The following is a 72,089-nucleotide window of genomic DNA, read 5'->3' as shown; positions in this document are numbered from 1 at the left end:
CGCAGAAACATATGACTCATGCCATCCATGCTTTTCAAGGGGACATCACCCAATTGGCTTACACAATGCAACAGAAATACTTATGCACGTAAAGGGACCTCATTTTAGTACCCACTATATATATAGGACAAGAAAAATCTGAGTTAGACGCACCCTTCCAGATGTATGATCTACAAGCCGCTCTTCCAAAAATTAACAGAAGAACGGCCCCCGGTCAGGACGGCATTACAATTAAACTCTTAGCCAACTTGCCCGAGACCGCTCATATTTCTTTCCTTGAGTACATCAACATTATTTGGCAAGGGGACACCACTATCCTCATGGAATGGGAAACAGCCCTGGTAACTTTCATCCCTAAAACAGGAAAACAGATCAACGCGGACAACTTCAGGCCCATATCCGTCACCTCATGTGTGGGCAAGCTCATAGAAGCGATGGTGAGGGATCGGCTATATACGTATCTAGAAACGAAACAGGCTTTTGCGGACACAATGCATGGTTTATTACCACACAAATCTGCAGAGGATACTCTATCACAACTCAACAAAGAAATTCTTGAGAGCCCAACATATGCTTACGACCACAAGATAGTACTGGCACTCGACCTTAGGTGAGCCTTAAACAATGTCAAACACGTGTCATACTAGACAATTTAGAACGTTTAGGCTGCGGACGGAATACCTACAGATGCATCCAGCAATTCTTAACTGATAGGCATGCGTACATGAAGATCCAGGGTACGGAACATGGACCCTACACTTTGGGAACAAGGGGCACTCCACAGGAAGCAGTACTCTCACCTCTTCTTTTCAACATCGCCATGATGCACCTTCCGGCGAAACTAACAGCTATCCGCAACATTAGACACGCCCTCTATGCGGATCACATCACCATATGGGCCACCGCCGAAGTAGGTGACATTCACGACATCCAGGGCAGCCTGCAAAGGGCGGCAATCATAGTTGAGGCATATGCTGCACATTGTGGACTAGAAGGATCCCGCCAAAAATCCGAATGCGTCCACATATGCTCAACTCCAAAGGACGGTTTCCAATACAGCTTATTTTGAAAAACGGTCCTATACCGGGGAGAGCAGAAATCCGTGTTTTAGGGCTATACATCTACCAAAAACAACACCACACTACCACCATTCAAAAACTCCATACGATAGGGGAACAAGTAGGCCGCATGTCAGGCGACTCTCCAACAAGCAGGGAGGTTTGAGAACACGCCACACCCTATGGCTAGCACATGCTTTCGTCACCACTCGCATTCTATACTCGACACCATACTAACAGGTGCGCGTTGCGACGTCATTGTCGCGGATTAGTAATGCGCCTCCGACTTTCCGAACGGGAATGCTATCACGTGCAAGTTCGAACAAATCAAGAGGACAAAGAGAACAAACAAAAGAAAACGGAGCCGTTTTTATAAAATGAAAGGAAAGAGGCGATACGAAACGAAAACAAGGAAAATACTCTCAACACGCGTACAACACTGCAGAAATTAAAAAAAAAAGAGATCACATGGTACAGAGTGTCCCAGGTGAATCGGGGATGCCTTGCAGACAGGGCGGACGCGGGTGGCTGTAGTGCGACGCGTCACTGTCGCTGCGTCGAAGGAAGCGACGGAAGGGAGCCAGGTGGTATTAGGAGCGAAGAGGGAGACGCCGGTGGTCTCTCGTCAAGAGCCCAAGCACTTTGCAGCAGCAGGAAAAACGCAGCCAGGTCCTGTCGACGGCGTCACGAAACGCCAGAGGCTTAAAGCAGATTATTCAAGAGTGCCTTTAGTTAGCACGGACCCTCAGTCTATCGGCTGCCGCCTCCACGCTTGCGAAGGACGCAGGGGGCTTACGTCGGTGATCCAAGGGAGGTCACGGCAGCACGGACCCAATGTCCGACAGCTGCCACCTCCACGCTTGAATGACACGACCTTCGCTACGTTGTCTCCCTTCACACCTCGGTTGTCAGACACAGATCTCCGCTCCTCGTGCTCGCCACGCTCCCTGTCGCCGTCGTCTCGCATACACCCTTCGCACGCGCACACGCGCAACGCTGGGCTGGTACACGCAGCGCTCTGCTGTCCGACGCACCACTGTCGACACACCGCGTTCAAAGATCCTCCGCAGATGTGTTGTGCACCTCACAATCATGTGATTCCTCGGAGCACCACCACGGCGAAATCACAAGTTCACGGCCAGTAAAACTTTCGCTTTAAAAGGAAGGAGTGAAGGAAGAAAGGAAAAGAGAGGTGCCGGAGTGGAGGCCTCAGGTATAGTTTCGACCACCTAGGGATCTTTCACGTGCACTGACAAGGCATAGCACACGGGCGCCTTTTGTGCTCCGCCTCTATCGAGTAAGCGGCCATCGTAGTCGGGTTGGAACTTGGGTATTCCGGCTCTGCAGACGAGTGTCTTAACCACGGAGCCACCGCGGTAGGCCCAGGAGTGCACTTAAGTCTGCTCAGGTGCAGTAATGCGAAAGCATTTCTCTTACAGCGCATCCTTCCTTCTCATGCGCTTGGGCCATCTCGCCTACGCGCGCGCCATGTGCTCGACCAGCACCGTACGTTGCGATGAAGGGTATCAGTGGATGCTGCATGATGGCGCTTCGACTGCACTGCAAGCACAGAGGAAATTTACTGGGAACGTGCATCTGCAATCATATGCTTATAATTGCTCATGTACGCCTCAGTACATATCTCGAAGATACGTTTCAGCATCTTTGCATTCACTAGTCTCGGCTTTATTCAACATCAAACGTTGAGGAGACGAATCGGAGAAATGGGGAAGCAGAGGAAGGGGAATCCGCTCTTAACGGCTGTGTATTGAATACTTCTATCTGCAAACAGGGCATCATCTGCGGGCCGAGATCTCCCGACACCTGGAGTTACCACGGACACGTACAAAATTGTCCTCCCTCAGCTTCCTACTGAATTCCCGGACACCCTCGCGCAGAGTTTGGACCTCCGTGAGATTTTGTGTATTGGCCAGTACCAAATGAGCCACGTTTGGATGGTTACCTGCGATAGCAGTTCCTCAAGGCAGAAGCTTATTGACAAAGCAGAGTTTCATGTCAAAGGTCTAAAGTGGATCGTATTTCACCCGGACACCAAAAATGTGAAGGTTAAGCTGCTTTGGCTTCCACGCTATAAGGAGCACCGGAGAACTGTGGAAGCTATGGAGCCTTTTCTAACTGCAAATATATCGAGCGCTACAACTGGCGGTGCCCTGGATTTGATCACATGGAAACAGCGAACCATGAAATCTCTCTCACGCTCAAGGACGGAGTTTCAGCGAGTACATTTTCTCACACAATCAATGTTTTCGGGGTACAGGCCTTAGCTGTGATCCCAGGTAGGCCTCCGTTGTGTCTTCGTTGCAGCCGGATGGGCCATGTACGGCGTGAGTGTCGTACGCCTCGGTGCACTTAAAGTCGACGCTTTGGGGACACTGTGGGGAACTGTGTCATGAGCTATGTTGACAGGTTACACCAGGGTAACTGGGCCCATGAGGGTGAGGTGTGTCAAAACTCATATGGATGTGTCGAATGTTTTGGACGCGTCAGGTTAACTGAGTCGTGAGGTCCCTACAGAAGGGGAACGAAAGGCTTCAGCACCATAAGAGCAGACAGGCTGCACGTACGAACCACCTGGGGTCCCCGCCAGACCCAAGCCACAGGACCAAGGTCTGCCTGGGCCTGCTACTTTGAGCCCTGTGCTTAGTGCTCTTGACCCATCTGTCACCCAGGCATCGCGACAGCTGGACACCACTTCTGTAGAGTCAGTGGAGGCGCTACAGCCAGTGAATACGCGACTTGCCTGGTTCGTTGGTGATGCCCCTTCGTGGGCGGAGTGCAGCAGTGTGCCGACTGAAGTATCAGTCTCTAGTGTGTTTGGTGCTCTGTCGGCTGTCAGCTTTGTTGTGAGCGCCATGGTCCACTCGGCTTCATGGCCGAAGCTTTGGCTTTCTCGGTAGAGGCGATCGACAGCAGCGCACCTTTGAAGCGCCCTGCAAATGAGGAGGTTTGTTCCGGTGTCGATGAGCAGAAGGCACCTGGCGGGGTGGCATTGGGAAGGGTAACCTCAAAATGAAGGGAAATGTCTGCCCTACTGGCTGCCGAATTGTAGGCGGGCCACCCCAGTACAGGGAATGGAGTTCAATACCACAAGCACCAAAAATGTCGAGCGTCCCAGTATTTCAGGTCGCTACCCGTAACGTTAGGAGTTTGCGTCCAAGGAGAAGGCAACATCTGTTACGGCATATTTTATTGGAATCGATTGTGAGCGTAGCAGTCATTCAGGAAACCAATCTGTCCTCTGATGAGGAGACTACAGCTACTCTCGAGCCTTTTTTTTCAGAATTCAATTGTTACCGTTGGTCACTTGAGAGGCTTATCAGAAGAGTGCATGCTATTTCTGGCCAACTCACTGCAAATTACTGCCGCGTCATATTGAATAGACGATGAGGAGCGAGTTATCTGCAGTAACCTCGCAGTTTCGGGTGTACTCTAGCTAATTATTTGTGTTTACGGTCCTGCAGAGCTGCGGGACACAAAAGTAGTTTTTTTTTCTGTAAATATTTGACAATTTATGCACAGATCACAAAATTATCCTGTAGGATAATTTAAATCGTGTTTTGAGGGATGAAGACCAAGCAGTGCTAGCAAGCTTTATGACCGTAGTGCTGCTTAACTTACATATTTGGGATGCGAATACAGCCTGGTCGATGTTGGACGTGATAAGGGTAACAATATTCATTTTGCTCATTTTCAGTGCTCCTCTAGTGCTCGGCTTGACATGAATTACGTTTCAGCAGACATATTAGCAAGCTGTTTCAGTTATTGAGTGCGGCCCATATTCTTTAGGGATCACTGCATGGTGTCTCTTGAGATAGGGAGGTACAGTCGCTGGATAATCCATCCCCGAAAGAAGCTGTGGAGGTTGAATAGCTGTCTGCTGTCAGATGAAATCTTCCAACGTGCTGTATCTACTTGCCTGAAGGACATGTTCATGCGGTGATCTTTCAGTTTTGCAGAAATGGCACTTATTTAAACAAGAAAAAAAACTGGCTGTTGAAGCCTCAGCAAGAATCACGTTTAGAAGACAGTCCCTTCGTGAGCTCGAGGGTACATTGCTTGAGCTACATGAAATAGAGAGGATTAGCCCAGGTGGCTATGTAGAAGCTAACACTACCGTAAAAGCAGCCTCAGCAGTTTGCTTCCGAAAGATACTAGGGGGCCTTGATAAGTTCTAGGTCCCGTAGGGTTCTGGATGACCAACCATCTCGTCGGGACGCTAGTGATGAAAGGCATACTGCACTTGCTTAATAAATATTGGAAATTCAGTACGGAGGTTGCACAAACAGCGATGCTCCTGGTATTATTCATGTTTTCTTTGAATATTCTCGGTAGCTGTTGGGAGATTTTGCAGGCAGAAGTGGGAGATCAGACTGCGGTCACGTATTCAAAGCATTTACTCGACCTGAAGATGAGCGATGAGCAGCTATTACGGTGGACAAAATTAAATCTGCCGTATCTGACCTGATAGCTCTGAAATCTCAGGGCAGTAGGGTATTTATTACTAGAGAGTTCTATAAAACATAGTCCACTTGCATTCTGCTGTTTTGATGGACGTTTTTCAGCCTTCTTATGAAGTGGGTTTTTTTGGCCTCACTTTCTCTTACGGGCCTACAGTACTAAATGCAAAAAGCACAGATACAAATTGGTTGAAAACCTTTGAAGTATATCGTTCAATTTTCCTCTCTAATGTTGATTACAATATCTTTGGAAGGTTCTTTCTAATCGTCTCTAGATGCTTCTACTTAATAGGCTCGCATCAGGTCTGCGGTATCAGAGGACGGGGCATCCAAACCCATATTCATATTGCCCGTTCAGTATTACACACATGAGACCCGCCAAGTAAGTCTTAATTAGATTCACCTTGCCAAGTGATTTGATAAAGTTCAGATAAAAGTTCAGATAAAGTCTTAGAGTATGCAAATATTATAGATGTATTGCTCAAGGGTATAAGACTGTGGTGTAAGGGTTCATATCTAAGGTTACTTTTTAACTGCACGCTAACCAAACCTATGCTAGTGAAATTATCTGTTTTCCAAGGCTGTCCATAATCGCCTTCGTTGTTCGGCGTGTATCTTGAACTCCTTTGCCTCAGTATTATGAACAGCGCAACTATGCATGGTAATCTGAAATTAAGATTTTAGCTTATGCTGGAGGTGTCGCCCTCTTTTGTTGTGACAAGAAGAGCTGATTTGAGGCATTAAATTTGACTGAACAGTTTTGGGAGGTATATGGTGCGGCTCCGAATTTAAATAAATTCAAGTAGTTTTGTTTAGTTCATTGAGGTGCAAGGCTGTCATTTTGGTGGCATAGGCTGGGACTGCGGCGCCATTCAGTCCCCGGAGATTCCCCCGGAACAAGGTAAGTAGGTAGGAAAGACTTTTAATGCTCTAGAAAGGTGCTAGTAGCAGACGAGAAAGAAGAGGTCCATCTTCCTTCTTCTCACAAGGTCGGTGCCCCTATTCCAGGGCTCCGCTGAGCTTCGCTGCTCGTTGGGCGTGCTGGATCAGACCTTGTTGGCAACCCAGATCGCCGCTGGAGAGCCGGCTCTCCCACTGTTCCGCACTCGGGTCTTTGCGAAAGCTGTCGTTTTTACTGCATTCCCACGTGATGTGGTACAACGATGGTTTGCTGCCACACCACGGGCAAGTGTCCCGATATTGCGTCGGGTAAATCTTGCTAAGGATATGCAGGTTTGGGAATGTTCCTGTCTGCAATCGTCGCCAATACACTGCCTCCAGTTGATTTAGATCAGGATGAGGCGGCGGATAGCGGATCCGTACCCCCTTATAGTAGTTGAGAATGTCTGAGTACGTAGGACTGACTCGGTCGGGTAGATCGTCCGATTGGGAGGAAGCTCGGCTCGTATACCCTCGAGCTACCTCGTCGGCGCGTTCGTTCCCCGCTATGTCGGTGTGTCCTGGCGCCCAGTAAATGCTATGTATGACTTTTGGTGGGGTCGCGCTCTGGAGGAGCCGGAGCGCGGCGCGATCTATGCGGCCGTTCATGTAGTTACGGCACGCTTCTCTCGAATCAGTAAGGATGGTAAGGGACATGTTGCTTCGATAACCGGCTACCGCCGCTAGAGCTACGGCCAGCTCCTCCCCTTCGGTTACCGTGCAATCCCTCACTGAGGCGCTAGCTAATTCCTTTAAGTTCGAATCAATAACTACCGCCACTGTGCTGTTATGTGAGCTTCTTGTATACGGAGCCGCGTCCGTGTATACCGTTGTGGATTTTGTAGCTAGATTTTGTTGTACATACCTCGCCCGGGCTGCCCTACGGGCCGCATGCAAGTTGGGGTCCATGTTCCGGGGAAGGGAGCGAACCTTTAGCGTCTGGCGGATTGCGTCCGGTATGCTCGCAGTACGATTCTCGAATTCCGCAGTTCCGCCTAGCCCCAGTCGGCTAAGGAGCGAGCGCCCCGTAGGAGTCTGCTGGAGCCTAGCTAACTGCGTGACCAGTTGGGCTTCTTTGATCTCTTCGAAGGTGTTGTGAATTCCAAGAGCCAATAGTTTTTCGTTGGAGGTGTTCATTGGTAGATGCAGGGCTGTCTTGTAAGCTTTGCGGAGTATGGTGTCTGCACTATCCACTTCTCCTTTGTTGAGGTTGAAATACGGGAGGGCGTAACCCACGCGACTAACCACCAGGCTCTGAACCAGGCGCAGGGTATCCCCCTCTCGCATGCCGCTCCGCTTCTGCGACACGCGCGTGATCATTCTGGCGACCTGAGTGGTCGATTGCTTGAGAAGGCCGAGCGTATGGCCGCATCGCTGGTTGCTCTGCAGCCACATTCCCAAGACGCGTATCTTGTCTCGTTCGGGAATTAGCTGTCCTTCGAGGGAGACATTGAGGGACCCTTACTTGTGTTTCCCTTTGTTGACTCGCAGGAGTTCTGATTTTTCGGTGGAGCAGGCGAGGCCTCGTGCACTGGCATATTCTTCCACGCAGGTAGCCGCTGCTTGCAGTCGTTCTTCTTTCTGGCCGAGCGACCCAGTGGTAACCCAGACCGTGACGTCGTCAGCGTATATTGCGTGCTGTATGCCTTCGATCTTCTCGAGTTGTCTTGCGAGGCCGATCATGGCCACGTTGAAAAGTAGTGGCGAGATGACGGACCCTTGAGGTGTGCCTTTGTTTGGGGTCGAAAATTTAGCGCTACGAAGGTCTCCGAGCCCAACCGTTGCAGTGCGGTTGGAGAGAAAGGCCTTCACGTAGCTGTGAATTTTCTCGCCGCAGTGGAGGTTGTCGAGTTCTTCCATTACAGCCGTGTGGCTAACGTTGTCAAAGGCTCCTTTGATGTCGAGGGTCATAACCACGTTCTCGCCTACGCTCGGGACGTTGGTGAGGACTTCCTCTTTGAGTTGTAAGAGGATGTCCTGGGTGGAGAGGTGGGCTCGGAAGCCGAACATACTGTGGGGGTACAGGTCTTCGTCTTCCATGTAGCTTTGGAGCCTCCGAGTAACGACTCGCTCGTAGAGCTTGCCTAGGCAGGAGGTGAGTGAGATAGGTCGGAGATTTTCGATCTGGAGTTTCTTACCCGGTTTGGGGATCATTACGACCTCTGCATGCTTCCACTCTTCAGGAACCGTTCCTGCGGCCCAGTGCCCGTTGAGGAAGGTGGTCAGTTGGTCGACCGCCTCGTCGCAGAGGTTGCGTATGAGTGCGTTCTGGATCTTGTCTGCTCCCGCCGCAGTGTTGCGCGTGCATGCCTTTATGGTAGCGAACACTTCTTCCCTGGTGATCGGCCTGTCTAAGTGGGTGTTCGGTTTCCCCAGGTATGGTTTCGCGTATGCCGCAGGCAAGGTCGTGCCGTAGCATTTCTCTTTGGCCTTATCTAGCAGTTCCTCTTCCGTACCCTCGAAGGTGTGGACGAGTCTGCGGATAGCTTTCCCGCTTTCGGCCCTGGTTTGGGTAGGGTCGAGGAGGGTCTTGAGTATACGCCACGTTTTGGCCGTGCTGAGGGTGCCGTCAATCGAGCTACTGAACTGCTGCCAGCTCTGCCTGGCCAGTTGGGTCGCGTACTCCTCCGCTATCTTGGTGACTTCTGCGATCTTGAGCTTGAGCTTCCTGTTAAAGCGCTGCTTCTTCTAGCGCTTGGTGAGTCCTCGACGTGCCTCCCACAGCCTGATGAGCCGAGGGTCCACCTCAGGTGTTTGCTCGGTATGATCCACTTCCTGAGTGTACCGCTTCTGGATGTCTTTAAGTTGTTGACACCAATCATCTATGGAAGTAATCCCCCCTTACAGGTCCGCGCAAGCCTTGCGGAAAGCCGGCCAGTTGGGGATCTTGGCCGTGCCGAGCTTGCGCTTGATGTTGGTGGCTGCTATCGTGGTCTTCAGGATATAGTGGTCACTGCCTAGATTCTCCAGCAGATTCTCCCACGTTGCGTGCTTCACTCCCCTGACAAACGTTAAGTCCGGACACGTATCCGGGCAGATCGAAGTGCCAAGGCGCGTGGGATGAAGTTGGTGTGTTTAGAGGGTACATTGGATCGCTTCCGCCGCGTCCTCGACCTGTATACCTTTGTGATTATTAGTGGGGTATCCCCATTGCTGTCCGCGAGCGTTGAAGTCGCCTACAATGAGCAACGAGTTGCTTTTCGCAAGTTTGCTGGCCCCTAGAAAGAGTATATCAAAATTCGCGTCCCGCTGGCGAGGTGGGCTATAGAGGTTTACTAGAAAGACACTCTTTTCCTTACGCTTCTTTTTGGGAATAATTTCCGTCACTAAGTGTTTAATTTTGGTGTTGGGAATTGGGTCATGGGCTATGGCTACCAACTTTTTGCTGACCAAGGTTGCCGTGCGTCCGCTATCGTAGCACGTATATCCCCTGAGTGACGGTGTCGTGTTAGTTTCCTGTAAAGCTATTATATCGGGTGTTGAACCTTGCGTATGTAAAAACTGCATTAGGAGTCCGTGCTTTTGGCGGTACCCCCTGCAGTTCCATTGCCAGATTTCTAGTGGAGTTTGTTTAGCCATTGTTTTGGGCATTGTTCTGATTGGAGCCTTCAGATCCGAAACGGCGCTCGTGTATGAGCCTGTCCCGGGCCTCGTTTGTTATTCGTTGCGTATTTTGACTTTTGACGTGGCTGCGGAAACTTTGGTCCTGCAACGCAACTTTTTGCTGTAGTAATGTGATGTTCTGTTCTGACAGGTTGAGTTGGACCTGCATGGCATCTAATCTTGCATGAGTTTGTCGGAACTGTCCTTCGGTGCGAATCATGAAATCCTCCATGCGCTGCATGAAAGTTCTGAATTCTTCGGGGCTCACTTCTAAGGGGGTTGGAGATCGTTGCACTTCGGCCGCCGGACTCGGGGGCCGCGGTACGTGCCCTGTTCTCTGAGCCTGCATCTCTTTAATGAGGTCATCGATTTTTTTTCGGAGATGTGCATTCTCCTCTCTTAGAGCTTTAATTTCTTTCGAGTTCCCCGGAACAAATTCGCAACCGTTGAGCCTACTTGGATTCATAGATAACCTCCGTAAGGCCACAAACCCAGGCTTGAATGGGTAGGGGCTCAAGTCTGCAGCTAGGGGCTCAGGTCTGGAAGGGCACAAGTCTGCAACGTTTTTTTTATTTGCAAAACGTTTTAATGTGCTGCAGATTCTCCACTTTGCGAGGAAGTGCGGGTGATGCACAGAATATTCGCCACCTTCGTATGGCGCTACCAACGCGAACTATCCGTCGTGACATCCTATTTCTTTCTATAGAGTCTGGTAGAATAGGCCTTGTTTTGTTATTCGAGCATCGGCTTCTTTGGCTTTTTTTTTAAGCCAGAAAATTGCAATTTTTAACATCAGTGCTTATTAGGCGTTTTAGTGGTCATTTGCCTTTCCTATTTGCAACGACTGGCCACACTCGAGAGGGGCCTTTATGGGGATTGCTCAAGAAAGTTGCTGATACCTTGAAGTTCTCCACACTGCGCTGTTCATTTGACTAACGGTAGAGCCGTTCAGAAGGCATATGACAGAGGTACATACAGAGTATTTATTTCTTGTACGGTTGGTACGGCAGCCTTTCTGGATTTCGTTGACATCAGTGTCTTAAAACGTGTTAGGCAAATGCGGATATCTTCTGCTGCAAAAACTTTCTTTAAACTGGTTTATGGTTTATGGTTTATTGGGGTTTAACGTCCCAAAGCGACTCAGGTTACCAGGGACGCCGCAGTGAAGGGCTCCGGAAATTTCTACCACTTGGGGTTCTTTTTCGCGCACTGACATCGCACAGCACACAAGCCTCTAGAATTTTGCCTCTATCGAAATTCCACCGCCGCGGCCGGGATCAAACCCGCGTGTTTCGGGCCTGCAGCCAAGCGCCATAACCACTCAGCCACCGCGGCGGCTCTTTCTTTAAACTGCACACATCGACGGTGCCTGTGAAGGCATGGCTCTATGCTAAGGAGATGTTTCTGCCATGTATGATGAATTACCTCCGGTTGAATGCGCCAGAGACCATTTACCGTTGTTTTATTTTATGCAATGATGCTATGTTCTTCTGGGACATATAGCGAACACTTAGGAAGGACATTGAAATCACAGCCTACAATATCCGTTTCTTCTCTGTGGAGAAAAACTCCGGCCATTTAGTCGGTGGAAGAGTCGTATGTTCGACCGCTGCGCCGAACCACCACGGTCGTCAAAATGTTTCTTTTCTACGCAGTGAGCTTTGGTGTGGGGAGTATATGCTGTCATGGAAGAATCGCCTAACTGGCTTACCTGTCTGCATGCATGCGTGTGCCTCCGATACTTTTGATGTTTGGAAAGGTGAACATGTGATTGGTATGGTGGTCTTGTTCTACACAGCCTGGTGCTTTGTGGCATAGCATACTCAGATTAACTTTTTCGACGCTCTTTACATGCAACAAAAAAAAAAACAAGTGACGGCGTGGCACGCCAGAGGCACATATTCGATTCTCACCGACGCGGCCGTTTTCTTTTATTATATTTGCGGACGCGCTCAGCTCACTGCTTCTGTCCACAACTTCCGGCCACAGCGCCCGTCCACAGATTTCGGACGCCGCTCATGAGCCAAGAAATGCTTTCGCATTCAAATACGAGACCTCCACTTTTTCATCCATGGCGACGGCGTGGTCTGGATGCGGACTAGGCTTCAGAATGCTGCAGCAACGTGCAGCGAGAAAGCACCTGTTTTGCTACGTGCTGACCACCTCTCGACGCGCCCTGTCGTGCTGCTCGCCTACAGCAATGGTTTCCACTGAGTGGTGAACGACAGGCCCACTGAGCTGCGAAAAACGTTTTGGGTGATGCGAGCCCGTCATTGTATACGTGGGTGTTGGCAAAATGCGTGATACATGCGCGGGTCCGGCTGAAAGCCGCTGCAGATCCAACAGCTTTCCTTCCAAGAGGCACAAATATGAACACTCGTCCTTTTCTTATCACAGCTGTGGACATCACCGGAAAAATTTTCGCGAAAGGCAATTGCACGGGAAAATGTACATCGTGTTCTTTTTTTTCACTTTTGCCGCAGTGCGAGCCATCTATCTTCAGTTCCAACTTGATTTCATCGCTCATTCGTTTCTCATGGAATTCTTGAGATTCTCTGCTAGACTCGGAAACCACCAAGTTGAATATTGTGACAACGCTGCATCATTCAAGAGCGTATCACAGGACTTAGCAGTGCTTCACAGTTACACTAAAAAGCGGCATGTGCAAGCCTGCTGCGTGAGTCGTCGCGCAATGTGGAAGTCAATCCGAGAAAACTCCCTGGTGCGTAGGGTTTGGGAACGACTAGTAGAAATCGTCACGATCTGTCTCCGGAAATGACTGGGAAAAGGGTATTTTGATATGCAGCAGTCCGCTAATATATCTGACAGAGAAGCGGTTGTTAATTGAAGACGAATCACACCCTACTCCAATCTTAATTGCCCATGCATATTTAGTTCGTCCAATTTCTCGATAGGATATCGCCATCTGTCACCGCCCAAAAAGTTGTGATGAGCAGAAAAAAACGCAGCTTCTTAATACGCGCCTTGACAGGCGACGGGTGAGGGCTCATGTTTGGAAAAGGTCGCACCGTGTGCATTCGTATCCTCCGCAGGTTTCATGCTCGCAAAGTACACAACGCTCACCACCTCCATAACAGAGATGCAGTTATTGTTCACGAGGGCAATGCACCAAGACTGTTCTGGCGCACTGGCGTTGCAGCGATGCCCATCAAAAGCACGTCTGGAATAGTAGCACATGCAAGATACGCCTATCTGCAAGGCTCAGCACTTGTTGGGCCGGTTTAGCGCCTATATTCGCTAGAAATCTACATCTCTGGGCCAGCTGTATGTTATGTTAGCGCCCGGAGCGCGAAGGAAAGAAGACGGCGTGAGAAGCGTGTCGCGTGAATGAAATGGAACAGCATATGACAAGCCAGAATACAAGGCATTAAGACGCGGCTTGTGTGCTTTCCTTTGCACCAAGTTAAACAAAATACCGCGGTTGATCAGGCGCTAGAAAATCAACAAGAAAGCAACTACGATCCCCTTCGCGATACGGCTGTTGTGCAGGATAGCTGTTCCTCTAAGACGTCAAGCTATAGCCTGTCACATCGGTCAGCCTTGTATAATGAAGGGGGAAAACAGCGGTAAGCGCGCTAAGTCCTTAGTATTTGTCTTTCGAGCTCTAAAGGTCTCATTGCATGGGGAATGAAGCATCATGAACAGGAATGTCTTTGAGGAGTATCTGCAATCAGCATATTCCTTGTGTGTACTCACTAGCCTGTAATAATTTATTTCATTTATACACTATCCAGGCAGCAGTTCGAGGCCATACAAAGATCACGTTTGCATGAGATCCAAACTACACGAAAGATGAAACATGATACACGCCGGTATTTTACTTGTTGTGAAAAGGAGGACAGTGGATCTCAAAACACGTCGCGGTAGCGCAGTGCTTAAGGCGGTCGTCTGCTTAGCCGGAGTACACGGGATCGAACGCTACCGCGGCGGCAGCGTTTCGATGGAGGCGAAACGCAAAAGGCGCCCGTGCGCTGTGTGTCGTCAGTGCATGTTAAAGATCCCCAGGTGGTCGAAACTGTTCGGGATACCTTCACTACGGCATGTCTCTTCCTTTCTTGAGTCCCCCCTTTATCCCTTCCCTTACGGCGCGGTTCGGGTGTCCACTGACATATGTGAGACAACTACTGCGCCATTTGCTTTCCTAAAAAAAAACAACCAAGATGACATTGTGGTGATGTTAAAGTTTTTTCGAAGTACCTTGTCAAGTGTAGCGATGTTAAGGTTTTTTCGAAGAACCTTGTCATGTGTGGCACAGATGTATCAGGTTACATATGATTTACCGTTTAAAAAGGCAGCGAATTCAACAATGGCGCCACAAGTGGGAAAAAGCACACAGCTTGGCTCTATCAATATGAAATCTTGAATCCGTTAGAGGTTTTGCAAGCTTAGCTTATTTAACCCGGGTATTTGGCCCGAACAGATACTAGGTGAATTAACGTTTGGCTCTGATTCATGAGCAGGGAAAGAAACTGAAGCCGTAACAATGTTGCTCTTGAGTGCAGCGTAGGGAGGCTGGCATTTTGCGTAAGCACTGTGGGCGATTCATGAAGACTACACGTATTGCACCATAATGAATCATGACAACCTTTCGCTGTTTGTGTCATTCTTACGTAGTCATCTCTAACTCGTAATTCCGAGTAACGCAGGTTATGCTATTTATCCAGACAGAAGTCTTCCTTTGGATGTTGTTTCGTCGCTGCGACGAATATAGCGTTGAAATAGGGAAGAAACAATCGTTGTGTGAATTGCACAGTTAACTACTTCACACCACGGAACACGTTTTGATAGGAATGTTAACAAGAGGAAGAGCGTGTGAGTTTTAGTTTAGAGCGTAGGAAAGCTTGAAACATCTACGAATCGAAAAAAAGAGGTGGCAGGTGGGTCAATAGCTTTATAGTTCGAAAAAAGTTCTAGTAAATGCGCGCTGAGCAGGCGTGGAAGAAAACATTTATGTTTTCATTGTGGCAACAAGAGGTCCCTTTGTCGTTTGTAGTTTTAACGTTGGCAACGAATGAAGACGGTTTGTTTTTAAACCACTCGCTTCCTGTAGGCTTGCGCGTATAGATTGTGCTCTGTACCCCATGCGTGCATACTAAACCTGCCATGTTGAAAGGTACCCTTCACCGCAGAGGTCGGATTGCGCCGCAACGTCTGCTAATGCGAGCTGAACATTTTTTTATTCATTATTTATGGCCTAGATTGGACACATCCACATGAATGAGTTTTCACACGCCCATGTGGCCACGTTTAGTGTCTTGTTAAAACAACAGGGACAGACTGACTTGCAAATAACAAATCTATGAGGAAGTATTCCTTGACATGTGGAAATACGATTCGCTCCAATTTTTTCGAGGGATAAAAAACTTCAATTGTGCCTTCTTGCGAAGCAGTGCAAATTTCCTCGTCGGAATGTTGAATTTCAAACCAAATCTTAGGTGAAGTATTATCCAAGAAAATTAGAAAAAAAAGCCAAAACATTTATGCTTGTGTTTTCTTTGTTCAGGAATAAATAGGTGCAATGTTTATAAATGCTGAAGTCGCATGCAAATGCCCGCTTCAGCCAGTGGCAGTAAGTGCTCCCAAGGAAAAGTAACGAGGCATATTTTTCTCGATAAATTCTTCTACAGAAAATAAAGGGACGATTTCTCTTCTGAGCTAATCAGTAATAATACGCAGTACAAAGCCAATGTACAAATCGATATATACAAAAATGGCTCTTTTCAGATTCTTCTCTAGAGACCGCGGTTCGCGAAGTAGCGTCTTTATATATTAGTACTGACCTTCTTAACTCCTTCGATCAAACAACGAAGGAGCGCAATAGGGAGAAGAGGCCGCAGAATAATTTCACTTTCTATAATTGAATATTGCACAAAGGTTATGTTCTGCGCATTAAAATTTTCTTTTCTCTTTCTTTGTCACGTCCCCCTCAACACGAGCTGCAACACACGAGGCTCGATACTAACTCAGTTCATCAAGAAGCTCCATGTTCGCAGTCGGCAAAAGGGATAAAGAACGCTGGTTGTTCGTGCAAGTTTGGTGTTCGGCGTGAAGGCGCATTGATTTCTTTAAAACCGGGACCTGGGTTGCTACATGTTATGTCCTTAAGGCTTTTGACGTCTAAATAGGAGTCACTGAAGACGCATCGTATCTCTCGATTTATGCACAAGGTTTAATTTGCCTGAAATGAAGCGAGCTAATCTTGCAAACGCTGCTTTCAATATTAGATGTTTATATGCGAAAATGTGCCATCTTGCACGTGCTACTGAGAGACCCGACGTCGACAGCGCACGCTCAATACTGGGTCGATATGGATCTGTAGAGGGACTGGGGGTGATCTGTGCACAGACAGCAAGAAAAATTCGTTGTTCATGTCATTTCCTATCGTGCTTGCTGAGTTGCGTGGACGTAGGTTGAGAAATATACGGGTCAGAGCAGTGTGCCTCGAGCAAACATTTTCCTGTCGTGGAATGCAGCATGTTTTAAGCAAAATTACATTCATTGCAAGAGTAGTGACGAAAATGTCTCGGCAAAACAAAACTTGGAACTATGTCAGACGAGTCTTTTCTTGCGCCTTGAGCCGGATCTCTTCATAGGAGACCGTTTGCAATGAAGAAGAAAGGCAAGACAATATCCAACGTTCATGTAAAGGTTGCAAGATAACGAATTAGAAAAATCTTTAGGAATGATCTTCGGGTGTTAATGCACTGAACCGTGTTGCAACATAACGCGCGCTAAAGGACTAGAGCTTTGACACTTTGAAACATACACCGGGTCACTGCAAACCTCTACGATTTTTACTGACAAGTTGTCACATATGCTGCCTTGAAAACGGCAAATTCGTCCCACGTTTTAACCTCAAATATGCTACTCCGTCAGAGGCTTTTAGTGGACGCCTTTTTTGATGATGATTTGTACTCACTGCTGTATTATGTGAGGCAAAAAGAGCTAACAGCAATCACCAAATACGCGTGGCAAAATTGACCACCATAAACACTAAGAAAACAGCAGCATCATGTATGCCTAACATAATGTGGCCCGCGATAACAGCCGATGAGCAATTAGATCTAAGGCTGAACATATTTCAGAAGAAACATTGTTTGCTTGATGAGAAAAACTCTCAGAAATTACGTGGTAGCTCTGTGAAAATGAAGAGAACTGCTCAAATATTATTTGTTTATGTATTGTTTAAAGTCGCTACGCAAAGGAAGCTTCAGTTGAAGGATTCCTTGGAGAGGACGAAAAAAAAGCGCACATTCTCTGTGCGCTCGCGACTCACATCTCGAAATATGGCCACGCTGCGCTGGTAACATGCAAAGGATACTGGAACCCCGAAGACCGTTTGTTGCTTAGCTATCTACCATGGCTTGTTACTCTGTGGATACTGCCCAGCGATCACTTCGTTCGATATGTGAAGGCCTGAGAACCAGTGCATGAGCATCAAAGCAAACGTCCCGTTTCAAAGCCTCGGCCAAAATGACTCAACATGTCTTCAACAAACTCTGAGTTTTCCGCCGTTAAACTACTTAGTTGATTGGCTAGTTATCACCGAGAGCACCGAGACAAGGAAGACATTTAATCGTTTCTTATTACAGTCGAAAGGAAGAAATTTTTCTTGCGGCCAGCTAGGAATACAAAAAATCGTGTTCTATAAGAACAGAACACTGGGACCAAGCGGAAATGCTTACGTTTCTCTCTACTAGAGGGGCTGGTGCGGGCGTTCGCAAGCCAACGATGCCAGGTCGGAAAAGCACAGTGAACTGAGGGACAGTGTTGTCCGCATCGGATGCCTTCAGCAGGAAGCCACAGAACCCTGTTCCCACTTTCGGAAACAGGAATTCCTGTTGAATGTTCCTGGAGCATACAATGTCAAAGTTCTGCGAACATTTTACTTCGGCCAGGAGATTTATGACGATCTTTTGAAAAGCTATTACGATATTTCTTGCTATATGGTTGTTGGGAACCACAGGTTAGCGCTCAGGTTTTCGCTTCCAGGTGCAGTCCTAACCACGCAGGTAACGTTCTACGTCAAAAGCATCCCTCTTGGCCCGGTCTCTTTCTTCAGTATCCTGCTGAACTCTAAGCTTGGGATAATTCTCCTTGTAGCAGCATTGTTTTCTGCCTCTGCAGTTGCAGTAGTTGCAGAGCTGAAGGAAACCAATGAAGGGCTGCCGACCACAGTCGGTGATGCTTTGATGCTGCATCTTGCTTCCTTTTACGCAACTTCGTTCCCAATTCCACTGAGCAGACGCTCGGTTTTGGCAAGAGGAATTTTTCTTGGCGTATGACTGATGGCGATGCTTCCTCTTCCAAGCTATTTCCGGGGTGAGCTCGTCTCAAGGCTCAGTCTACAGACATTGCCTGATGTTATCGACACTATCCAAGAACTGGATGACGCGCCAGAACACCGAAGGGTAACTGACCCCTTACATTATGATGGGCACGTTCACCCACCTCACGCTTCTTGAGCGAATCGCCACAAACAAGGTTTACACAAAGCTTCGCTTAGCGTTTCTACAAGAAATGAAAATTATCATTTGCTGGTTCACGATGTGCGTCACTGCTACACATTCGTTGAGCAGGAGGGCCATCTATGCTTCGCACGAGTGTGGCCGAATTGCTTTGTGCTCAGATGGGGACGTGGGCTTGTGCAGTCGAGGGAATATTTAAGCACGAGATGGTATGTGATGCCTGTTCACAAGAAGTATCCCCTTTTACGCGGATACAGAGTGTCTGTGGAGAATAGTTGAAACCTCCGTGCTAAAAGATTCAACTCAAGATTTTCAAAATTGTGGTTATGGTAAATACGATGAAAGAAGTGCCGATATACTGAATGAAGCTACCCAGCTGAACGTTCTCTTTGTGGCCTTCCGATCGTTTTTGTCTGTTTCTTTAGCGGTGTTTCTGTTGGAGTTGCTTTCTGGTGGCAGGTTGGTATCATCGCTAAATTCAAACTGAATACAACAAAAGGCGCCAAAGTTCTATGATTCTGAGAAGACGGATACTTGGGGGTACTCCTATTTGACACTGAAATCTCATTGTTGCATTAGTTGTTTTAGAATTGGGTAAATGAACCAATAATGTATTGAAAATATACCCCGTTTATTAACCATGAAACTAGCTTTAATGTAAACATTTTACTCACCTTAAGTAGATTTCACCGGAAACTGAAATATGCCCTTTCTATACCTGTGTTTTGTTTTAAAGGAGTAAACGTCCTTAAGCGACTCATGTTATGAGGGGCGCCATTGTGTATGGTTCTGGATTATTTCGACCACCTGGGGTTCTTTATCATGCACGGACATCGCACAGTGCTCGGGCCTCTAGAATCTTGCCTCCATCGAAATGCGACCACTACGGCCGGGATCAAACCCGCGTCTTTCGCAACATTAAATAGCTATATTAATCTTACCAGCGATATCAACAAGTATTGAATACGTTATTTGGAACGACGGCTGCAGGTTCTTAAATCGAAATGGATTTCAAGAGAAATTAAATCCAGGTTTAACGATCGCAACTCAATTAATACACAATATTTATAATAAAATTCAGAAAAATTATCAAATAAAACCAAATCTAGGCACGTAACGTTTTCTGGGCATTCGAAAATAATTCCATTTTCCACGTCATGGCCTAATAGTGGGGACGATATCAAGGTCTGATAATCATCGCGTCCCGCTGCAGGTTTTGAGGAGCTGTTAGAGGTGCAAGTGTCATGTAGCGCAAATGAATACTGTAACGTTAATATAAACGTCATATTTACAGAATTGAAGATTCGTATAATATTTTTCTTCGGTTACGTAAACAACATTGCCGCTCTCCTAAAGTCGCACTATCGCATTTACTATACCGAGGACTTCAATGCCTTATTGACAGCAGCTCACTCAGCTCAGTAAAAAATTTTCAAATGTCAACAGGAAGATGAGTTTCCTCATTAAATTGCCTAGAAAAATATTAATTACAAAACAAAAAGAAAATCACCTAAATCATTTCCCTGGGCGGAAATAATGCGCTTAACCAACATTAAAGTTAGATTTGAAAAAAAAACACGAAGTACCTTATTTCTGAGCATCAAGAATTTCACAAAATATAGCTTTAGGTAGACCTTAGCTTGAGTGGTACACATCAAGCGCCTAAATAAAGCGCTGGCGAAGTCTCATTGTTGATTCACTGTTTTAAAAACTTAGGTACCCTTGCAGCTCCACAGCCAAGTTTGTGTACCTGACTTCACGAGCTTTCTTCAAGTTCCTAGAGCTGACTTGGAGTCAGTGATGCCGGGAATATCTGATCCCTGCGGGAGAGAACATTCTAAGAACATTTCTAGTCTGGAATCAAGGAAAGCTTTTTAAAAGTAGAAATGAACATGTATGTAGCGAGAGAGAAATGGAAAGGAAATGTAGGGTAGGTAACCCGAAGGGAGTTCACTTTCGCCACCCTGCACTTGCAGAAAGAGAAGACGTAAAAGTTGAAGACAAAATGCAGACATGCGGTCAAGAGCAAGCAGATCAAGAACAAGTACGCGCGCTGGAAGTTACACGCTACCGCAGCAGTGGTCTGCACACATGGATGGGTGCCGAACGCTGCAGCCTCAGTGCGCACATCATCTGTCATTTGCTGCCGAACTCAGGAGATACACAGCGTAGGAATTCCGTCGTGATGCAAGAGTGTTTCCCGTATCGGCTGATTATGTGAATGAAAATGTCAGCCATCCCGACTGCTTAGAATGATGAGGGTGAAATAGCCATTCCGCTCGTTACCGAAGAGGTGAAGCGCCGGATTCAGCGCATCCAGCAAGTGCAGTGCATTTCTTTCCGCGGGCGTGTTCGGGTGCTCGTAGGATCCTTTAGGATTGCAATGACTACCTCCACTTGTGGTCTGCAGCTCGACTGGCAGCAGGTTAAACAACCAAATGCCAACTGTTGAATCTGAACCCATGATCTCAGAGGCCCTGGGTTCGAATTGGATTGCCCCGACGGCATCTGGTTGTTCTTTCTACTAGTTTGTAAAAAATTATTTTTCAGAGATAAAATATATACAGGACTAATTTGCTATTGCTCTACACGACAGACTAAGAAAAAGATGGGCATCTTTACCTTATGCTATTGGTTTCCTTGACTGCTTCCTTCATTCATATGTATGCCTTTACAAGCTCCCCATTTCCCATCGTTTTTCTGCCCATATTAGCTCTTGTTATACAAACTTAATGCATATTACCATTCGCGTGGCAAAACATTTAAGTGAAAAGCGAGACAAATACTTAGTGATAATGTTGTTTAGCAGCACAGATGGCAACTAGAAATTAAAATAGCATTATCGCAAAAATTCGGCTATGCATTGCCCACGGTAATATCACACTGAACTCAAGAAACGGCTTTCTCGTGTCTAATAATGTGTATTAATATCTGCTGCTTTGTGGTTCTTTGAAGATTTAATGTGGACATGATATACTACTAAGTGTGCACTTCGTGAAATGTCGCGACTGCGTGTTGTGGACACCTGAAGCAAACGTTTGTATTGTTTCTCCCAACAATGCACGAAACAATTGCTGTAAGGGACTGGCTATATGTGATCAGTCATAACAGTTGCTCGCAGTGTCAATAAAAGTGTTAAAGAAAAACATCATATGCGCGTATCTGAATTGCTTGTGTGACAAAGTATGTTCCTCGAGTTTCATGCCTCTGGAACGATGGCGCGCTCTTGGAAAGCCTAATGTGCTAATACATTTTTAAAACTTTTTAATTGTCAAAAGGCTTACCTTGGGACAGGGATGATCTCTCCCTCAACCCCGATTTCAAATCTTCTCCTGATCTGTCACGCATGCCTAACTTCTGATATCGTGAGCTATCATGTCTGCTTTCGTAACTGGGAATGACGCATCAATAATGGACAAAGACCTTTCTCTTTCTCCCCAGACAAGACCTGTTAAGTGCCCGCACGTGCCGCACTATCACTGCAACTTCTTAGACTCATACCATGCGCAAACAATCTGCTGTACGCTGCTACGTTCTCACTTCCTGGAAGTCTTCTCTTTTACCCTAACGGAGGATCGCTCATATAACGTACGCCAACCAACATTCGGTCAAATTTCACTTCTGGTGTGATGCCGCCAGAAGGTAAACTTGCTGTTCGCTCAGATCTAAATAGAATTGAAAGCACTTACTCTGTACCACTTTGCCAATGAACTACCAACGCCAAAATAGGCAAAACGGGCGTCCATTCATGGCTTACTACGCTGTTTCTTCTGGTAGCACCGTGTCAGATGACGGCCGTATAAACTATATTTTAAGTTGATATTGAACCTCCGTCTGCATTCGTTTCTACGCTGATGTATTGCGCCACAAGGAAATCCTTCATTGTCAAAGCTTTCCTTGTTAAATATACTAAAAGCTAACTATAACAAAAAACTAAGGGCGCAATCAATATAGAGCCCCGGAGTTTTTTATGGCAGTCAGATATAAAATGTGGGCTATGTTCACTGCAGAGATTGATTACCGAAGGAACCCAGGAATCTGCGGGCTACTAAACAAATCTTTTATTTTAAAGTTGTATCGAGCTTAGGCGCAAACCGCAGTTCATCTAAACGAGGTTTGACATCGAGAGCGTAGCCTTTTCCAGACAAAGATGCAGTCGTGCCTCTTTCGCTCTAATTATGTGAGCAGGTAATTTACAATCCTACAAAGCGGATTCGAACGCGGCTGTTTCTCGAACGCATGTTCTAGAAACAGCTGAAGCCTTTAAACCGCCGCCCCGGGCTATCGTCATGTTGAAGGAACAATCTTTTATTACGATACACAAATCATGCTATGCTTTATGACGAGAAGATTAGTTGGTTGCCAGTGCCTAAAAATACGGACGTCTTGAGGTAGGCAGAAATTTGACAAAAGAAAAGAAATTTTGCAAGACGCTGACGCGAGAGTCAAGACCTATTAACAAAGTTTTTTCGGTTAGCAATAGCAGGTTTAAATTAAAAAAGCGAAGATTTCACTTGTGAAAAACTGCAGTAACAACCCGCACCTAAACGTTTCGAAATCCCTGGAAACGCCTCTCCGGAAAAGATCGTGAACCTGGTCAAGTCTACTATCCGATCCGATCCGATCGACTTTTCTGTCGACTTCAACAACTACGTCATGAATCATAAACAGTTGCATCTCAACAACGCATTAGCGCACTGCAAAAAACAAAAAGCACCACCAAAAGAGTAGAGCAAATCGCAAAACAACTGCATGAAGTAGAGTGGAGCGGGCAATTCAGTGCAATAAGAATTGCACAAACACACGCATTTTTCTGTCTGAAAACATCGCAATAATCACATAAGGAAGGAACTGAAACTTAAGAAAGCCGAACAGAAGTCACCGAACACAATAATGCACATTCCAGCAACATTGGCACTAACCGCCCACCGATCATCATCATTCGGCGTGTCATCCAAAACCAAAACGCACCTCAAGAAAAGTAATTCAGTCATAGCCTAAGCACACTGCAAGGCTTAAACCGCATATCCCTTCAATACATAAAATGCGTTAGTGAACCCTGGATGGCACTTTTGGAACAGAATGAGTGGAAACCACGTCTGAAGTTGACTGGCGCCATCGAACGCCGCCTCCAGTGCCCCAAGAGAGTTAGCCTAAGGACCCGCCTTTTCCCAGTGCGTGGTATAAGTTCAATCTCAATCGATCTCAAACTGTTCGGAGAGTTCTCGGCAACTTGAGCTTGTGAAACCAAGAATTTCATGAAAGGATGACCCGGCAGAAAACTTATATCGGCAAATGAGCAGAGACTTCAGCGCGAAGATGAGCATTGCCAATCATGTCTACATAGGATTCACATTGACGGAACGATTGTGTTGGAGACCGGGCAGCAACCGCATAGGAGGCAGCTACTTATCGCCAGCGCTGGCCTGTGGCTTAAGCATGCAGCTCGGAATGGATAGGAGCGGGGTTCGATTGTCAGTGTCGCCGGGGATGCTTCGGGTATGGATCTCGAACACTATCTTAAGCAAACAAAACCCTTATGCCATGGTGCTGTTTCGACAAAGCTGCATTTGCGCCATTAACATTCACTACGAACATCATTATCAGGCTGCTATTTAAGTCATACCACATTCATCAGATGCGGGAAAACGTTCATTACCCCCTCCGGAATCTTCCATCTTCCTTTACTCAAGGTTTACGTTCAGTGACCTGGCTGTAGATTTTGCCTGGGTTCAACTCGCCGAGTAAGATTCGAAGAAGGTACTAAATTGGTTTTGAAACAACATGATATTTTACGAGAACTTGGTAGGTATTTATTTCTCACTTAAACTATCACAACAAGCAGCACGAAACTTGTTATGTATAAATCAAGAATTATGACATGATTTCGCACCATGATATCGCTGGCGACTGCTGTGGTTGTCGAGAGATCTGCTGTGGCAGAAATCTGGTTTTTTCTTGATGATCGCTTGAAAGTAAATTTATTCCGAAGTGCGTTATTTATAGGTAGAACAGATAAGTTCAACCACAAAACGACACAAGGAAGTTCATTGACTCCGTATGCTTCTTGATTGCTATCTACACATCATCTGGCAATGCACGATATGTCCACCGTGCAAATATGAAACATTGAAGAGCTGCAAATCTGGGGGGGGGGGGGGGGCGTGGCATTTCCATAACATATCTGTGCCTTTGGTGGTTTTAATTGGCGCGCCCATTCTATGCGCGCGGCGCGCATAGCTCTTCGTGCTCCTCGGAAAACAAATTTATTGCATAATGCTTGTGTTAATAACATGTGCCGAATTAGACTTAGGATGATATTCGAAACCTGTCGCAGAAGCTCTATTGCAGAATAGATTTGTCGCGAACCCTTGTCAGTAGTCTGATTGAAGTCATAGAGATTTGTTGCCGGATTATTTGGTAATTTATTTGTGCGAATAAATGTCAAATTTCCTCAACAGCTCCATTCTCAAAAGCAGCTGGTACCAGAGACAGAGCGTCCGCGTAGGGCCTTTAGCTCCTGCCACTGGCGCTTTCGCCTGCCTTCTTTTCAAACCATTCCCATCGAGCCTTTAGCTTCTTCCGCGCACACTATGCAACCTTTCAGGGAAACAAAAGCTAACCTGTGTCGGGAAAGCACGGTAGCAGAGCGTTTGGTTCCAGAGGCAAACCGTTTCAGAATTACGATTTATCTCTTGATACTAAAATTAATTAAATGTTTTTAATAAAGCATATCCTTATAGGGTTTGCGAGTATGTGTGCTTTCGGCCGGAAATTCTAACAAAGGATTTTCAAAAATCTGCAGTGATGAATTATCTGTGCCTTCTCTCCAACATTCCCTGCGCGCACCACGACTGGGCCTCATGTACAGAGCGGCGAGACGCACCCCGTCCCGCAAGCCTCGCTACCAAGCTGCCATGGCCAGCGGGTGCTCGTGAGCTAGCACAGCTGACACCTAGCCTTGTGCTGCAGTGCCTTGTCCTAAATCCTATCATGGTGAACTTCAGTCTATTTATCGATAACCGGCGCTGGTAAAAGCAATACTAGGAGTTGTTAGCAATTCGTTCGTAGCTATTCGATACGTCAACCATCGGCATGTAGCCATTCGGGGCAGTAGGGCCGAGATTTTTACAAAAAATAAAGAAAGATTCGTTTAGCGGCCTAGAGAAGCGAAATTTCTAACGCCAACTAACACCCTCATTTGTTCCCTTTGATTAATAAGATGTCTTCTTCACGTTTCAGTCGAAGGTGCTCAGCGGACCATAATCCAATTGTATTTTTTATTATCAGCCAAAACACCTTTACAAGATCAGGCATAAATGTTGTCACGTATCACGGACGAAATTAAGGTAGACAGGAAGGCAGCGAAAGTCGTCCAAAAGAAACTGTTTACTGGGCGGACGTGCGCCCAAAGAGAATTTAACAACTCGTTCGCGGTGATAGCAATACACGTGCGTGGCGGTGGTCACTATAGAGAACGCCCGCCGCTTTTCGGCCGTGCTTTATTTAAAGCTGACATTGAAATCTCCACATACGGCGTACAAAGTAACCACGTCAGTCTCGAACAGCGTAGAATCGGCTCCGCATGAGAGCGAAGATTCGAGAAAAATGCGTGCACACCTTTCGTTAAGGGTAGGAAAGATTTATGTAGAGACAATATTGTTCTAAAAAAGTGACTTGCATAGGGTATCCCAGGCTAGGCACATGCCGTTCGTTTTTCGAAAGGTATTAAAAGCGAAATACATGATGGCAGTTAATTAATATTGTGGTGTTTTCCTCCTTTAGCCGTTGAGGCACACTTTCTAGTGAAATGTCATCGCAAGGGCCCGCCGTGCCTGCTTTGCCTTCAGAATGACACGATAAGACCGAGCTTCTCCTTAGTTCTACCCATCGCTAGAAAATGTGCCTAGAACCCATAATCTTGGCCTCTGCAATAGGAACGAGGATCTAAGATGGGGAACGTTGAAGGTAGATGAATTTTTCGCTTTCCCGTACTTCCTGAATAACAGGGTACACTGAGCACACGCTGTCAATTTACAGCCTGGAATTCAATCATGAGCTTTCAAAGAAATTTGAAAGCGCCTTCACAGCTGTCCTCTGCGATGAGGGTTTAGTCCAAGAATCTTGGACTCTTCGCCTCTTAGAATCTTGCCTCTGTAATAGAGTGGAAGGTCTAAGCGGGGGAGCGTTGCAGCCAGGAGGACACGCTCACGCTCAAACCGAGGGCAATCACAAAGTATGTGCTGAATTGTCTCTTCGAACCCGCACTTCTCACTTGCAGGAGAGTCTGCCATAGCGACTAAATGGGAATAGGCATTTGTAAACGCCACTGCCAGCCAGAAGAGACACAAGAGCGTAGTATCGCAGAAAGAGAGGCCGGATGGTGGATTGAGTTGGCGGGTCGAGGTGGTGTAAACGGCATGCCGAGTTTCATGATACTGAAGTCTTGTTTCGTCCAAGCACTCGCAAACGTCTTGCTGCGTCGGCTCTCATCAGTAGTATCCTGATAATGTTGGCACTGCCGTGGGCTGGTGGAGCTGCAGTGAAGTGGGTTATGCATAGGATATTAAAAGGCGGCGACGCCTATATGCAAGGATCAGAACTAGTTGGGCCAATGTAGCGCCTATATCGGCAAGAAGTCTTCATCTCTGGGGCCGAAGTATGTTATGTTGGCTGCTGGAGCGCGAAGGACAGAAGACGGCGCGAGAAGCCTGTCGCGTGAATGAAATGGAACAGCTTATGGCAAGCCAGAATACAAGGCATTTAGACGCGGCTTGTAAGCTTTCCTTTGCACCAAGCTAAACAAAATACCGCACTTGATCAGGCGCTAGAAAATCAACAAGAACGCAACTATAATTCCCTTCGCGATACGGCTGTAGTGCAGGTTATCTGTTCCTCTAAGACCTCAAGCTATAGGCTGTTATTTCGGCCAGCCTTGTATTATGAAGGGGGAAAAGCAGCGGTAAGCGCGCTATGTCCTTAGTACTTGCCTTTCTCTCGAGCTCTAAAGGTGTCATTGCATGGGGAATGAAGCATCATGAACAGGAATGTCTTTGAGGAGTATTTGCAATTAGCATATTCCTTGTGTGCACTCACTAGCCTGTCATAATTTATTTCATTTAATACATTGTCCCGGCCGCAGATCGAGGCCATACAAAGATCACGTTTGCATGAAATCGAAACTACACAAAAGATGAAACATGATACACGAAGGTATTTTACTTGGTGTAAAAAGGAGGACGGCGGATCTCACAACACGCAACGGTAACTCAGTCCTCAAGGCGCTCGTCTTCTGAGCCGTAGTACCCGGGTTCGAACACGACCGCCGTCACCTTGTTTCGATGGAGGCGAAATGCAAAACGCGCCCGTGAGCTGTGCGTCGTCAGTGCTTCTTAAAGGTCCCCGGATGGTCGAAACTATTCTGGAGACCTCCACTACGGCACGTCTCTTCCTTTCTTGACTCCCTCCTTTATTCCTTGCCTTACGGCGTGGTTTGGGTGTCCACTGACATATGTTAGATAACTACTGCGCCGTTTGCTTTCTTCAAAAAACCAGCCAATATCAACCTGTGGGAATGGTAAGGTTTTTTCGAAGTACCTTTTCAAGTGTGGCAATGTTAAAGGGGCTGTGAAGGGGGTCTAATAAAGTTGCGGCATGCCTGGCATGCCCGCCACTTTACGAATAGTGTCCAGCAAAGATTTTTTAAATGCGCTTTGTAGAAGCTGAGTTACCAGTACTTAAAATTTGATTTTCAGCGTCTTCGCGCCTTTTCCTCTCCTGTCGTCACTTTTCGATAGCTGGAAGATAGGCACTCCTTCGCCGAATCCCCTCTGGGAGCGGAGCTTCCCGACCCGCCGGAGCTAAGCGGCTTATTGGCCGCGGCCACGGTAGCTGCCTGACGTCTGAAAGAATCTAACCAATGGCCACCTCTCACCTTGTATACGCAGATGCGGGGACGGAGGAGGGTGCGAGCACAAAAAAGTCACCGGGAAGGGCTCGAAAAATTTTTACGCGCGATTGTGGGTCGCCTGCTGCGTGTAGAAGCGTATTATTTGGCTCTGGTTTTCATGGAAACACAGTTCAGTGATTAAGCGAGGTAAAGTGCTCTCCTCTGAAGGCGTTTCAGAGCCCCTTTAAGGTTTTTTTAAGTACCTTGTCATGTGTGACACAGATGTATCAGGTCACATACGGTTTACCATTTAAAAAGGCAGTGAATTCAAGTATGGGGCCACAAGTGGGAAAAATCACACAACTTGGCTCTATCACAATGAAATCTCTATTATGTTAGAGGTTTTGCACGCTTCGTTTATGTAACGCAGGTATTTGGCCCGAGCAGATGCCACGTTTTATCATCATTTGGCTCTGATTCATGAGCAGAGAAAGAAACTAAAGCCGTAACAATGTTGCTCTCGCGTATATCGTAGAGAGGCTGGCGTTTTGCGCAAGAACTGTGGGCGATTCATGGCGTCTAGGCCTATTGCATATGAATCATCACAACCGTTGGCTGTCTGCGTTATGTTTACGTGGTCCTCTCTAACTCGTAGTTCTGAGTAACGCAGGATATGCTATTTATCCTGACAAAAGTCTGCTTGTGCATGTTGTTTCGTCTCTGCGACGAGTATAGTGTTGAAAAAGGAAGAGAAATAAACGGTGTGCGAACTCCACAGTTAACAACTTCACACCAGTGAACACGTGTTGATAGGAATGTCAACAAGAGGAAGGACGTGCGAGTTTTAGTGTGTAGGAAGGCTTGGAACGTCTCCGAAACAAAACAAGGAGGTGGCAAATGGGTCAATAGCTTTATAGTTCGATAAAACGTCTAGTAAACGTGCGCTGAGCAGGCGTGGAAGTAAATATTTATGTTTTCATTGCGGCAACAAGAGATTCTTTTGTCGTTTATTGTTTTAATGTTAGCAACAAATGAAAATGGTTTCATTTTAAGAGCTCACTTCCTGTAGGCATGCGCGTATAGAGTGCGCTCTGTCCACCATGCTTCCGTACTAAACCGGCCATGCTCAACGGTACTCTTTGCCTTTGAGGTCGGATTGCGCCGGAACGTCTGCTAAGGTGAGCTGAACTTTTTTTAAATCATTAATATTGGCATAGATTGGGCGCATCCAAAAAATACAGTTTTGATACGCCTATGTGGAGACGTATAGTGTCCTGTTGAAACAATAGGTACAGACTGACTTGCAAATATCAATCTGTATGGACGTATTCTTTGACATGTGGAAATACGATTCGCTCCAAATTTTTCGAGGGATAAATAACTTCAATATTCTTTTCTTGCGAGAACTGCTTGCGAAACAATGCGTTTTCTCGTCCAAATGCAGATTTTTAAAACAAATCTTAGTTGAATTACTTATCCAAGTAACTTAGAAAAACAAAAATATTATGCTTGTGGCTTCTTTATTGCGGAATAAATGAGTGGAATGTTAATAAACGCTGAAGTTGCGTGGAAACAGCCGCTTTAGCCGGTGCCAGTAAGTGCTCCCGAGGAAAAGTAAAGAGGCACATTTTTTTTCCAAGATGTTCTTGTACAAAAAATAAAGGGACAATTTCTCTTCTGATCTAATCTGTAATAATACGCAGTGCAAAGACAATGTAGCAATCTATATATACAAAAATTGCTCTCTTCAGATTGTTCTCCAAAGACCGCGGTTCGCATAGTAGTGCATTTATACATTAGTGCTGACCTCCTTAACTCCTTCGATCATATGGCGAAGGAGCGCAATAGAAAGAAGAGGGCAGGAAAATAATTTTACTTTCTATACTTGAAAATTGTATGAAAGTTTTGTTCTGCCCATTGAAATTTTCCTCACTCTTTTTTTGTCACTTCACCCTGAATAGGAGCTGCAAAACACGAGGCTTGATACTACCTCAGTTCATCTAGAAGCTCCAAGTTCGCAGTCAGCAAAAGTAACAAAAAGCGCTAGAAATTTGTGCAAGTTTAGTGGTCTGCGTGAAGGCGCATTGATTTGTTCAAAGAAGGAACCTGGGTTGCTACCGTTTATCTCCTCAATGATTTTTTTGTCTCAGGTGGAGTCACTGAAGTCGCCTCCTATATCTCAATTTATACAAAAATTTTAACTAGTCTGATATGAAGCGAGCTAGTCTTGCAAACGCTTCTTTGAATATTAGATGTTGTTTTGCGTTGCAACGCAAAATGTGCCATCTTTCACGTGGTACTGAGAGGCCCGAGGTCGACAACGCACGCTCAATACTTGATCGATTTGGACGTCTAGTGGAATTGGGGGCGATCTGGGCCACTCAGCACGAAAACTTCATTGTTCATGTCATTTCCTATCGTGCTTGCTGAGTTGCGTGGACGTAGGTTCAGAAATCTACGGCTCAGAACAGTGTGTTTCCTCAATGCTTTTTCCGTCTGGTGGAATACGGCATGTTTTAAGTAAGAAAACATTCATTGCTAGAGTGTAGACGAAAAATTCTCGCCCAGACAAAACTTGGAACTACGTCACACGAGTCTACGCCTGTGCCTTGAGCCGAAACTCTTCAGAGAATACCTTTTGCCAGAAGATGAAAGGCAAGATAATATCCAACGTGCCTCTAAAGCTTGCAAGATGTTTTACAAAATAATTACGAACGATCTTCGGGCGCTAAAGCATTTCTCGCTGTTGTATTCTAACGAGGGTTCAAAGACTACAGCTTTGACACTTTGAAACGTACAGCGGGTCACTGTAAAACCATTACGGTTGTTACTGACAAGTTGTCACTTAAGCTGCCTTGAGAACGCCAATTTAGCCCCGCGCTTTTACTTCAACAACACTAGCCCGTCAGAGGCTTTTGAGTAGAATATTTAATTGTAGATGTCCTATACTCGCTGCTGTATATGACGCAAAAGCAGTTAATAACAATCACCAAATACGCGTCGCAAAGTTGACCACCAAAACACTAAAATAGAAACAGCCCCATCATTTTTCGCCTAGCATAATATTGCCCGCGATAACAACCGATTAGCAATTGGATTTAAGGCTGAAGATATTTCAGAAGAAACATTGTTTGCTTGATGAGAAAAACTCATCGAACTTACGTGGTAGCTCTGTGAAAATGAAGAGAACTGCTCAAATATTATTTCTTTATGTATTGTTTAAAGTCGCTCTGCAAATGCAAGCTTTAGTTGAAGGATTCCTCGGAGATGATGAGAGAAGAACGTACATTCTTAGTGCGCTTGAGTCCCACATCACGAAGCATGACCACGCTGCGCTGGTAACATGCAAAGGACACTGGGACCCGGAAGTCCGTTTGTTGCTTAGCTATCTACCATGGCCTGTTACTCTATGGAAACTGCTTAGCGATCACTTCCTTCGATATGTGAAGCGAAACAGGTGCATGAGCATCAAGAAAAACGTCCTATTTCAAAGTCTTGGAGAAAATGACTCAGCATGTCTTCAACGAACGCTGAGTCTCCCACAGTCAACATATTTAGTTGATTGGCTAGTGATCACCGAGAGCACCGAAACAAGGAAGACATTTAATCGTTTCGTACTACAGACGAAAGAACGAAATTTTACATGCGGCCAGTTAGGAATACAAAAAAAAGGGATATATAAGAACGGAACTCCAGGACCAAGCGGAAATGCTTACGTCTCTCTCTACTCGAGGGGCTGCAGCGAGCCTTCGCAAGCCAACGATGCCAGGTCGGAAAAGCACAGCGAACTGAGTGACAGTGTCATCCGCGTGGGATGCCTTCAGCAGGAAGCCACAGGACCATGTTCCCACTTTTGGAAATCGGAATTTCTGTTGAATGCCCTTGGCGCATACAATTTCACAGTGCTGCGGACCTTGTACCTCGGCCAGGCGATTTTTGACGATCTTTTGAAAAGCTACTACGATATTTCGGGATACATGGTCGTTGGGAGTCACAGGTTATCGCTCAGGTTTGCACTTCCAGCTCCAGTCCTATCCGCGCAGGAAACGTTCTACGTCAAAAGTAGCCTTCCTCACCCGGTCTCTTTCTTTGGTATTCTGGTGAAATCTAAGCTCGGCGTGTTTCTCCTTATAGCAGCATTGTCTTCTGCATCTGCAGTTGCAGTAGTCGCTAAGCTGAAGGAAACCAATGAAGGGCTATCGACCGCAGTCGGTGATGCTTTGATGCTGCATCTTGCCTCCTTTTACGCAACTTCGTTCCCAATACCACGGAGCCGACACTCGGTTTTGGCAAGAGGAATTGTTCTTGGCGTACGGCTGATGGCGATGCTTCCTCTTTCAAGCTATTTCCGGGGTGAGCTCGTCTCAAGGCTCAGTCTACAAACATTCCCCGACGTTATCGACACCATCCAAGAACTGGAGAATGCGCTAGACCACCAAAGAGTGACTCCTTGCGTCGTGACGGGCACGTTCACTCACCTCACGCTTGAGGAGCCAATCACCACAAACAAGTTTTACACAAAGCTTCGCTCAGCGTTTCTAGAAAGAAACGAAAGTGATAATTTGCAGGTTCGGGATGTGCGTCACTGCTACACATTCGCTCGGCAGGAAGGCCATGTATGCTTCGCACGAGTGTGGCCGAAGTGCTTGTTGCTGAGGTGGGGACGTGGGCTTGTGCAGTCGAGGGAATATTTGAGCACGAGTTGGTTTGTGACGCCTCTTCGCAAGAATTATCCCCTTTTGCGCGCATACAGCGAGTTTCTGCGGAGAGTAGTTGAAACCTCATTGATGAAAGATTCAACCCAAGACTTTCAGAACTGTGCCTACGATAAATACGATAAACGAAGTGCTGATATACCGAATGAAGCTGCCGAGTTGAACGTTTTCTTTGTGGCCTTCTGGTCGTTGTTGGCTGTTTCGTTAGCGGTGTTTCTGTTGGAGCTGGTTTGTGGTTGCAGATGGTTATCATCGCTAAATTCAAACTGAATACAACAAAAGGCGCCAAAGTTCTATGATTCTGAGAAGACGGATACTTGGGGGTACTCCTCATTTGACACTGAATTCTCATTGTTGCATTAGTTTTTTTTTTAGAATTGGGTAAATGAGCCAATATTGAATTGAAAACATACCACGTTTATTAACCGTTAAACTACCTTTACTGTACACAGTTTACTCATTTCACCGGAAACTGAAATATTCCCTTTCTATAGTTGTGTTTTGTTTTAAAAGTCAACGTCTTGAGGCGACTCATGCTATGACGGACGCCGTTGTGGAAGGTTCCGGATTATTTCGACCACCTGGGGTTCTTTATCACGCACGGACATCACACAGTGCATAGGCCTTTAGTATTTCGCCTCCATCGAAATGGGACCGCTACGGCAGGGATCGAACGCGCGTCTTTCGCGACAGTAACTCCTACGTGGAGACGAAGTGGTATCACTCTTATTTAAAATTAAATAGCTATATTAATCCTACCAGTGATATCAACAAGCATTGATTACGTTATTTGGAACGACTGCTGCCGATGTTTAATTAAGAATGGATTTTAAGAGAAAGTAAATCCGCGTTTAAAAGGCGCCACTCAATTGATAAGGCAATATTTATAATAAAGTTCACAAAAATTATCAAAGAAAACCAAACCTACACGCAAAGTTTTATCGCCATACGGAAATAATTCAATTGTTCACGTCATGGCCTATCAGTTGGGAGGTTATAAAGATCTGATAATCACCGCGTCCCAATGCAGTTTTTATTTAGCTGTTTAAGTTGCAGGTATCTGGTAGCGCAAATAATATTGTAACATCAATATAACTGTCATATTTGCAGAAATAAATAATCATATCATTTTTCTCGGTTGCGTAAACAACATTGCCGCTGTCCCCAATTCCCATGATCGAATTTACCATACAGAGGAGTTCAATGCCTTATTGCCAGGAGTTCACTAAAAAATCTTCATTCAAGTGTAAAAAAACAAAATGAGTTTCCTCATCAAATTGCTCAGAAAAAACAAACTGCAAAACAAAATAGAAAAGCACCTACAATATTTTCCGGCCTGGTAATAATGCGATTCACCAGGATTAGCTTTAAATTTGAAAAAAAAACATGTATCTTATATCTCAGCATCAAGAATTCCACAAAATATAACTCTAGGTGGACCTTAGCATGAGTAGTACACATGAAGCACCTAAGCGGAGCACTGGTGCAGACTGAAGTCGTTCCACTGTTTCAAAAATTTATGTACCCTTGGAAGACCACGTCTATGTTTGGGGACCTGACTTCACGAGCTTTTGTCAACTTCCTAGAGCTGTCTTCAGGGAGTCAGTGATGCCGGCAATACCTGAAACCCTACTGGACATAGCTTTTTAAGAACATTTCTGGTCTCAAAGGAAGGAAAGCTGTTTAAAAGAAGAAATAAACATGGGCGTAGCAAGATATTGATGGAAAGGAAACGTAGAGAAATTAACACGAAGGGAGCTTACTTTCGCCGCCAAGCACTCACAGAAAGGGGAGATTTATGAGTGAAAGACAAAAAGCAGAAATGCGGTAAGGAGCAAGCAGAGCAAGAACAAGTACGCGAGCTGGAAGTCACAGGCTACCTCCGCAGTGGTCTGCCCACATGGATGGGTTGCAAACGCTGCAGTCTCAGTGGGCACATCGTTTGTCGTTTATTCCGTAACACAGGACATCCGCACAGCTTAGGCATTCCATCGTCAAGCTGGTTCTTTGGCATCTCGATTGAGGATGTGAATGAAAACGCTAGGCATCCCGACTACTCGGAACGATGATTCTGGAGTAGCCATTCCGCCCGGTACTAAAGAGCTGGAGGATCGGATTCAGCGCATCCAACAAAAGCAGTGCATTTTTTTATACGTCTTGATTTCTGCATAAAATAGGCCTAGCCTTGCGGCAGAAATGAGGGGCTTCATGGGGAAGAAGGGCCTGGCCGTTTCTTCGCAGAGCCGACCACAGGACCACCCCACTTCGAAGAAGTGGAGACCGGCCCTCCTCCCCCTCCCCTACCTCCACCCCCATGAAGCAGTGCATTTCGTTCCACGCTCGTGTGCAGGTGTTCGTAGGAGTCTTCAGGTTTGCAATAACTAGCTCGTCCTAAACTTGCGCTGGATAGCGCTGTACAGCTCGACTAGCAGCATGTCAAACAAACACATGCCGCCTGCAGGATCAGAACCCACGACCTCCGAGGTCTTCGGTTCAGATTGGATTGTATTGATGGCATGTGGTTGGTCTTTATTCTAGTTGGTAAGAACTTAGGGCTAATTTGCTATTGCTCTGTTCGACAAAGTAAGAAAAAGATGGGAAACTTTACCTTATGTTACTGGTTTTACTGACTGCTGCTTTAATTCATATGTATCTCATAACGAGCTCTTCACTTTCCTTCCCTCCTCTGCCCAAATTAGCTCTTGATCTACAAAATGCCTGTATATTACCATTCGCGTGGAAAAAATATAATTGAAAAAGGACACAAATTCCAAGTGATATTGTTGTTTAGCCGCACACAGGGCAACTAAAAATTAAAGAAGCATTATCGCAAATTAGAGTATGCATTTCCCACGGCAATGTTACACTGAACTCATCAAACCGTTTTCTCGTGTGTTCTGAAGTGTCTTAATATCTGCTGCTTTCTGGTGTTTTGCAGATTTAATGCTGACATGTGTATTTAATACAAATGTATATTTAAGTGTGTAATTCGTGAAATGTCGCGACTGCGAGTTGTGTTCACCTGAAGCAAACGTTTGTGTTGTTCTTCTGAACTATGCACGAAACATTTTCTGTAAGAGTCTGGCTGTATGTGATCAATCCTTACAGTGCGCTTGTATAGTGTATAAATAAGTTAAACAAAAACATTACATGCGCGTACCTGAATTACTTGCGTTACTGAGTATTTTTCTTGTGGATAATGCCTCTGGGACGATGGCGCACTCTTGGAACAGGCTAATGTGGAGCAACCGTTTCCACCATATTTTTCACAAACTTTTTAATTGTCAAAAGGCTTACACTTGGGAGAGGGATGATCCCTCCCCTAATCTCGATTTCAAATCCTACCCGGACCTGCCATACGTGTATAATTTGTGACGTCGTGAGCTATCGCATCGGCTGTCATCATTCAGATGGACGCATCAATAATAGACAAAGACCTTTCTCTTTCTCCCCCAACAAGACCTGTTAAGTGCCCGCACGTGCCGCGATATCCTTAAAATTTCCTAGACTCCTACCATGAGCGGACAATCTCCTGTACGCTGCTACGTTCTCACTTCCTGGAAGTCTTCTCTTTTACCCTAACGGAGGATCGCTCATATAATGTACGCCAACCAAAATCCGGTCAAAGTCCACTTCTGGTGTGATGCCGCCCGAAGATAAACTTGCTCTTCGTTCAAATGTAAATAGAATTGAATGATTTGCCAATGAACTACCAACACCAACATTAGGCCATCCTGAAATACATTTAGGGCATACTACGCGGTTATCCTGGTAGCACCGTGTCAGATGACTGCAGTATAGTATACATTGTAACGAAGACAGGACCGGCACAGATCACGGTCTCAGCGAAGTCCAGCGCACAGCAGGGAACTCACAAGATGGCTGTCCGAACCACACACACACTTCGTCTTTGTCCACCGGCACATGCACACTTCGTCTTCATCGTCGGCGCGCTCCCATGAGCACGCGCTATTACTCCCTCCATCAAGGCGGCGGCCCGACGCCGGAAACGAACACGGACAGCAAAGGTAATGTTCGGTATAGACGGCGGACGGCAGAGAATACAGAGAGCTGTTAAGCTGGTAAAGCGGCGGGTTGCAGCCTGTCATGGTAGAGCTTCATGCGCACCACGTGGACAGTCTCGGTCGGATGGCGCCGACGTGGTGAGGAGGTCGTGTCCCGCGGAAAAACTTCGTATGTGACATCACTTATACGACGAACCACCTCGTATGGACCGAAGTAGCGTCGGAGGAGCTTTTCGGAGAGTCCGCGGCGGCGCACAGGTGTCCATTGCCCATACAGAGTCGCCGGGCTCGTATCGAACGCATCGGTGTCGGAGGTTGTAGCGACCAGCGTCGAGTTGTAGCTGATGTCGAATCCGGCACCTTGCGAGTTGGCGGGCTTCTTCAGCCCGCTGGACGAATGTGTCAACGTCAGCGTAGGGGCCGATGTCTCCGTCGTTGTGAGCAGCGGGTAGCTTAGCATCCAGCATGGTAGTGACACACCGTCCGTAGACCAGCTGGAAAGGTGTAAGACGGGTAGTCTCCTGTTCTGCCGTATTGTACGCGAAGGTTGCATAAGGAAGAACTTCGTCCCACGTACGATGCTCAACGTCGACATACATAGCAAGCATATCTGCAAGCGTCCGGTTGAGGCGTTCAGTCAAGCCGTTTGTTTGGGGATGATAGGCTGTTGTCTTCCGGTGACTTGTGTAGGTGAGTTCGAAGAGAGATTGCATTAATGCCGCCGTAAAGGCGGTTCCACGGTCTGTGATAACGACTGATGGCGCACCGTGACGGATAACGATTGATGTCATAAAAAACTGAGCCACTTCTGCAGCACTAGCTTGGGGGAGCGCCTGTGTCTCGGCGTACCGCGTTAAGTAGTCCGTCACCACAACAATCCATTTGTTCCCAGAGGAAGACAATGGGAATGGGCCGAGCAAGTCCATGCCCACTTGTTGGAAAGGTGTTGTAGGCGGTGAGATGGGCTGGAGAAGCCCTGCGGGTTTAACTGGTGGTGTCTTTCGTCGCTGGCAGTCACGGCAGGTCCTCACATATTGCTGGACTGATGAGAGCAACTTTGGCCAGTAGTACTTCGCACGAATGCGGGCATACGTCCGCGTAACACCCAAATGGCCAGCCGATGGCTCGTCGTGGCAGGCGTGCAAGATTTCTGGACGGAGTTCGGACGGCACAACCAGAAGAAAGGTTTCCGTGTTATGGGCGAAGTTCCTCTTGTAAAGGACGCCATCTCGGAGACTGTAGGAACCCAAACCTCGTACGAAAAGCCGCGGAACAGCGACGTTAAGGCCCTCCAGATGCTCGATGAGCGGAAGCAACTCTGAGTCAGCCCGTTGACGCTGGGCCATATCGGACGACGTGACGAGAGCAAAAAACGGGAAGTCGTCCTCCGTTTCGGCCGGAGCAACGTCGGCAGGTGCACGTGACAATCAATCGGCGTCATTGTGCTTACGGCCGGACTTGTACACTACCGTGATGTCGTATTCCTGGAGGCGAAGGCTCCATCTCGCAAGCCGTCCCGAAGGGTCTTTGAGATTGGCTAGCCAGCATAACGAATGATGGTCACTGACAGCTCGAAACGGGCGACCATAGAGATATGGTCGGAACTTGCTAATCGCCCACACTACCGCAAGGCATTCCTTCTCTGTGGTAGAGTAGTTTGCCTCTGCTTTCGAGAGGGAGCGGCTGGCGTACGCTATGACTTTCTCGTTGCCATCCTGCCACTGAACGAGAATAGCGCCGAGACCAACATTGCTGGCGTCAGTATGAATTTCAGTGGCAGCTCGTTCATCAAAATGGGCGAGTATTGGGACAGTTTGTAGGCGGCTGCGTAGCTCGTTGAAGGCAGATTCCTGATCATCATGCCACACAAAAGATACATTGTCTCTAGTAAGCATTGTAAGGGGCTCGGCAATTGTGGAAAAGTTTTCAACGAAACGTCTGTAATAGGCCCAGAGGCCCAGAAGCCTACGAACGGACTTTTTGTCGGTTGGGCGCGGGAACTGTGCCACAGCGGCAGTCTTCTCCGGGTCAGGACGGACTCCGTCAGCGCTTATCATGTGACCAGGAAAACTGAGCTCTTCGAAACCAAAGTGACACTTTTGTGGCTTTATCGTCAACTGTGCCGAACGGAGCGCCTGTAACACCATTCGCAGCCGGTTGAGGTGTTCCTCGAAGCTAGGAGCAAAAATGACAACATCATCAAGGTACACCAGGCATGTCTGCCATTTCAGCCCAGAAAGAACGGTGTCCATCATGCGTTGGAAGGTTGCTGGCGCAGAACAGAGTCCAAAGGGTAGCACTTTGAATTCATAAAGGCCGTCAGGTGTCACGAGCGCTGACTTCTCTCTGTCCCTTTCGTCCACTGCGATCTGCCAGTAGCCATTCTTAAGATCGAGTGAAGAAAAATATTCAGCGTCACGCAGTCGATCCAAGGCGTCGTCGATACGTGGAAGGGGGTAAACGTCACGTTTCGTGACACGATTCAACTTCCGATAATCGACGCAGAATCGCAAGGTGTTATCTTTTTTCTTCACCAATACCACAGGCGAAGCCCAGGGGCTCGTGGACGGCTGGACTACGTCGTCTGCAAGCATTTCTTGCACTTGGGATCGTATAGCCTCCCGTTCCACCGGCGACACTCTGTACGGGTGTTGGGATATGGGGCTAGTCTCCTCGTTGACGATGATGCGGTGTTTGGCTACCGGGGTGCGCCCTACCTTTGATGTCGTGGCGAAGCACTCTGCGAAATCGTGAAGGAGCTCTAACAAGCGCTGCTTCTGACCCACCGACAAGCCGGGATTAATGTCCACGGTAGACAGAACGGCTGCTGCATCGCGTCCGTTCGGCGACGGTAGCTCCAGAGCACATATTTCTGCGGGCTCAACGAAGTCGGTAACGTATGCGACGGCCGTTCCTTTCACAATAGGCTGGAACTCTGTTCCGAAGTTGGTGATCAAGAGTGTCGCAGAGCGTGTAAGCGAACAAGCCCTCTTGCAGCGCAGATTCCTTTCTCGAGTAGAAGGCTGACGTTTCTCTCTGCCATAACGTCTCGATCACCGGGCGAGTCACTTTGCACGGGGACCATCATGCTGCACCGCGGAGGCACCGTCACGTCATCAGCAGCAATACGCAGGGCGGGTATCCTGGAGTCGTCTGGGTCGGCTGTTTTAATTGCTTGCGTTGGCGAAAACGTCACTCGCGGCTCTTGTAAATTGATACCGGCGCCGTTAGCTTGTAAAAAGTCCAGGCCGAGAATGACATCGTGCGAACAGTGAGGTAGGACAACAATGTCACAAACGTAAACAAATCCGTTGATTGTAACTCTCCCCGTACATCGGCCAACAGGGGTAATTAGGTGCCCACCAGCTGTGCGAATCTGAGGCCCAGTCCACGCGGTTAAAACTTTCCTCAGTTCTTTTGCTAGCTCGTTGCTCATAACCGAATAGTCCGCTCCCGTATCAACCAATGCCGTAACTGCTAAATCGTCGATAACGACCGGTAAGTCCGAAGCTGCACATCCTTTGTGATCGTCACGTGTCCTCGTTTGATAGCCGTCGTCTGGTCGGGAACGCAATGGAGGATGTTCGGCTGTTCGCTCGTCAGCGGCCTTACCTCCGCAGGCCGCTGGGTCTAGTTTTCCCGGCGAGGACTCGGTGAGCGGCTGAAACGGCTGGTCGAAGGACGGGGACTCGGCGAACGATAGCGGGTAGAGGTTGGTGGGCGGTAGTCAGGGCGAGGGAAATCAGTGTGAGTGTGATCCCGGCGCGTTGACAGGTGCTCCTCAATTTCGCGGGGCCGTTCGCCATTGGGCGGACAGGGGACTCGCGGATGAAATCCGCGAATTCCAGCTCGACGATAAGGGCACCACCGCAAGATATGGCCAGCCTCACCGCAGTGGTAGCAAAGGGGCCGCTGGTCAGGTGCCCGCCACACGTCCGTCTTCCGCAGTCTGGCCTCGGGCAACACAGGGACAGGCGGGGGCCGCGGCTGGAAAGCAGATGCAGATGGGCTTGTGCTCCAAGGGGCGAGGTCGCAGTTCTGTCGGAGTACCGACGCGTACGTCTGGCGCGGGGGCGTCGGTGTAAGGGCAGCAGGGGCAACAGGTTCAGGGACCACCTGCTCCACTTCCTCTTGGATAATTTGTGCTAACGATGGGCACTGCGGCTGCGACTGGGCAGAGAGGCGCATTTTGTGCAGCTCTTCTTTGACGATAGATCGAACCAGCTCCCGAAGGGTGTCAGCGGAGTCGCAGGAGGCTGGCGCAAAGTCGGCAGTTGATACGGTGTTCACGGCGCGATTGTAATAGCGGGCGCGTTGTTGCAGGGTCTTTTCGACGGTTGTGGCCTACGATAGAAACTCCGAAGTGGTGTTAGGTGGGTTTCGCACAAGCCCAGCAAACAGTTCTCCTTTTTTCCCGCGCATCAGGTGGCGCACTTTCTTGTCCTCGGCCATGTTTGGATCCGCCCTTCTGAACAGTCGTGTCATGTCCTCATAATACATTGCGACGCTCTCATTGGGTCGCTGGTTCCTTGACTGCAGCGCCGACTCAGCTCGTTCCCGACGGTCGGTGTTGACGTAGGTCGCCAGCAACTGGCTACGGGACCGTTCCCAAGAAGGAAACGTTGTCTCGTGGTTCTCGTACCACGTCCGCGCCGAGTCGTCAAGAGCGAAGTAAACATTGTGCAGCTTCCGCTCCGCATCCCAGCCGTTGTACCTGGCAACGCGCTCGAACTGGTCAAGCCAGTCCTCCGCGTCCTCAAACACTTCGCCATGGAAGGTCGGCGGCGTTCGCGGCTGGAGGACCAGGAAATGAGCAGCTGAGTTCCCGTTGTCAGCCATAGCTGCCGCGTCTCAGTTGCTAGCCATAGGTGCCGCGTCAGTCCTGCGCGTCGCAGCTGGAGCGCTGGTCCTAGGGGATAACGGACCGTACTCTGGTGACTGACCTTGGATTCGGCGGCTCATACTGCGATGAATCGGAGTCAAATCCGTGTTCATAGAGAGCCTTCGGGGCACGTAGATGTTGGAAAGTATCCAGCACCTCCACCAAAAATGTAACGAAGACACGACCGGCACAGATCACGGTCTCAGCGAAGTCCAGCGCACAGCAGGGAACTCACAAGATGGCTGTCCGAACCACACACACACTTCGTCTTTGTCCACCGGCACACGCACACTTCGTCTTCATCGTCGGCGCGCTCCCATGAGCACGCGCCAATATTTTAAGTCGGCATTGAGGCTCCTCCTGCATTCGTTTCTGCGCTGATGTCTTGAGCAACAACGAAATCCCTTACAGCTAGAGCTTTGTTAATTATACTAAAAGCTAATTATAAAAAACTAAGGGCGAAATAAATATAGAGCCCCGGAGATGTTTATGGCAGTCAGATACAAAATGTCGGCTATGTTCACGGCTGTCATTTATTAACGAATTAAACAAGCAATCTGCGGGCTATTAAATCATATAATTTAAAGTTGTATCGAGCTTAGGCGCAAACTGCACTTCATCTAAACGAAGTTTTCTCATTGAGAGCGTAGCCTTTGCCAGAGGCAGATGCAGTCGTGCCTCGTTCACTCTACATATGGAAGCCGGTAATTTACATCCCTGCAAAGCGGATTCGAACGCGGCTGTTTCTCGAACGCGGGTTCTAGGAAGAGCTGAATCTGTTGCCCCGCCCGGGCTATTCTCATATTGAATCAACAATCTTTTATTACGTTACACAAATCATACTCTGCTTTATGACGAGAAGATATGTTAATTGCCAGTGCCTAAAAATGCGGACGCCTTGAGGTTAGCAGAAATTTAACAAAGGAAAAGAAATTTTGCAAGCCGATAACGGGAGATTACAGATCAGGTAACAGAGTAGTTAGGTCAGCAATAGCATGATTAAGTTAAAAAAGCGAAAGTTTCACTTGTTAAAAGCTGGAGTAACAACCCGCTCCTAAACGTCTCGAAATTCCTAGAAACGCCTCTTCGGAAAAGGTCGTGAAATTAGTCAAGTCTACTACCCAATCCAATTCGATCGACCTTTCTGTCGACTTCAACATCTACGTCATGAATCATAAACATTTACTTTTCAACAACGAATTACGGTACTGCAAATAATACTCATCCCAACTGATCGAGTACATTGCGAAACCACTGCACCGAAGTAGAGTGCAGCTTGAAGTTGAGTGTAAAAGTGATTGCAGAAACACGCGCATTTTCCTCCCCAGCAAGCTTAGCAATAATCAGCAAGGAAGGAAAAGAAACTTAAAGGGAAGCTGAAACGGTTTTCAAATTGCATGAAAGGCTGTGGTTGGGAAGAAGGGACTTTGAAAATCATGTGTGTTAATTTTTTCTCGATTCTGCTCGCAAAATAAGCCGCAATCGCTTGTTAAAAAGCCGCCGCCGACACGCCCTCTTCGCTTCCGGAAGCGCCGAATGGGGGGACAGAACTGGCGGAAGTGACGCCATTCACGGGTAGTCTGCCAGCCGTCCTGCTTTGCTTGCTGCTTTTCTGCCCGCGCTTTGGTGAACGACGGATCCACAATTTGCAAAACGCAGTTCTGAAGCCAGCTGAAGCAACGCGCTACGCAGCAACACAGTCGGTGCTGGCCGGAGATCCCCGTAGTTGACGTTACGACTATCCCGGCCATAAGCGGCGTTCGCTCGGCGCCCTGAGACGCTGGTGCCCGTTTTCTTCCAAAAACAGCTTTTTGCGTTTATTTCCGCCATTTTCGAATGCGATATTATTTTTCAGCGGACTAAAGCTATAAAATGCCGCATGGAACTCAATTTTTTCGAAAAGTGCTTCAGCTTCCCTTTAAGAAAGGCGAATAGAATCACCGAACACAGTATTACACATACCAGCAACTTTAGCACTAAGCGCCCACCCGTCATCATCATTCGGCGTGTCATCCAGAACCAAAAAACACTCCACGAAGAATGAATAACTCTATAAGAATTTCCCTGTTTTGAGAATGCTTGCATCTTACGTTTGTGAAATCAAGAATTTCATGAAAGTATGAACCAGCGCAAAACTTATATCAGACAAATGAGCAGAAACTGCAGCGCGAAGACGAGCATTGCCAGCCATGTCTACTCAGGATTCACTTTGGCGGGACGACTGTGTTGGTGACCAGGCTGCAACCGTGCAAGATGCAGCTACTTATCCGCAGCGATGGTCTAGTGGCCTAAGTATGCAGCTTGGAATGGAGTGGTGCGGGCTTCGATTCTCAATGTCACCGGAGATGCTTCGGGTATGGGTCTCTAACGTTTTTTTAAGCAAACAAACCGCTGTGCCATGGCGCTGTTTCGCCAAAACCGCATCTGCGCCATGAATATTCACTACCAATATCATTATCAGGCTGCCACTTTAGTCATACCACATTCGACAGATGCGGGGAAACGTTAATTAGTTTCTTTGGACACTTCTATCTTCCTGTCCCCAAAGTTTACATTCAGTGACCCGACGGTAGACTGTACCTCGGCGCAAAACGCTAAGCTGCAATTGGCCCGCTGTCCAATTCGAAGAAGATACTAAATAGGTTTCGAAGCAACATATTTTACGAGAACTTGGTTGGTGTTCCTTTTTCACTTAAATTATCACAACAAGCATCACGTAACTTGTTACGTATAGGTGAGCAATTATGACATGATTTCGCGATATCATATCGCTGGCGACTCCTGTTGTTGTGGAAAGCTCTTATTCTGAAAGCAGAAATGTTGTTATTTTTTGGTGATCGCTTGAAAGTAGATTTATTCCAAAGTGCGTGCTGTATAGGTAGAAAAGATAAGTTCAAATACAAAACAATGACAAAACGCAACTGACGGACTCCGTACGCTATTGATTCCTATGTGCACACCCTCTGGTAATGCACGCTATGTTTACCGTGCAAATCTTAAACATGAAAGAGCTGCAGATGTGGACGAGGGGGGGGGGGGGGGCGTTTGCATAAGTGGTTTTAATAAGCGCGCCCACTCTATGGCCGCGGCGCACCTAGCTCTTCGTGCTTGTTGAAAAAATAATTTATTGCATAAAGCTTTTATCAAGAAAATGTATCGCATTAGACTTACGACAGCATTCCAAATCTGTTGGAGAAGGTCTATGGCAGAATAGATTTCTCGCGAACCCTTGTCAGTAGTCTGATTGAAGTCGTAGAGATTTATTGCCGGTATTATTTTGATAATTTACTTCTGCAAATAAATGGCAAATTTCCTCCTCAACACGTCCATTCGCGAAGTCTGCTGGTACCAAAGATAGAGCGTCCCCGCAGAGCCTTTAGCTCCTGCCACTGGCGCTTTCGCCTGCCTTCTTTTCAAACCATTCCCATCGAGACTTTAGCTTCTTCCGCGCAAAATTTGCAACCTATTAGGCAAACAAAAGCTAACATGTGTCGGAAAAGCACAGTAGCAATGCGTTTCGGTGTACGAGGTGAACAGTTGCAGCATTACGACTTGATACACTTGATAGCAAAATTCATCAAGCTTATTAATCAAGCGTATCCTTATAGGGTTTGTGAGGATGTGTGCTTTCGGCCGGAAAATCGAACAAAGGTTTTTAAAAAATCTGCAGTGATGAAATATCTGTGCCTTCGCTCCAACATTCCCTCCGCGCACCACGTCTCAGCCTCACGTACAGAGCGGGGAGACGCAGCCCGTCCCGAAAGCCTTGCTACCGAGCTGCCTTGGCCAGCAATCCTCGTGAGCCAGCACAGCTGACACCAGCCTTGTGCAGCAATGCCTTGTCCTAAATCCTATGTTTGCGAACTTCAGCCTATTTATCAATAGCCGGCGCCGGTAAAAGCAATATTAGGAGCGTTTAGTAACTGGCTCATAGCTATTTGATACCTCAATCATCAATATGTAGCCGTTCGGAGAAGTAGAGCCGAGATTTCTACAAACGATAAGAAAAATTCATTTGAAGGCCCACAGAATTGAAATTCCCAAAGCTAACTGACATCCTCTTCTGTTTCATTTGCTTATGAAGATGTCTCCTTGCACGTTTCAGTCGAAGGTGCTCAGCGCAACATAATCCAATGGTATTTTTATTGTCAGCCGAAAACCTCTTTAGAAGCAGAGAAAATATTGTCACCTATTGGGGACGAAAGTAAGGCAGATAAGAAGGCAGCAAAAGGGATTCACAGGAAATTGTTTACACGGCGGACGTGCACCCAAAGAGAATTTAACATCTCGTTGGCGGTGACAGCAATACACGTGCGTGGCGGTCGTCACTGAAGAGAACGCCCGCCGCTTTTCGGCGGTGATCTTTTCATAGCAGGAAGTGAACGTTCGACCTACGGCACACAAAGTAACCACAGCAGTCTCGAACAGCGTAGAATGGCTCTGCATGAGAGCGAAGATTTAAAAAAAATGCGGGAGCACTTTCTGTTAGGGTAGGAAAGATATTGGTGGAGAAAATAATGTTCCAGAAAAGTGACTCGCATAGGGTGTCCCATGGTAGACACATGCCGCCTGTATTTCAAAAAGGTATTAAAAGAGAAATACATGGTGACAGTTAATATTGTGGAGTGGAAGAACCCAGAATTTTGGCTTCTATAACCAGGACAAGGATCTAAGTGGAGAAGCGTTGAAGATAGATGATTTTTCCTTGCCCGTAGTCACTAACAGGCTACACTGGGCACACTGTGTAATTATATAGCCTCCAACTATACCCAGCGCTTTAAAAGAATTTTGGAAGCGCCTTCACAGCTGTCCTCGTGGATGAGGCTATACTCCAAGAAACCAGAATAATGGTCTCTGTAATCGGGGCCATGATCCAGGTGGGGAAGCGTTTAAGGTAGATGATTTTTCACTTGGCCGTACCTGCTGACTAACAGGGTACACTTGGCAAACTATGTAAATTTATTGCCTCGAACGATATCCTGAGCTTTAAAAGAATTTTGAAAGCGCCTTCACAGCTTTCCTAGTCGATGAGGGTCTAATACAAGTACCCAGAATCATGACCTCTGTAACCGGGACTAGGATCTAAATGGGGTAACGTTGAAGGTAGATTATTTTTCATTTGCCCGTACTCTCTGACTAACAGGGTACAGTGGACACACTATGTCAATTTATAGCCTCCAGCTGTATCCTGAGCTTTAAAACAATTTTGAAAGCGCCTTCACACCTGTCGTCGTCGATGAGGGTATAGTCCAAGAACCAATATTCATGGCTTCCGTATTCGGGTCGAGGATCTACGTGGGGAAGCGTTGAAGGTAGATGATTTTTCACTTGCCCGTACTCCCTGACTAATAGGGTACACTTGGCAAACTATGTAAATTTATTGCCCCGAACTATATGCTGTTCTTTAAAAGAATTTTGAAAGCGCCTTCATAGCTGTCCTCGTCGATGGGGATCTAATACAAGAACCCAGAATCATGGCCACTGTTACGGAGACGAGGTTCTAGTTAGGGAAGCGTTGAAGGTAGACGATTTTTCACTTGCCCGTACTCCCTGAATAATAGGGTACACTGCGTACACTATGTAAATTTGTAGCCTCGAACTCTATCCTGATCTTTAAAAGAATTTTGCAAGCGCCTTCACTGCTGTTCTCGCCGATAAGGGCATAGTCCAATAATCTAGAATTTTGGCCTGTATTTGGGTCGAGGCTCTATGAGGGGAAGCGTTGAAGGTAGATGATTTTTCATTTGCCTGTACTCCCTGACTAACAGGGTACAGTGGACACACTATGTAAATTTATAGCCTCGAACTCTGTACTGATGTTTAAAAGAATTTTTAAAGCGCCTTCACAGTTGTCCTCGTCGATGAGTGTTTAGTCCAAGAATCCAGAATCATCGCCTCTATAATCGGGACGAGGATCTGAGTGGGGAAGCGTTGAAGGTAGTTGAGTTTTCACTTGCCCGTAATCCCTGAGTTACAGGGTACAGTGGGCACACCATGTCAATTTATAGCCTCGAACTATATCCTGTGCTTTAAAAGAATTTTGAAAGCGCCTTCAAGGCTGTCCTCATCAATGAGGGTCTAATACAAGAACCCAGAATCATGGCCACTGTAATATAGGGACGAGGATCTAAGTGGGGATGCGTTGAAGGTAGATGATTTTTCACTTGCCACACTCCCTGAATAAAAGGGTACACTGGGCACACTATGTAAATTATAGCCTTGAACTGTATCCTGATCTTCAAAAGAATTTTGCAAGTACCTTCACAGCAGTCCTCGTCGATGAAGGTATAGTCTAAGAACCCAAAATCCTGGCCTCTGTAATCGGGACGAAGATCTAAGCGGGGAAGCGTTTAAGTAGATGATTTTTCACTTTCCCGTACTCTCTGATTAACAGCGTATACTGGGCACACTATGTAAATTTATAGCCTCGAACTCTATCCTGATCTTTCAAAGAATTTTGAAAGCGTCTTGACAGCTGTCCTCGGCGTTGAGGGTACAGTCCAAGAACCCAGAATCCTGGCCTCTGTAATCGGGACGAGGCTCTATGTTGGAAAGCGTTGAATGTAGATGATTTTTCATTTGTCCGTACTCCCTGACTTACCGGGTACAGTGGGCATAGTATGTAAACTCATAGCCATGAACTACATCCTGATTTTAAAAGAATTTTGAAAGTGCCTTCACAGCTGTCCTCGTCAATGGGGGTATAGTCCAAGAACCCAGAATCATAGCCTCTGTAATGGGGAAGAGGTTCTAGGTGGGGGAGAGTGAATGTACATAATTTTCACTTTCCCGTAGTCCCTGACTAACAGGGTACATTGGCCACACTATGTAAATTTATAGCCTCGAACGATATCTTGATCTTCAAGGGAATTCTTAAAGTGCCTTCACAGCTGTCCTCGCCGATGAGGGTATAGGCCAAGAACACAGAATACTGGGGTGGTATTACGGTTCGCTCTCAATCGTAACGGTCTCAAAAAGTGTCTCATTTGCCCCTCTCCTATTGGTCGGCCATGGGTGGCGGCCATTTTGATTTTTTGCGTCACTGACGGACGTCGTAAAAGGCCCAGAACTGTTGACGTGGGCCACCTAAGTATGCGGGCACATTGAGACGATTTTTTTAGACTGAGAAATGTAGTCTCAGAGTGATACACAAAATGGCTTCTGTTTACATCATCGTATACGCGGGTGACCGCGCGAGCAACGGTGTCGGAGGGTGCAATAAGACGACTTTGACGCGCGTGACGAGTTATTTCGTCGCTTCGACTTGAGAAGGAGACTACACAGTGGCTGTGCGACGAACTCGCCGTTGTACTGGGAGGTGCGCGTGTGAGTGCGCTGCCGGTGGAGCGGTAGGTGCTTCGCGAGCTGCGCTTGTTAGCCTCCGGTGGGTTTCAAGGCGCCGTTGTAAATGAAGAAAACGTCGGCGCAGACCAACCGACTGTGATCAAGTTATTGCAACGTTGGGTCGCAGAAGGGGTGTGTTCGCTTTCCTAGCAGAAGGCGGCGGCGAAGGACGGCTTCCTTTCCCTAAACTTTCGCCGCGGCAGCATCTCCGGCGGCGTCGGGCGTGTCGACTGGGCACTCATCACTATCAAGGAGTCTGTGGGCGGTGCTGCGAACGATCCGCAAGCGGTTCTACGCTGCGAACGTAATAGTGAGTATACCTCGGCCACTGGTTGTGACCGCATGAGTTCAGCTACAAGTGCGGGCCTCGGCAGCGAGAGTGAGTACGGGCTGTGCGTAGTTTTTCTCAAATCTGTGGCGCGAACATGTGTATCCTGGCCGTGGACTCGCACTGACCCGGATCCTTCCGCGACGCGTTCGTCTGGCGGCACTCCAAGGCGGAGGAAGGTCTGCTGGACGACGGTGATTTTTTTTCTGCGTAAGCCGTAAAAGAGCCATGTCACCCGTCGGGCGAACTCAGTCACATATATTGAGCTCCAGCACTATGCATTTGCCCGGATCTGCTAAATCGACAAGAATCAGTCTGGCTAGATACGCCAAGGCAGACATGTTACAGGATGATACACTGTATTGCCACCCTTTTCTTAATTATAAATGCCGCACAAACACAAGACACATATTACATTGCTGAAATGCATAGCCTTTCCTGCTGGAGAAACAACTGCAAATTGCACCTGACAGCGCCTGTGTTTTTTTAGGCAATCATAGCGCATCATTTATATGAATTATACAACTCAATCCTGTGTGTCTGCATGCTCTTGAATCATGTTTAGCAAAGCCTGCACGTGGGCTACTTGGCCCGAGTCTTCTATTGTATAGCAGATCGTCCTGTAAGGCTGTTGAGATCATTGAGAAGGAACATGCTCCGCTGCGTCATTTTTTTTTATGCAGGAGGCTATGTGCACCCACTGGAGCCATGGCTGCCTGCACAAGTTGCGTGGCATCAAAGAACCGACTCAGCAGAAGGCCTGTACAACACGCCACATGCTTTCACACATTTTGTGGCTGAGCGCTATATTGGTGCGTTGAAGAGCTGCTTCCGGTGCTTTCAAGGCCACCGGATGCACCACTGCCAGTGGGAGTGGATAGTGCGCATCGTCATTGCGCGTGGCGCACTTCAGAACCTCTGTTTGTATGCGCCCATGTCAGCAGAGGGTGCAGGCGACACTGCCACTGACCCAGATAACAACGAGCCACCTGTAAATGGTGGATACCTCGTAGAGACAGGATCCCTCATCACCTGCCTCCCGGGAAGAGCAATGCGGTGCTGTACTTTCGGCCTCTCTAGGACGACCCGTCTCCAGAGGCAGGCGTAGCGTGGGATGGTGCAGCAACAGTTGCGATAGAAAATCTAGCATCCAGAGAGGCCTCATCATGCTGGCGTGTAGAGTCATATCAGCACCGTTCCCCTGTTGCCACTGTCTTTTCCTTGTGTCCGGGCACAACACACATCTGCAAGTGTGTTAGCAACTGTGTGATGTCGTTGTGCCCTTGGCCAACCTGTGTGCAGCCAGAAGCCTGCAGTGACAAACAAGGGCCCCCACCGGCTGCCGCTTCATTTTCAGTGTGTTTGCCAGTGTACCTCCCTGTCCCTCAGCAGCGTGTTGCACAGTCTCTTTCTAAAGGCGGAAAAAGTGTTGAAGCAGCTCGCCCAATTTGTGAAAAGCATCATTTTGAACTCCCTTATTTCAATGCTTATGTCAGCTCACCTGCCTCTTCTCTGCTATCTCCTTCCAGCTTGGTGGAGTGCCTGTGGTCATTACCTGTGTGACGAACATGCATAAGCCAAAAGTGTAGTGCTGGAATAAAGCATGAAATATTTGTGATGCTTGTTCGATTCAAAAAGCAACACCAAAGCTGTTTTTTAGTGCATCATACATTCAGTAAGGGCGTTTATTTCTTTAGGCACGGCATTTTACACGTGTGTTTCTTTTGCAGAAAAGCAGTGTACATACAAACATACTTTACTTTGATATTATATTACCATATGGCATTTCTGACTGCAGTCAAGAAGAACTTTTTTTGAAAAATTGAGGTCAAAGTGCATACAGAGGCTGCCTGTACAGCAAATATGGCATAATACAGTGTACATAATGCATTTTCAAGACTAGAAAACATTTTGCCACATATAGGATGTGTAAATACCAAAGCTAAACTTATAGCTTAATGGTATGTAGCTAGGGGTTTCACTCTGCGCTAAAAGCTGTACCTACTCCAGGAGGCCGCTGTACAGCAATAGACAAAGATGTGTAAACATCACAGGCACATCATCAAGGAGATGGTGTGTGAGTAGAGGTTAGTTTACAATCACAAATCATGCAGCATCATTACTGGAAATGCTCTACAGCAGCTCTAATAATATAAAGGCAGCTCCATTATAGGAAATTTTGAGCACTCGGTTATTTCCCCATAACTGACACCTAGCTTTGTTTGCGTAACACAGGGTTATCAAGTCTTGTCCATGATGACACGAGACGGTGACAATGCCGAATGGCCGGACAAGCTCCTTATGCTATCGCATAAAATGTTTGATAAGTGTAACTGCTTTCAAGCTACTTTTCTTCTAGGTATTTAATATCCTAGTCCTTTTCAACTAGACGCCGCGGTGGCTGAGTGGTTATGGCGCTCGGCTGCTGGCCCGAAAGACGCGGGTTCGATCCCGGCCGTGGCGGTCAAATTTTGATGGAGGCGAAATTCTAGAGGCCCGTGTACTGTGAGATGTCGGTGCACGTTAAAGAACCCCAGGTGGTCGAAATTTCCGGAGCCCTTCACTACGGCGTCCCTCATAGCCTGAGTCGTTTTGGGACGTTGAACCCTCATAAACCAAACCAAACCTTTTCAACTGGATGTTTCTTTCTAACTGGAGCCGCCTGTTTGCAGGGTGCCTCAGATATGATGGACCATAATTTAAAAAAAAGTGGTCTTTCAACGTGAAAGGAAGTGCATGTTAGAAGCTATGAAAAGTATTTAAAGCCCTTCCAACGCTGCCCTCAGCAAACTTAGTTATACCAACGTCACTCCGCCTGCTGAGCAAAGTACAATAACATAATACACATCACTGCCCTGTCCTACCTACCTCACTGCCCTGGATCAAATTAATTTCAAGCGCTGTGCGCCAGCAAACATAAACAATCTTGCTCAACTTTCAGCCCAGTTGCAATTAGCCTCTACACAAGCTATACAAGCAAACTACTTCTTTCCTGGTTGAACCTGGATCTACTACATGATCAGCAAATAACGTTAATGAAACAAGCTCATTCTCTCTTCGGTGGCAATAGCAAAGTTATCAAATCAACTGCTTCCTTTCTCTCTAAACAAACTAAGTGGAGCATAAACATCACAATTTCTGCATTCTGCAGAGGAAAAAAAAGAAACTACCGCAACAACTGATCATCAATCGAACGGAGCAATAAAAATGCCAACGGAACATCCAGTGCTTAGCCCGATGTGGGCGGCATCACTTGGTTACGAGGCAGAAGAGTGATTGCTGCCACAGAGGCAGGCCGTGTCGGCACTCATTTCCCGCACCTAGATTGCAAGCTATCAGCAGATGCACCGTCTGCTCCCATCTGTCGACAGTTGCTTCTATGTGATGATTCATGGTTTTCTAGTATTTTCTAAAGAAAATAAACAGAACCACATATCGCTCGGTCATCGATAGGCGCCGACCGAGAAGAGACTAAAGTTGTCGTCGTCAATTTTTGAGCCGAGCTCTGGTTGTAAGTTGATCTCGGAAGGCCCGTAGCATTCACTGCCTTTAATCAGAGTTTTCTGCGCACTTAATATATCCGCAAAGCACATTGATTTTAGAGTACGCAAAAAAAACAGTAACTAGCCATGGAATAAGCTGTTTTCTTGCAGGCCGCCATGTTCACGTTATACCACTGCCAGCGCGCCCTCATGGTAAGAGAAGTTACCGTAGAGCAAGATTAATTGCAAAACTGAATATGTTTCTAATTTCCCTCCCTTTCGTTGACTTTTCAACACAGTTTGTTACCAAAATAAAACACTACTTGTTTTCTTCAAGGCGCTTCAGTTTATTTTTGGCCTAACATGTTCACGCTTTACCGTTCACAGCACATCTTCGCGGCAACAAAATTGACTGAACAGCAAACTTAATTGCAAAACTGAAAACACTGTTTGTTTTGCATGGTGCTGTTGAGTTTGAAATACAGTTTCTAAGCAAAATAAAACATTCCTAGTTTTATTCACTGCGTCTTTAAAGCAAAACAATAGTCTACGGTCCCTTGTCGGGCGAAAAAATGGTTTCGGGGCGGAGCCCTGCTAATAGAAACCGCAACATTGCTCCTCATTGGCCGATTCCGCGGTCGGCATCTCGCGGTGTGATCATTTTGACGTCACAATTTTAAAATTGAGACAGTTTTTCAGAGCGATCCGTAATACCGCCCCTGGCCTCTAATCGGGACGAGGATCTAAGTGGGGAAGCGTTTAGGATAGATGATTTTTCACTTGCCCATACTGCCTGAATAACAGGGTACAATTGGCACACTATGTAAATTTATTTCTTCAGACTATAACCTGGGTTTTACAAGAATTTTGAAAGCGCTTTCACAGCTGTCCTCGTCGATGAGGGTTTATTCCAAGAACCAAGAATCATGGCCTCTGTTATGGAAACGAGGTTCTAGCGGGGGAGCGTTGAAGGTAGATGATTTTTCACTTGCCCGTAGTCTCTAACATGGTACACTGGGCACACTTTGTAAATTAATAGCCGCAAACTATATCCTGAGCTTTAAAATAACTTTGAAAGCGCCTTCAGAGCTGTCCTCGTCGATGAGGGTTTAGTACAAGAACCCAGAATAATGGCCTCTGCAACCGGGACGAGGATCTAAGTGGGGAAGCGTTGAAGGTAGATGACTTTTCACTTGCCCGTACTCCCTGAATGACGGTATACGGGGCATACTATGTAAACTTAAAGCCAGGAACGATATCCTGAGACTTAAAAGTGTTTCGAAAGCGCCTTCATTGCTGTCCTTGTCGATGAGGGTATGCGCAAGAACCCAGAATCATGGACTCTGTAATGGGGATGAGGATCTAAGCGGGGGAGCGTTGAAGGTACATTATTTTTACTTGCCCGTAGTCCCTGACTAACAGGGTGCACTGGGCACACTACGTAAATAGATAGCCTCGAAATATATCCTGTTCTTTAGGATAATTTTGAAAGCGCCTTCACAGCTGTCCTCGCCGATGAGGGTATAGTCCAAGAACCCAGAATCTTGGCCTCTGATCGGGACGAGGATCTAAGTGGGTCAGCGTTAAAGGTAGATGATTTTTCACTTGCCCATACTCCCTGACTAACAGGGTACACTTGACACACTATGTAAATTTATTGCCTCGATCTATGTTCTCAGTTTTAAAAGAATTTTGAAAGCGCCTTTACAGCTGTCCTTGTCGATGAGGGTATAGTCCAAGAACCCAGAATCTTGGGCTCTGTAATAAGGACGAGGATCTAAGTGCGGAAGCGCTGAAGGAAGATGATTGTTCTTGCCCGTAATCCCTGACAAACAGGGTGCACTGGGCGCACTATATAAATTTATAGCCTCCAACTATATCACGAGCTTTAAAAGAATTTCGAAAGCGCCTTCACAGCCATGCTCTGCGATGAAGGTATAGTTCAAGAACCCAGAATCATGGCCTCTGTAATGGGGACGAGGATCTAAGGGGAGGAGGAGCATTGAAGGTAGATGATTTTTTACTTGCCCGTAGTCCCTGTCTAATAGGGTACACTGGGCACGCTATGTAAATTTATAGCCCCGAACTATATGCTCAGCTTTAAAAGAGTTTTGAAAGCCCGTTCACAGCTGTCCTTGCCGATGAGGGTATAATCCAAGAACCCAGAATCTTGGCCTCTGTAACCGGGGCGAGGATCTAAGTGGGCAAGCGTTAAAGGTAGATTTTTCCTTGCCCGTACTCCCCGACTAACAGGGTACACTGGGCACACTATGTAAATTAAAAGCCATGAAAAGCCATGAGCGCAAGGGCACTGCAGGACTTTTAGGGATATTTAATATTGTGTGGGTCAATGAAAATTTTCCTTAGTTATGGAAGATAGCACGTGTGATTCCTGTTGTAAACCGCTATAAATACGGTATAGTCTAACGTTCGACGGAATACCGTCTTGTCAGGGTGAGGCATAATAACAGGGTGAAGTTTGGCTCACTGACCAAGTAAAAACAAACGAAAATGAAGTTTCGGGTTATTTTGAACAAGGGTCCCGTACGGGAACCGAAACGTCATTTTCGTTTGTTTTTGACTTGGTCATGAACCCAAACTTCACCCTGTTATTATAAATACCATCTGCTTTTCGACTTCTTTCATCCTGTGAGCCTAATGAGCTGCTTATGCAAAGTGTGGAAGAGATCATAGACTCCTGCCTTCAGTCATGATGCGAAAAAACAGGAGAGTTTTATGAGTTCATGACTAGATTTTGTAGACTTTGATGCACTATGGATGCAATCATGGACCTAGTAATATGTGCAGAAGATGAACGTAGCAAATGCAATAACACATTCGCAGTACGTTTGGATATCAAGCGTGCACTCGAAGTCACATTCATGTCCTTTCAAGGTTGCTAGAGCTCGGTGTGAGTGGAAGGCCGCTACGCTGGATATGCCATTTTCTTGATGGCAAGAAAATATTCATGCAGTCAAATGAACGAAAAAGCGCGCAACATGGCCTAATGCAAGGAGTGCCGCCGGGCAGTGTGCTAAGTCCTTTGTTTTAACTGCGTGATGGCAGACTTGTTGCAAAAGCTCCCTTCTGGTTTGCACTGTTTGTTATACGCCGACGATGTCTGCATTTGCATTTCTTCCAAACTGCAAGCCTCACCCTGTCTACCTTGCAAGAAGACCTAAACACCACTGTCTGCTTTTTAAAAGAGAGAGCAGTGATGCTCTCCCAGGCAAAAACCGCCGTTCTCCCTTTTACTCGTAAGCATCTGAAGGATTTCTATCTCTGCCTCAACGCTCAACCTTTAGCGTCTGTTAAGTAGCACCATTTTATGGGTGTAGTTCTTGACAATCAACTCTTTTAGGTTCCTCATAAAACATATATCGAAGACCAGGTGAAAACTGTAGTGAACGTGCTTTTGTACTCGCAGATTCTTCACGGGGTTTCGCAAACCAAGAATGCTAGCTAAGTGTCACCGTGTGTGTTTGGGAGTTCCTTAAGCGACTTACAGCGCGCAGGTAATTGCTGAAGCATCACTGCCTCCCTTTGAACTGTTACGTACAACAGAGACCTGCAGGCACATTTTCCGCCTGATAATCCAGCATGAAAGGCACCCATTCGCTTCCGCGCTTGATGAACGGGAAGGAAGTCATATACATCAAGTGTTTCAACACCACCGCTAGCTTCTTCCAGGTTATGAATTTTGTAAAGGAGACACAGGAACCCCCCATGGCTTTTATTTATCTCTAAATACAGTTATCTGTGATAATTAGAAAATGTGAGATGATGATATTCGCTGCTCAGCAGTGAGCGCTTTACCAGATACACATGTGTTATCCCGATTACACTCTTGCGTATTCTGACGGTTCCATTCTTCAAAATCATCAGCGTCCGCATTTGTCATTGCGCATTTTAATGAACGACGGGCATGTAACCTGCCTCAAACGAGAGAATCAACTACTGCTGAGTTTTACGCTATTTATTTGGTTCTCCAGTTCATCTCGTCGGTGAGAGTCCCGCGTAGGTGTGCAATCCGCACTGAAATCTCTTTAGAGCGTTAGTTCTATACCATGGAATGAAAGACTGGTGCACGAAGTTCTTAAAGAATTTTACAAGGCTACCAAAGAGCAGCATCAGACAGTTTTCCAGTGTATACCCGGACATTGCTTTATTCCTGGGAACACTGAGGCGAATGCCTCGCCTAGGCAAGCACACTCCAATGCCCTCAATTCTGGCCTTCCGTTATCGAAAAGCGTATTTCGCCGTTTCCTGAAAGCCATGCGTAATGAAATGAACGCAAAAATGTGGTTCGGGCCAAACCATACAGGTTGTGATCTTCAGGTCATCGATTCGTTACATCGGTTTATTATCCCGGTATCTATCACCAGTAGATTATAGACGGTCCTTCACCGCTTGCGTTTAGAAACATCTTACACGAAGCACTTTTTCATAAAAATGGCTGCAAAGAGAGCCCATGGTGTGCGTGTGGCCAAGAAAATGAGGATGTGGCTCACCTATTATTGGATTGCCGAGTGCACGACAACCTCTGGTCGCAATTCAAGAGACTTGAGCGCTCTTGACCAAAGAACCTTAAGTCTACAAAAGCTCTTTGGTTCGTGGCTATCATGTGAACTTTAAAAGAGAGCACTTGGGGAATTGATAGAATTTCTTGAGGTCAGCCGTATCCCGGGAAAGTATTAGCTTAGTAGAATTGGAGTCGGTGCTAGAGCTCTTAGCTCTCTGGGCGTGAATGCTTCAATACCTTTGTTAATTGATTTTGCTCTGTTTTCTGCAAAATTATTTTTTTTTGTGAATGAGTGCTTTGATAGCGTTATTATTTACTTTTGCTGTGTGTACTGCAAATAATCTTATTTCTTGTTCTTCTTTTCTTATTCATATCTCTTAAGTATATTGTATTGTGTACTGTTCTCTTATCACTCAAGGTGGTTCTTGTCGCTCATTAATGTTACTTTCCCTGACGCTCGTACTTTGTTTTATGTTTTGTACTGTTTGTGTTTGTTTTATGTCATGTTGAACTGTACATCATCGGACCAAGTGGTTGCAATGAATTAGTGAAACGGAGTAGCCGAGCCGCTGTGCACCATTAACCTCTCCTTTAGTGTTCAAGGTAATAAAAAAAGCGGGGTCACACTGTCGACGGCGTGACCGTACTCCGCCCTACAATAGTCAAAGTAGATCAACCGCGATTGCTCGCGCACAAAAAAAAGGTACAATGCTCCTGTTTCTTGCTTTACTAGCTTTTGAACTTTCGCTTTTGCATCCTAAACCTGCTATTGCTAATCGAAAAACTTGGTAATAGGCCTTGAATCCCGCGTAACCGAATTGCGAAATTTATTTTCCGTTGGTAAATAAATGCTAACCTCAAGACGTCCGCATTTTTGGGCACCGGCAGTCAACAAATCTCGCGATAAAGCAGAATATTATCCTTGTTTCGTAATAAAAGATTGTCCTTTCAATATGAGCATAGCCGGGGCAGACGGATTTAAAGGTGCAGCTGTTTCTCGCCGTGCTCTAGGAGCGTAAATTACCCGCTCACATATCTTGTCCCAACGGCCTGGGACTGCATTACACTCTCGCAAAGGCAGCGCACTCAATGAAAAAACTTTGTTTACAGCAACTGAAGTTTGCGCCTAAGATGAATACAACGTTAAAATACATGATTTGTTTAATGGCCCTCAGATTCCTAGCTTCCTTCAGGAATCAATGACAACAGTGAACACAACCGGCATTTTGTATCTGACTGCCATAAACAAGTCCGGAGCTCCATATTTCTTGTGCCCTTAGTTTGTCATGATAATTAGCTTTTAGTATATGTAACAATAAAATTTTTAACAATGGAGCATGTCCTTGCGGTTGAAGACATCAGTGCAGAACTTAATGTAGGCGGAAGTTTCATGTCAACTTAAAGTGTATACTGTAGTGCAGTCATGTGATACTGCGCAACAAGAAGAAATGGCGTAGTATCCCATAAACTATTGCCAGGCTGGCTTAATGTTGGCGGTGGTAGTTAATTGGCAAAGCGGTACCAACTAAGTGCTTTCAATTCAACTTATGGTGAATTCCAATCGCAGGTCCGGAGCGGTCCGCACGCTCTTTGACAGAGCGCATGAATCCAGAGCAGAGCGCGCGGCCTGAAATTGCGATTGGAGTACACTTGCTCTGGCCAGAGCATGCAGGCCAGAGCATGTAGGGCGCCGCTATCGCCGCTGAAAAAGAACGTCACGCAAACTTCCGGTCGGATCCGCCGATTTCGGCGGAGCAGTCCCGACTGCTCCACGGAGCAATCTCGGCTCGGCAAACGCTCCCTGTCTACGATTGGAAGACGTGATCCGTGCCTCAGATCTGCGTTTCGAATGCAGTTGCTCCGAAAAGAGCAGGAAACGTTGCTCCAGAAGTGCTCCAACTCTGCGATTGAAAGTCACCATTAGAATTGAACGACAACCAAGTTTATCTTCTGGCGGCATCACACCAGAAGTGGACTTGGATAGGATGTTGGTTGGCGTAAGTTATATAAGCGATCCTCCGTGCGGGTAAAAGGCAAGTCCTCCAGGAAATCAGAACGTAGCAGCGTACAGCACGTTTTCCCCTCGTGGTATGAGTCTTGGAAATTTCAGGGATAGTGCGGCACGAGCGGACACCAGACAGGCCTGGATGGAGGAGAAGAAGTATGGACTTTCTCCATTGTTGATGCGTCCATCACAGTCAAGACAGCCGATATGGCAGCCCACGATATCAGAAATTACGCGCGCTTCGCAGATCAGGGGAGGATTTGAAATCGGGGCTGTGGGAGAGACCATCTTTGTCCCAAGGGTAAGCGTTGTGGCAATTAATATGATTTAGAAAGGTATGCTGCAAAATTTTTGCTTTCACATTAGCCTCTTCTAATAGTGCGCCATTGTCGAAGAGGCATTAGGCGCGAGAAACATACTTTGTCGCACAAGTTATAAGATCCGCGCATATGACATTTTTGTTTAACTTTTTGTTCACACTGCGAGCACTCTGTTAAGACTGAATACATACAGCGAGACTCTTACTGAAAACGTTTCTTGCGTAGTTCCGGGAAACAACCCAAATCTTTGCTTCAGCTGAACAAAACTCCCTATCCAGACATTTCACGAAGTGCACACTTAATAGTATATCATGTCCACATATTTGAATGTGCAAAGCATCACCGGACAGCAAATATTATTGCACACTGGTACACCCGAAAAAAAAACCTTAGTGAGTTCAGAGTGATATTACCGTGGGCAGTGCATATCCTGATTTTGCGATAATGCTTTTTTATTTTTAGTTGTCCCGTGTGTGACTAAACAATATCACTGAACAACAATGTCACTCAGAATTTGTATTGTTTTCAGCTTAAATATTTCTAAAGCGAATGGAAATTTACATGAAGTTTGTATATCAAAAGCTAATTTGGGCGCATAAATGAAGGGAACTGGGGAGCTGGTAATGACATACATATGAGTGAAGGCAGCAGTCAGCGAAACCAATAGCACAAGGTAATGTTTGCCATATTCTTCTTATATATGTTATCTCTGAAAAACAATTTGTCACAAACTAAAAGAAAGTACACCCACATGACGTCGGTGGAATCCACTTCGAACGCAAGACCTCGCAGATTTTGGGCTCAGATCCAAGAGGCGGCATGTGGTTGCTTAACCTGCTGCCGGTCGAGCTGTAGACCACATGACGAGCTAGTCATTACAATCCTGAAAACACCTACAAGCACCTGCACGCGCCTGTGGACCTAAAAGCACTGCTCTTGCTGGACGCGCTTACTCCAATCTTTCAGATCTTCGGTACCAAGCGGAATGGCTACTCCACAATCATCGTTCCGAGTAGTCGGAATGCCTAACTTTTTCATTCGCACTGTCAACCGAGATGGCAAAGAGCCATCTTGACGACGGAATGCCTACGCAGTGTATCTCCTGAGTTAGGCAACAAACGACAGATGATGTGCGCTCTGAAGCTGCAGCGTTCGACACCCATCCATGTGTGCAGTCCACTGATGCGGTAGCCTGTAACTTTCAGCGTGCGTATTTGTCCTTGCTCCTGACCGAATTTCTGCATTTTGTCTTTCACTTTTACGTCTTCCTTTCTGCAAGAGCAGGGAGGTGAAAGTGAACTTCCTTCGGGTTAACTATCCTACCTTAGCTTTCCATCTCTCTTTCGCTACGTCCATATTTCTTTTTTCTTTTAAAAAGCTTTCCTCGCTTCTAGACTAGAAATGTTCTTAAAAGTTCTGTCCAGCAGGTTTGCAGTTATTCCGGCCTCATTGACTTTATAAACACAGCTCTAGAAACTTGAAAAAGGCTTGTTAAGTCAGGTCGACGAACTTGGACGTGGTGCTGCAAGGGTACATAAATTTTAATACCGTTGAACAAGCTTCAGAATTCGCCAGCGCTGCACTCCGGTGATTGACGTGTACTACTCAAGCAAGGGTCCACCAAGAGCTTTATTTTGGGAAATTCTTGATGCTGAGATAATGTACTTCGCGCTTTGTTTTTCAAATTAATGTTAATGATGGTGAAGCCCATTATTTCCGGCCGTGAAATGATGCAGGTGCTTTTCATTTTCTGTGGCAATTTATTTTTTCTGAGCAATTTAATGAGGAAAGTCTTTTTGTTGTTGGCACCTGAATTAAACTTTTTTTACTGAGCTCCTGTCAATAAGGAATTGATGTCCTCTGTATAGTAAATGGGATCGTGAAAATTTGCGAAAGCGGCAAGGTTGTTTACGTAACAAGGAAAATAAATGATACACATCTTGAATTCTGTAAATATGGCATTAATATTGTGTTAAAATATTCATTGGCGCGACCATATACCTGCCACTCAAAAAGCCCAATAAAACATGCAGCGGGATGCGGTTATTAGATCTAGATAACCTCCCCACTGATAGGACATGACATGAGCAATGGCATTATTTTCGGATGCCCAGAAAACGTTATGTGCGTAGCCTTGCTGTCCGTTGATAATTTTCATGAATTTTATTATAAATATTGCTTTATCAATTGAGTTGTGCTTTTTAAACCCGAATTTACGTTCTCTAACTCTATTTTGAATTAAAATCGGCAGCAGTCGTTCCGCAAAACGTATTCAATGATTGTTGATATCGCTGGTAAGATTAATATACCTATTTATTTTTAAAGAAAAGTGATACCACTTCATCTCCAGCTACGATTTACTGTCGCGAAAGACGTGGGTTCAATTTTCGGGCGTAGCGGTCACATTTCGATGGAGGCGAAATTCTAGAGGCCCGTGCACTTTGCATTGTCTTTGCATGACAAAGAACCCCAAGTGGTCGAAATAAACCGAAACATTCGACAGCGGCGTCTTTCATAGCATGAGTACCTTCAGGGCGTTGACACCTTCAAAGCAAAACACAACGATAGATAGAGCATATTTCAGGTTCCGGCGAAATCTACTTAAGGTGAGCAAAATGTTTACAGTAAAGATAGTTTGCGGTTAATAAAAATGATATATTTTCAGTCATTATTGGCTCATTTATCCAGTTTTGAAACAATTGCAGCAGTGAGATTTCAATGTCAGATGAGGAGTACCCGCAAGCATCCGTGTTCTCAGCATCATAGAACTTTGGCGCCTTTTTTTGTATTCAGTTTGAAACTAGAACTGGTAACCACCTGCTACCACAAAGCAGCTCCAAATGAAACACTAATAAAGGAACAGCCAAAAACAACCAGAAGGCCACAAAGAAAACGTTGAACTGGGCAGCTTCATTCAGTGCATCGACACTTCTTTCATCGTATTCATCGTAATCGCGCTTTCGAATCTACTTTTGAATGTTCTAGCAGTGAGGCTTCAACTATTCTACGAAAAACACTCGCGGAATTTACGAAAAAGTGGATAATTGTTGCGAACAGGCGTCACATACCAACTCGTGCCTAAACATTTCCTTCACTGCACAAGCCCACGTCCCCATCTCAGTACAAAGCACTTCGGCCACATTTGTGCGAAGCATACATGGCCCTCCTGCCGAGCGCATGTCTAGCAGTGACGCACATCATGAGCCAGAAAATGATCATTTTCTTTGCTTGCTATAAACGCTAAGCAAACCTTTGTGTAAAACTTGTTTGTGGTGATTCGCCCCAGAAGCATGAGTTGTGTGAACGTGCCCATCATGATGCATGGGGTCACCCTTTGGTGATCTGAAGCGTCATCCAGTTATTGGATAGTGCCAATAACATCAGGAAATGTCTGTAGACTGAGCCTTGATATGAACTCACACTCGAAATAACTTGACAGAGGAAGCATCGCTATCAACCATACGCCAAGAACAATTCCTCTTGCCAAAATCGAGCGTCGGCTCCGTGCAACTGGGAACGAAGTTGCGTAAAAGGAGGCAAGATGCAGCATCAAAGCATCACCGACTGTGGTCGCTAGCTCATCATTGGGTTCCTTCAACTCAGCGACTACTGCAACTGCAGAGGCCGAAAAAAATGCTCCTATAAAGAGAAATAGCCTAGGCTTAGATTTCACCAGGATACCGAAGAAGGAAACAGGTCCAGGAGGACTGCTTTTGACGTAGAACGTTTCCTGTGCGGTTAGGACTGCGGCCGGAAGCGCAAACCTGAGCGCTAACCTGTGGCTCCCTACGGCCATATATCCCGAATTATCGTAACAGCTTTTCAAAAAATCGTCATAAATCTTCTCGTTGAAGTAGAAGGTCCGCAACACTGTGACATTGTAAGCGCCAAGAGCATTCAACAGGAATTCTGATTTCCAAAAGTGGGAACAGGGACCCGTGGCTTCCCGCTAAAGGCATCCCACGCGGACGACGCTGTCCCTTAGTTCGCTGTGCCTTTTCACCTAGCATCGTTGGCTTGCGAAAGCCCGCTGCAGCCCCTCGAGTAAAGAGAGACGTAAGCATTTGCGTTTTGTCCCAGTGTTTCGTTCTTATGAATGACTCCTTTTTGCATACCTAGATGGCCACAAGTAATTTCTCCTTTTCGATTGTGATACGAAACGATTAAATGTGTTCCGTGTCTCGGTGCTCTCAGTGATTACTAGCCAATCTACAAAGTAGGTTGACTGCGGGAAACTCAGAGTTTGTTCAAGACATGCTGAGTCATTTTGCCCGAGACTTCGATACAGAACGTTTGTTTTGACTCTCATGAGCATGTTCCCATTCACATATCGAAGGAAGTGATCGCTGGGCAGTCTCATTAGAGAAACAGACCACGGCAGATAGCTAAGCACTTAACGGTCTTCGGGGCCCCAGTGTCATTTGCTTGTTACGAGAGCAGCGTGGTCATAGCTTGAGAAGTGGGTCTGAAGCGCACGTAGAATGTGCGCTCTTTTTTCGTCATGTCCCAGGAATCCTTTAACTAAAACTTGCCTTGGCATAAAGATTTTAAGCAAAACATGAAGAAATATTATTAGAGCTTTTCTCGCTATTTTCACAGAGCCACCACGTAAGTTCGAAGAGTGTTTCTCATCAAGCAAACAAGGTTTCTTCTTAAATATGTTCAGCCTGAGATCGAATTTCTAATCGGCTGTTATTGCAGGCAACATAATGTTAACCAAGATTACACTGCAGATTTTTTTAAATAATGTAGATCAACTTTGTGATGCGTATTTGGTGACTGGTATTAGCTGCTTTTGCCTCGCATAATGCAGCAGCGTGTGTAAGTCTTCAACAATAAAAGCGTCCACTGAAAATCTTCTGACGAACTCGTATTGTTGAGATTGAAACGCGGGACTAATTTAGCGTTCTCAAGACAGCAAAAGTGACAGCTTGTCAGAAGCAATCCTAACGATTTTACAGCCACCCGCTCTGTGTGTCAAATTGTCAAAGCTGTAGTCGTTTAACCCGTGTTATGATAAAGCACCCATAAATGATTTAACACCCGAATATCTTTCCTAACAATTTTTCATAATCATTATCTTGCAACCTTCACAGGCACGTTGGAGATATTCTTGCCTTTCGTCTGCTGGCAAGATGTATTTTATGAAGAGTTCCGGCTGAAGTCACAAGCATAAACTAAGATGATGTAGTTCCAAGTTTTGGCTCCCAGAATGCTCATCAGTACGCAGTTTAAGCAATGAATGTACTCTTGTATAAAACAGGCTGCATTCCACCAGAACGAAATTGTTCTGATGAGGTGCACTGCTCTAGCCATGGCTTTATTGACGTACGTCCATACAACTTCAACGTGATATGAAATGTGATGAAAAATGAATTTTCCGTGCGCGCTCTGTGCAGATCGGCCACAGTCCCATTACGCGTACAAATCGACCCAGTATTGAGCGTGCATTGTGGACTTCCGGGCCCTCAGTACCACGTGAAAGATGGCACATTTCGCGGGGCCACGTACATAAACATGTAATATTCAAAGCAGCTTCTGAAACATTTGCTTGTTGCGTTTGAGGCCAATGAAAACTTGTACATAGATTGAGAAATAGCAGGCGTCTTCAGTGACATCAACTAAGATGACAAAAGGCGTTGAGGAATAACTAATCAAATGCGCATTCACATAGACCACCAAAATTGCACAAACATCCAGTATACTTCGTACGTTTCGCCGACCTCGAACATAGAGATTATTGATTAACAGAATTAGTATCGAAGCTCGTGTGTTGCAGCTTATGTTGGGGGTATTATGAAAAAAAAAGAGGAAAGAAAATTTCAGTGAGCAGAACATAACCTTTCAATTATTTTCAGTTATAGAAAGTGAAACTATCCTGCTGGCGCTTTCTCCCCTTTGCGCTCCTTCTCATCATAATCGAAGGAGTTAAATAGGTCAGTACGAATGTATGGAGATTTTACTTCGCGGACCATGGTCGCTGGAGAATAATCAGAAGAGAGCCATTTCTGTATATATCGATTACTACATTGTCTTTGTACTCAGTATTAGTGCAGATGGGATAAAAAGAGAAATTGTCCCGTTCTTTCTGAGAAAAGTACTTCCAAAAAAATGTGCATCGTTGCTTTTCTTCGGGAGCACTTACTGACACCGGCTTAAGCAGCCGTTTGCAGGCAACTTCGCGGTTTATAATCTTAGCACTTATTCCGTGATAAAAAGCCACAAGCATGAAATTTCTGGATTTTTTTCTCAGTTTCTTGAATTAATACTTCGCTTAATATTTGTATTAAAAAATCTACATTCTGATGAGAAAAGTCGCTTTTCTTCACAAGAAGTCTTGTTCATTGAAAAGAAAGAGGAAATCGAAGTTACTTATCCCTCGAAAAGAGTTTGGAGCGCATTGTTTTCCCACATGTCAAGGAATACGTCCTTATATATCGAAGTTTTGCAAGTCAATCTGTCCATATTGTTTTAACAGGACACTATCCGTCGCCATAAGTGCGTATAAAACCTCATTCATTTGGATGCATCCAGTCTAGACTCTTAAGAATAATTTATAAAATGATCAGCTCATATTAGCAGAGGTTGCTGCGCAATCCGGCCTCTGGGGCGAATAGTAGCTTTCAAAATGGCAGGTTAGCATGCAAGCATGTTTTACAGAGCACAATCACTATAGCACATGCTTACAGGAAGTGAGTGGTGCGAATAAAACCATTTTCATACCTACGCTTAAACTGCAAAACCGCAAAGTAATCTCTTGTTGCCACCTTGAAAACTTACATAGTTACTTCTAGGCCTCCTTAGCACACGTTTAATAGGCCTTTTTCCGAACTATAAAGCTATTGCCACACCTGCGACCGTCTTGTTTTGATTGGGAGATGTTCCAAGCCACCCTTCCTGCACTCCAAAACTCACATGTCTTATCTCTTGTTGACATTCCTATCAAAACGTGTTCAGTGGTGTGAAGTAGTTAACTGCGGAATATTCACCCGAATTGTGTCGTTTCGTTTTTTGCAAAACTGTATTCCTGTCAGGAACAAAGCAGCGCACAAAAGTAGACGTCTCTCTAGCTAACTGGCGTCTTCTGTTTTAGGGAGAATAGCGAGTTAGAGGGGACAGCGTAAAAATAAAGCTGACAGCGGAAGGCAGTCAATATTTATCTCAAAGCAATGTAGTCTTCATGCATCGCCCACACTCCTACAAAATCCCAAACTCGCTATGCTGTATACACTACAGCAAATGTTTGCGGCTTCATTTTTTTTTTCCCTGCTAAAGAATAGCAGCCCAAATGTTGATAACATTTGGTATCTACTCGGACCAAATACCCACGTCACATGAAAGAATCATGCAAAACATCAAACGGAATGCAGAATATATAGTCATACATTCAGGTGTGTTTTTTTTTCGCATGTAGCTCTATACTTGAATTCACTGCCTTTTTAAATGGTAAGCCATATGCGGCCTGAAATATCAGTGGCGCACTTGACAAGGTACTTCGAAAAATCTTAAAAATTCCATAATGTTAGATCCACCGTCCTCGTTTTTACACCAGGGAAAATAGCTGCGTGCATCATGTTTCATCCTATGTGCAGTTTCGACCTCATGTGAACGCGATCCAAGTATTGCCTCTAACTGTGGCCGGAACTATGTATTAAATGACATAAATTACCTACGGACTAGTGAGTGCAGACAAGGAAGGATGCTCATTACAAATACTGCTCAACGAAATGCCTTTTTGTGTTGCTTCATTCTCCTTGCAAAGAGACCGTTAGCGCTCGAGAGAAAGACAAGCACTCCGGACTTAGCGCCTTTACCACTGTTTTTCTTTCCCTTTATAATAGACGGTTGATCGACATAGAGAGGCTGTAGCTTGAGGTCTTAGAGGGACAACTCTCCCGTACAACAAACATATCTTGGGGGCCTGGGGGTTATCGTAGTTGTGTTCTTTGTGATGTTTCAGCGGCGGACCAACTGACGGCATTTTGTTAAGCTTGGTGTAAAAGAAGGAACACAAGCCGCGTCTACCGGCCTTTAATTCCATCTTGCCATATGACGTTCCATTTCAATTGCACGCCAGGCTTCTCGCGCCGTATCTTTCCTTCGCGTTCCAGGCGCCAATGTTCAACAAAATGCGGCCCTGAGATGACGACTTGTAGCGGGTATAGGCGCTGAACCGCCGGAACTAGTTCTGATATTTTCAGTAGGGATATCTTGCATGTGCGTATTATTCCAGACGTGCTTTCTATCGGCACCCCGAAAACACCAGTGCGCGAAACCTGTTCTGGTGCATTGTCCTCATGAACAATAACTACATATCTAGTATGCAGGTAGTGAGCGTTGTGCACTTTTGGAGCATGTAAACTGTGGAGGATACGAGATACACATAGTGCAACCTTTTCCAAACACAATTTATTACTCGTTGCCTGCCAAACCTGATATTTAGAAGCTCCATCTTTTAATCTCATCGCAACTTTCTGGCGGTGACAGGTGGCGATATGCTATCAAAAAATTGGACGAAGAAACAGGCATAGGGTAATCAAGATTGAATTCGAATGTGATTCGCCTTCCATTAACAACAGCTTGCCTTTCAGATATTAAATTACCCGGCTGCTGCATACCAAAATACTCTTTCCCGAATCATTTCCGCTGACACATCATGACGATTTTTATTAGTCGTTCCCCAATCCCTCCCTACCAGGGAGTTCTCTCGGATAGACTTCCAGATTATGCTACAACTCTTGCAGGAGGCTTGCACATAACGCTTTTTGATGCAACTGTGAAGCGCTGATAAGTCCCATCATATGCTCTTGAATGTCGGAGTGCTGCCGCAATATACAACTTGAAGTGATTCCGAGTCTAGTACAGATTCTCTGCAGTGCCATGAGAAAAGTCTCAGCGGTAAAATCACGGACAAGCTGAAAGTGAATGGCTCTGACTGCGGCAAAAGTGAATAAAAAACAAGATATACATTTTCCCGTGCATCTGCCTTTCGCAAAAATCGTTCCTCTGAAGTCCACAGCTGTGATTAGAAAAGGAAGAGTTTTCTGAATTCTGCCACTTGGAAGGGAAGCTGTTTGATCTGCAGCGGCTTTCAGCAGGACCTGCGCCTATATCACGCATTTTTCCCAAGACGCAATAATAGACTGACAAGCTTGCATCACAAAAAAAAACATTGCTCGAAATTCAGTGAGCCTGTCCGTGATCCCCTCAGTGGCAAACAATGCTGTGGGCAAGCAGCCCGACAAGGCTCGTCGAGAGGCGGTCATCACGTAGCAAGACAGGCGCCAATGCCCCATATTTGAGCATTAACTCACAAACGATGTCACGTCTTATCCTTAACACGGTATCTAAGTGCCCCATGCAAATTTTTTAGCTGCTGCATGTGACAGTGTACTCCGGTGAAGAAAATTCAAGATTTGGGAATCGCCAACTTTAATTCTCCAAGGCAGCGAAAGATGCTGACAATTACCCGATGAAGTAAGCGCTGAGGCAATAAATTCTCTCATTATTATTATTATTATTATTATTATTATTATTATTATTATTATTAGGCAGCCGCCGTGAAGCCTTTGCTAATATCTAGAGTTACTAGCGCATCAGATTGATTTACTAGCGCAGCAGATTGTCCACCTAGATATGTGAGACAATAACTGCGCCATCTTCGTTACTAAAAAAATAGAAAAGTTATGATTATTGGTGGCAGAGTCCACAGGTGGCTATGAATAAACTTGTACCCCCGGGGGTAGAAAAAATAGCAGACGGCTTAGCATGACCAGACGCGCAGTATCGTGCGGTAGCACCAGTTTCGGCGGGCACTTAAGATCAAATGTACTGAAGGCATTTTACGTAAAGGTCTTTATCGTAAAGGTCTGTACCCATAAGGCAATTGCGATGAATGCCTACAGCCTAAAGGTCTCTGTAATAACTTTAGCAAAGGCCTAAAGACCTTCAGCCACGTGAAAGCCCACACCCACGTTCTACACACCTGGCAGAATCAGCACAACCCGATGAAGGGTGGGCCACAAGCCACACATGCGGACGTAGGGGCGTAAGTACATGCGTACATACAAACGTGGCTTTAGGGACGTACATACGTAAGTACGTACATCCCCATTAGGCAGCGCTACTTGGCGCAGTTTTTGATTTCGGGCATACCCTACGTGCGGGATTTCGGGTACGTAAGCACGTATGCCCGAAATAAAAAAATGAGCCTAGTAGCAATACCTCATACGATGTGCTTACGTACGTACGTCCCTGAAGCCACATTTTTATTTACGCACGTACATACGCCCCTATACCCATATATGTATGTACGTGCGCCCCCAAAGCCAGATCAAAAATGAAAAAAATGCGCCTAGTAAAACTACCTTATTAAATATTACATCTACTACAGGACCAGACTTCTCTTCGAAGAAGTAGGAAAACCCGTGACTAAACGAATAAGGTTGTTTTCATGATCCCGGTCTCATTAACATGTGGCCTGGGTAGAGTTGCTAATCCATATGTTCTGTAATGAGAACTGAAATCTCCGACCAGTAACTTTCGTTCTGCAATTTAAGCTGAGAAATATACATTGCAAATGGCTATTTCATGGAATCCAGTTATTGACAGATCCACAGCCTGAATTCATCATTGAAAATCCGTCCGTTAAGGTCCTGCACTTACCTGATGAAGAGCTTTCCCAAGGCCTGGAGTGAAATACCTGGGAAATTTGTCTTTACCGCCTTGTGTAAAAAAATTGAATACCTTGTGCATAGCGGCCTTAGGCCAAATCTGCCAAAGCGCCATAAATATGCACAGCATTAAAATACATTCTGACAAAATGTATGAATAATAGTGATGTAGAGGGCATAAACGTTCTTTTGTTTGATACCGTGAGTCCCTTCAGGCACTGTAGCAGGAAGGATTCTGAATGGTACAACAAATCAGGTGTGTTGCACACATTGATAAATAAAGCAACTTGTATCGTCAGCTGTGTCGGCAGAGTGACAGTCGGGACCAGTCCCGCACAAGAACGCCGACGGGGTGTTTATTCATGCTCGTTTTATACCCGCGAGGGGAAGAGCACACGAGTTCCGAGCATGCGTGCCACAGACATTGAACGCCGAGCCGCGTCGAACTCAGCTCACATACAAGATACATCTCCCTTTCTTTAAAATTACGAACAGAAACCACTCATTCCTCAAAAATTTTCATGTGAAAAGAAATATTCCGAGTTCACATGCTTTCGAGTTTCATCACAGAACCCGCACAAAGTTGTCGCCATGTCCCAAACGCTGCGGTGCTCTTCTTTCGCGCAGGGATCTTCTCAGCACTGATGCAGGTGTCGAGGCTGTAGTTGTAGCGCTTTGAGTACATGATTGGACCTAGGAGAGTACTTCAATCTCACAGCCGTCATTCAACATGTCGTCATCACTAGGTGTATAATGCTGAAAAGCTCAGCTGTCGCACTGGGGTGTTGTCAGTTGCATCGCAAAGCACGACCATCTTCGGCGGCAGCCTGGTATGACCTCGGTTGAGGAGTTGCTTTAAGAAACCTAGCTTTTGTTGACCAACAGTCTTCTCGTACTCCAACAATCTGGCCTTCTTGGAGCCGAGGAAGACAACGTCTTGGGTATCGTTACTGTTTGTACTTTCTTACCGACTTGTTTGGAACTTCGTTAAGTCTGGGAGCGGTGTTCAAAGTCGCCACCCCTGAAGCAACTCTCCCGGTGACTGACCGCCTTCTAGCGGACTGCTCCTGTAACTGGGAAATCCAAGCCAAAAATCAGCATTCATCTCGAACGTCATTTTTATTTTTATCTTTATTGTCTGGACGCCTTTCTCTGCGAGGTCATTTGAGCGAGGAAGCCGTGGGCTGGACGTGATGTGACTGAAATCATACTTCTTCGCGATCAATGCAAACTCATGGCTACCAAGCTGTCGCTCATTGTATGCGCGGACTTCAATCGGCAATCCATACCATGCAACCACTGCGCCGATAGTTCTGACAGCTGTGGCGGTCGTTGTG

This window comes from Amblyomma americanum, chromosome 8, assembly GCF_052857255.1.
Source record: "Amblyomma americanum isolate KBUSLIRL-KWMA chromosome 8, ASM5285725v1, whole genome shotgun sequence".
Classification (NCBI taxonomy): Eukaryota; Metazoa; Arthropoda; class Arachnida; order Ixodida; family Ixodidae; genus Amblyomma; species Amblyomma americanum.
This window is presented reverse-complemented; position numbering follows the sequence as displayed.